This window comes from Humulus lupulus, chromosome 2, assembly GCF_963169125.1.
Source record: "Humulus lupulus chromosome 2, drHumLupu1.1, whole genome shotgun sequence".
NCBI lineage: Eukaryota > Viridiplantae > Streptophyta > Magnoliopsida > Rosales > Cannabaceae > Humulus > Humulus lupulus.
In genome coordinates this window covers 3,401,852-3,473,940 of record NC_084794.1, presented here as the reverse complement: position 1 = coordinate 3,473,940, position 72,089 = coordinate 3,401,852, and the positions used below count along the sequence as shown (strand labels likewise).

Here is a 72,089-nt window from a genome sequence, read left to right as displayed (position 1 = left end):
TAGACAGGTGGTCGAAAAAATACGACTACTGGTCTAAAATTACGACTACTGGTCTAAAATTTAGACTCCTTGTCGAAAAATTAGACAAGCTGTCAAAAAATTCTGGATTTTTCAATCTCGAAAATAACCGAAACCACCATTAATTTTTTCAGATTTTCAAGGTTTAATCTCCATAAACTCCAGAAATAAACCTAAATTCTTACTTATACTTTCAACATACTAAAACAATCATTTTGCATTTTAAATCTACAAAAACAATATAAAAAATCTCATATTTTATAAAAAAAAAAAAAAGATTTATAAACCAACCTTTTGAATGAGTGGTGACCAGATTTGTGGAGAAATGGTGGCAGCCGGTGATGAGCAGTGTTCGCCGGCGGTAGGGGCTGGTGGTCGCCGGTGGTGGTGGTGGCGGTGGCGGCGGGGGATGATAGTGGGTGGTTGTGGATGGGTGTGGGTGGATGAGTGAGAGGAGGAAGATGATAGTTTAGAGTTTTTAATTTTAATTTATTATTATTTTATTTTAAGAGTAAGATGGGTAATATAAAAAATTCATTAATAAAAGAGGTCATTTAGCTAAAATGTTTTGAAAGTAGGTTATTGTGCAAAATGCACTATAAATGGGGTCTATTTCCACCAATTTCTCTACATAAAGCTACACTCATAATCTCCTTAAGTAGGAGACGTGGCATCATCCCTCGAAATAATTTCTAAAAGGCTTTGTAGAAAAAGTTTTAATGTCTTATGGCTATATTGTGATGCACCTATATATTACGACATTAAATAGGGACGTTTGTTTTCTCTATATTGTACACGAGAGAATAAAACAAAAGAGTGTTTGTTGTGATTGATTATTAAAGAATACAAGTTGAGCTTCTTATATAGAGAGCTGAGACTCAAAGGGTATAGTCGGTTACAAGTGCTAACATAATAAACTAACGAATAAAATTCAGCTGTCCTCTGAAAATGATGTCCCAAGCCCGTCCCACGTATAATATGTTAACATGTGGCAAAAAAATTTAATTAAAAGAGCTTATTAAAAAAAATTAACGGACGTTTGTTCGGTTGTTTTAGCTCCCTCTTTCTTTCTGTGTGTTTTTTGTTCCATAAATGTTTGATATCCCAACACTACAAGAATTTCATGTATTAGCGGCGAGGGACTCCGCCGCTAATACCCCGCGTCTAATTGTTTATCGCTAATAATCATTATTAGCGGTGGACTGACACACCCGCTGCTAATACATATGTCAGATTCAGTTTTATTAGCCGTGGGGTTCGCTGCTAATATTGTTTTTATAATATATTTTAAAATTTATTTGAAATAAATTAATATTTATTAAATTTAATTATTTATAAAAATAATTCATAATATAATTTAACAAAAATAAGCATTTAATTAATTTAAACATAACTAACATTAAAATTAATGTGAATAATTTTAATATTTATCAACCTAGCTAATATAGCTATTGTCATTAAAAATAAATACAGTATAATACAGTATTAATTCAGTCAAAATACATAAACTAGTAACTAAATAAAATCATTAAGATTAATATTGAAATTGTCCTCATCTTCAACATTTTGGTGTGGCTGTGAGGACGACGGCTGTGGTGGTGGCTGTGGCAGTGAGGGTGACGGCTGTGGCTGTGGCTGTGGCGGTGAAGGAATATAAGGTGCCTGTGATGATCGTCCGAGCGTGAGGTCCAAGTATCATACTGAGCTAATATCGCTGTGCCAGTGACACTGAGTATCATACTGTCCCTACTCCCTATTGAGTCCAAGATCAGATAACTAAGATACAAACAATGGCAAAGGTAATGTGGTTAATTAGGAAGCAAGATCTTGCCTCTGTGCATAATATGCTTCGATTAAAAAAAAAAACGTTTTAATGTGTTGTGCTTTAAACTCGCAGATATAAACAAATATAATTTTTCCTCTGACAAATATGATAAACAGATATTTAAATAAAAATCTTCAAATTTGATTAGAGGGAAAAAAGAAAAAAAAAAGAGCCCAAAGAGTTCTTCTATTTTCCTTGTTATGTAATATATACTAAAGTGAAAAGGCAACAACATTGGGCCCACCATTCTCAACATAAACGAAAGCTATTCTCAAACAAGAAAAAAAAAACCCAGAAAATTTCATTCTCTATAATCCACAAAACAAAAACAAAAACCCCAGAAAAAAATAATAAATATGAATACTAAAATATCTAATCAGTAGAATACCCAGTGCTCTGCTTCTTGGGCGGAGAAGAAATGAGCCAGACAAAGCCGTACGGGTCCGTGACCTTGCCCACGCTGCCACTGAATGCACCTTTGTCTTTACCCACGTTTCCATTGAGAGGCCGAGTTTGCGACGAACCTGATGTGGAGGAGACGACGAAGAAGACGATGGAGACGATGATGGAGGAGGAAAAATGGGTTTGTGGGAGTTCGGAGAAGGAGACGTTGCGGTTTTAATTTGCAAAAGTATTAGCGGCAGGCCCTGCTGCTATTTAATTGAGTCTGCCGCTAATAATAGTATTAGCGGCGGGTTGTCCGTTGCTAAATTAAGTTATTACCCGCCGCTAATACTATTAGCGGCGGGTAGTCCGCCGCTAATACCCCGCCTTTAATAAAACTTAAAAAGTTCCCGGGCTTTTTATTATGTGTATTTGCAACGGACTATCCGCCGTAAATAGTGGTAAAGTCTGCCGCTAATATATATTTTATTAATTGTTAAATACTCGAACCTTATTAGCGGCGGACCCCCGTAGTCTGCCGCTAATAGTATATGCAGTACAGGCAGACTTAGCCCGCCGCTAATAGACTCGCCGCTAATGCTTGTAATTGTTGTAGTGCATTAACAACTTTTAATAAATTAAATTCCATAAGTGGCTATGAATGTTAAGAGTGAAAAATAAAATAAATTAAATTTAGTGATATTTTGTATTGATAATACCAAAACGTTGACAATAGTATATTATTATTTTAAATGTGACAATAGTTTAGGATAATAATATACTATATTGAATCATTAAATTTGATTGTATTAAACTTCTCTCAATTTTGTGAGATATGTTGTACATTAGAACTATATTAAAATTTGTTAGTTATTATTAAAATTTGTTGGATTTTCCTCTGTATCAAATACATATATGTTATTAAGTGTTGTTTAAAAATTAGTAGAAAGTAACAAAATGACAAAAATCTCATATGAACTTAAAAAAGAAATATATATTAACTTTATTTAATTTAAAAAATATATAATATAATATAATATTATATTATAAAAAAGAGATATAAAAAAGTAAGGAAAAAGATAGAATAATATATATATATATTTATATTCAAATATGTATGCATAGAGATGGAGTATATATTTAAATATTATATATGATTAATGGATTATAGAGTTTTTTTTAAAAAAAAGAATGAGACTATTTAAACCAAGACATATAAATAATTAAAGTTTGTTAGTGGGGTATCAAGCATTTATGGAGCAAAGTAGAGAGAGAGAAAGATGGAGATAAAATATCCTAATAAATGTTTGTTAGCAAATTTTTAATAAGCTCTTTAATAACCTAACAAATGTCCGTTAATTTTTTTTAATAAGCTCTTTTAATTAATTTTTTTTGCCACATGTTAACATATTATACGTAGGATAGGCTTGGGACATCATTTTCGGGACAGCTGAATTTTATTCGTAAACTAACCATCTTAACCAAACTACCAAACTTATATTCCTAACATGGGTTTTTTATTTTCAACTTTAATTGAATTCTATATCCCCGTTTATTTTGTTTCCATATTTTAGTTGAGATATATATATGGGGACACTTTTAATGGTTACTACCTGTGGATGATTACTTTAATATTAACTATTAGATTACGATCAATAATCCATATTTATAGTTGTTAATTAATATTTTTAAAAATAAACTTTGATTTTTAAATTTTTTTAGAAATGCTACCTGATTACATAACGATCACATATTTATTAAATTAAATAATTTTAAAAAATATTATTTAAGCATCATATATGAAAATTCGAACTAATTGTAGAAAAAACATATTTACTTGTTGGTGACTTGCTATACCAAGTCACTATGTTGCCGTATCATCATAATTGTTAGTACCTGTAACACCCTCACTTATTTTAGTTAAAAACCATATTTGAGGTGTTACGTTTTAAAACTATATCATAATTTATTTCTGCGGAAGTCTGGACATTTTTTTTTTTTAAACTTGAAAACTTATTTCACCTTATTTACATTAAACATAAAGTGTGTCTCAAACATATTATACATAAGTATTAAATAACCCAATTTATTTTCAAAACATAACTTCACACTTTATTACAAACATCTCACTGATAACTGAAATAACCCACAAAAAGGTCGATGTGTTCATATGTACAAATCAGGGTCAGGACCATGCTTCAGTTCTCCTCATATCATTCACATATTTCTTTCTCTACCTGCAACACAAGACAACTGTGAGCCTAAAGCTCAGTAAGCAAAGTAATGCATGCAATGCTAATGATTACCCAATATCAATGGACATATACAACTTCTTTTTTTTAAATTTTGGGCCCCTTAATATTGTGCACACTGTTTGAATTGGTCAATGCCTGCAGGGCTTGTTACACATATAATACAAAATCCCATGGGTTCTCCTCCGGCTAGCCTTCACCACAGTAGGGCACATTAAAAACCTTATTCCATCGTTGCCCCGTCAGGCTCAAGAGTTAAGGCGGCCACACACTGTGGTGTCAATACATATAACAATAACTCATATGGAGGAGAATAAAAACGGAAATATGGCAAACAATATAATTGGTTCACTAAACCTAGCCCAAATTATTGGGCAGCCACTATAAGCCTACTATAGGCATCCGTTTACACTTATTAACACTTTCATTTGCCTTTTCAAAACAGTGGCACTGAACTTAAACTTCTTATTACAACTTTCTTTTATGTTGCACAAAACTTGCAAAGGCATTATATAATTAATCATCATAATATCATGCATGGTCTTATATCATATAATAATTTACCATATCACTATTATGCCATGCATACAAATTTATGATGAAGTGTCACTGTATGTTAATACCACTTACTCACAAAATATTCATATAATGCATACTTTCACATAACACATAATTCTTGTGTTGCAGTTGAGTACTTTACTTACCTTTTGTCCACAATATATTTCACCGTGTAACAAGTGATGTCTTAGGTATTGATGTGCTTATCCTGACAATAGCATGGATTTCTCATCATAATGATGGCAGTAATACATTGAACTCTCATTTAAAAAATACCCATAAGACTTCATATCAAATTTCATACCCAAAACATGCCTAAAATGCCTTAAACCACCTAGATCGAGCATTAGATTTATCTTAGACATTTGGGGAAATTTTGACAGAGTTTCCCCTTAATTTTAGCTATCCTCAAATATCAAAATACACCAATAATCAACATCAATTAACCTGCCATAACCATATATCCCAAATACCAACATGATTCATCATAAAGTTATCATATACCGATTTTGATAAAATTCTTATCTCCTAGATCATCACCCAAATTAAATGAGTCTCCACATATATTCAAACATTTATAAACATATATACTCTCTTATAAACTCAATCAAATAACCAAAAATCATCTTGTACTCCAAGAACCCCAAAAACCTCATAAAACACAAAATTTCACTTACCGAGCAACTTTTCGGCGAAAACAATCTCTTCAAGCTTTTCTAAACCTCAAACCACTTGGAAACCCCAAGAAATATCTTAAAAATGATAAAACACCATATATAAGTTCTCAGAAAAATTAAAAAACATAGTTTAACTTCCAAGTACAAGAACTTACCATAAAAAGGCTAGAACTAAGCTTAATCTACTTCTTTGGCTTTGCTTTCACTTGGATCTCCTTAGAATTTCTTCAAACCAGCCAAGAAATGGTTTTTGGTTTTCTTTTCTCTCTGTTTTTCAGAATAATGGTCGTGCAAAGTGATAAGGTTTGATGAAAATTCCTTATTTTCAATGATTTAGCCTTATTGTCAAAAGTTGACACCTTTCATCTCATCATTTCACCTTTTGACTTATGAAAACCTTATCACTTCAATAATTTCGACTTAATCATCTGCTAGGCCTATTATCCTTATGTGTAAAACACTCACACCAAACCTTAGGTCCATATGACTTCATACCCAATAGTTATGCTTACCCGATCGAGCGTAGCGCACTTATGCTAAGCTCGTTTTGACTTTGCATCCATACCACTGATTATGTATACCTCCCATCAAGAATTGATCTAATGGTTCTAAAACCATTTTTACATCATCAATGAGACCTTAATCCTACCTCGATTACATTTGGTAAATCCATAAATACTCAATTTTACACCGAAATACTAGTAATCGACATTGTACTATTTTCCACTACTTAACCTATTTTGCCTTCTATATCTCACTTTCAACACTTAATTCCATGCCTTGTCCATATTTTTCATACTTTCTTATATCTTGAGCACATCAAACACCCATAAAATACAACTCAAATGCCACAAGGTTAATAATATTGAGCATACATATAGACATCACATACACAACTTTTATACTTATACATGAAAACACTTATAAGAATATGCATATGCTCAAATTATACATATTGTATGATATGTAATGCAATGCAATCATGTGATTATTGGCTATATATATCAAAATAATGTGGGTGCTACAATCCTCTACACCTTATAAAAATTTCGTCCTCGAAATTTCTCTTACCCAAATATCTCTGGGTATTTAGATCTCATTTCATCTTCCCGTTCCCATGTCATTTCCTCAATGTTTGAACTTCTCCACAAGACCTTAACCAGTGAAATCTTCTTATTTCTCAACTCTTTCTCTTTTCTGTCAAGAATTTTCACTGGTTTTTCTTCATATGTTAGGTCTTGTTCAACTTCTATTGGCTCGTAGTTTAGCACATGTGAAGGATCTGGCACGTATTTTCTCAATAATGAGACATGAAAAACATCGTGGACATTTGACAGTGATGGCGGTAATGCCAGTCTATAGGCTACCTTTCCCACCTTTTCCAATACTTCAAAAGGTCCAATAAATCTTGGGCTTAATTTCCCTTTCTTTCCAAACCTCATTGCTCCTTTCATAGGGGCAATTTTCAGAAATACCTTGTCCCCAATGTTGAACTCCACATCTCTTCGCTTTCGATCAGCGTAACTCTTTTGCCTACTCTGAGCAGTTAACATTCTTTTTCTTATCTTCTCCACTGCTTCAGTTGTCCTTCTGACCAGATCTGGACCAAGATACTTTCTTTCTCCCATTTCATCCCAATGAATTGGTGATCTGCATTTTCTGCCATATAACATTTCATACGGTGCTACACCAATCGTTGCATGAAAGCTATTGTTATAAGAAAACTCTATCAGACACAAATACTTCTCCCATGATCCTTGAAAATCTAGGACACAAGCTCGAAGCATATCTTCAAGAGTTTGAATGGTCCTTTCAGATTGTCCATCAGATTGGGGGTGATATGCCGTAGTAAACTTCAATTTTGTGCCCAATGCTCTCTGCAAACTTTCCCAAAACAATGAAGTAAATCGAGCATCCCGGTCTGAAATTATAGATACTGGCACTCCATGAAGTCTAACAACCTCTTGAACATATAATTCAGCCCACTGATCCATAGTATAAGTCATGCGTACCGGAAGAAAGTGTGCTGATTTGGTATATCGGTCTACTATAACCCAGATAGCATCATGTTGTTTAGAAGTCTTTGGCAATCCAACTACAAAATCCATAGTAATCTCTTCCCATTTCCACTCTGGTATCCGTATTGGTTGTAGTAAACCAGCAGGTTTCTGATGTTCAGCTTTCACTTGTTGACAGGTTAAACACTTGGCTACAAACTCGACCACATCCTTTCTCATGTTGGGCCACCAGTAGTGTCTTTTCAAGTCATTAAACATCTTGGTCGTCCCCGGATGTACTGAATACAAGGTATTGTGAGCTTCGGTAAGGATTTCTCTCTTCAACTCCTCATTATTAGGGACACAAACTCTTTCCTTGAACTTTAGCATCCCATTACATGACACACTAAACTCATTGACCTTCCCACTTTCCAATTCACCTTTTTGTTCCACCAAGTAAGGATCCTCACATTGACCTTGTTTGATTCTCTCTAACAAGGTAGACTGAATAGTCATCACTGATAATCTTCCTGTGATCACCTCAATCTCCGCTCTGCACATGTCCTCCTGAAGTGGTCTTGTCAGTTTCCTCAAAAATGACACATTACCATGAGACTTTCTACTCAGTGCGTCTGCAACTACATTTGCTTTTCCAGGATGATAAAGTATTTGACAGTCATAATCCTTCACTAGCTCCAACCATCTCCTTTGTCTCATATTTAATTCCTTCTGAGTGAAGAAATACTTGAGACTTTTATGATCGGTATATATTTCGCACTTCTCACCATACAGATAATGTCTCCAAATCTTTAGTGCAAAAACAACTGCTGCCAACTCCAGATCATGTGTTGGATACTTCTGTTCATAGTCCTTCAATTGTCTAGAAGCATAAGCTATGACTTTGCCATTCTGCATCAACACACACCCTAAACCTTGCTTTGAAGCGTCACTATAAATCACAAGTCCTCCTGATCCAGATGGAATAGTAAGTACTGGAGCAGAAACCAATCTTTGCTTCAAATCTTGAAAACTTTTCTCACAAGCTTCAGTCCATTCAAACTTATGATTCTTCCTCGTGAGTTGTGTCAATGGCATTGCTATCTTGGAAAATCCTTCAACAAATCTTCGGTAATAGCCTGCTAATCCCAGAAAACTCCTTACTTCTGAAACATTTGTTGGTCTATTCCACTTACTAACAGCTTCAATCTTTGATGGATCCACCGCAATACCATCTTTTGAGACTATATGGCCCAAAAATGCCACCTTCTCTAGCCAAAATTCACATTTCTTAAATTTGGCATAGAGTTGTTTTTCTTTTAATTTCTCCAACGTCAACCTCAAATGTTCCTCATGTTCTTCTTGGGATCGAGAATACACCAAGATATCATCAATAAACACTATTACAAACTTATCAAGGTAGTCCTTAAACACCCTGTTCATCAAGTCCATGAATGCAGCTGGAGCATTAGTTAATCCAAATGGCATCACAAGGAACTCATAATGGCCATACCGAGTTCGAAATGCGGTCTTTGGTACATCCTCTTCTCTAATCTTTAATTGATGATACCCAGATCTCAAATCAATCTTTGAAAACACTCCTCTTCCTCCGAAGGCTTAAATATCACTGTTTTCCTTCTACAATCAATAGTGGCATTATACTTTGAAAGCCAATCCATACCCAAAATCACCTCATAATCGGCCATCTCTAACATTATTAGATCAGCATATAATTCCCTACCATCAATGCAAATAGGAACCCCCCTCAACCAATGAGTAGAATACAGAATCTCTCCAGATGGTAACATTGTACTAAAAACTTCTGACAATTTTTCACACGATCCACCCAACCTTTTTACATATGTCAATGATGCAAATGAATGCGTGGCACCTGAATCTATTAATGCATGAGTGAGAATACCAGATGCAAAAATATCACCTGACACAACAGAGTTGTTGGTATCAGCATCAGCCTGAGTAATCGTGAACACCCTAGCATTTGTCCTCTGAGGTTCATCCTTCATTTGTTGGTTCTTCATCAATGGACAATCTTTGATAAAATGATCCCCCTTGCCACATTTGAAGCAGCTCTTAGTTAGAAGCCTGCACTCCCCGAAATGATTCTTTCCACAAGTTTGACATCGTGGCATTTGTTGGAATCCAGGTTGCCTGTTTTGCTGACCTCCTTTAAATTTCTTATTCTGTCCTTGTCTAAATTGGAAATTCTGGGCCCCTCTTTTGTTGTCATTGTGAAAGCGGCTTTGTTCTTTGTTGAATGGAGTGTCTCTACGAGGCGTGCTAGTAGCAGCTTTAGCTTTTGTTATTTTTTCTTCTCTATGTTCAGCTCTCAAAGCTTTCTCCACAGCCTGAGCATAAGAAAGAGGCCCTGTACGTCCCATATCTACATCTCTAGCCAATTCTGGTTGTAGACCCTCCAGGAAGCGATTCACTCTACTAGTTTCAGTGTTAACCAAGTCTGGTGCAAACTTGGCTAACCGGTCAAATGTCCTGGCGTACTCAGCCACTGATAGATTCCCCTGTTGCAATCTAGTGAACTCACTTACTTTGGCAGTCAACACAGCTTCATTATAAAACTTCTCATTGAAGACCAGTTCAAATTCTGCCCAAGTCATCTGATTCACTTCTCTAGTCTGCTTAACCACTTCCCACCAGATCTTAGCATCCTTTTTAAGTGTATGTGCAGCACAAGAAACTTTTTCCCTGTCACTTAGTTGCATGAACTCAAAGATGTCTTCTAAAGAACTCTTCCAGTCTTGTGCGTCAAGTGGGTCAGTGCTACCTTCAAATACTGGTGGGCGTTGTTTTCGGAACCGTTCATATAATGGTTCCATGGGGTGCACTGCAGGTGGAGCTTGTGGAGGTGTTGGAGTTTCAGTAGGTGGTGTTGGTGCTTTCCTTTGTCGTTGTTCTGCTAACAACTTCTCAATTTGTTCAGCCTGTCTATTCACCACCGCTCGAAGTTGAGCCATTTCTTGTTCATATTTATTGCTGCAAGAGCCTTCAGTAGCCCCCATACCATGTTCATGATCCATCTGTGTTATTATATATCTTTTAAGACAAAATGTCCATAACTTATGTCATTTAGCCAATAAAGCACATGATGCATGCAACCAGCACATAATAAATGCACACATAAAACTTACAGATGAACTGAGCATTATCCTTTCCTCAATGTGTACATATGAACGGTCTACAAGAACATTTTAACCATGGCGCTCTGATACCAACTTGTAACACCCTCACTTATTTTAGTTAAAAACCATATTTGAGGTGTTACGTTTTAAAACTATATCATAATTTATTTCTGCGGAAGTCTGGACATTTTTTTTTTTTAAACTTGAAAACTTATTTCACCTTATTTACATTAAACATAAAGTGTGTCTCAAACATATTATACATAAGTATTAAATAACCCAATTTATTTTCAAAACATAACTTCACACTTTATTACAAACATCTCACTGATAACTGAAATAACCCACAAAAAGGTCGATGTGTTCATATGTACAAATCAGGGTCAGGACCATGCTTCAGTTCTCCTCATATCATTCACATATTTCTTTCTCTACCTGCAACACAAGACAACTGTGAGCCTAAAGCTCAGTAAGCAAAGTAATGCATGCAATGCTAATGATTACCCAATATCAATGGACATATACAACTTCTTTTTTTTAAATTTTGGGCCCCTTAATATTGTGCACACTGTTTGAATTGGTCAATGCCTGCAGGGCTTGTTACACATATAATACAAAATCCCATGGGTTCTCCTCCGGCTAGCCTTCACCACAGTAGGGCACATTAAAAACCTTATTCCATCGTTGCCCCGTCAGGCTCAAGAGTTAAGGCGGCCACACACTGTGGTGTCAATACATATAACAATAACTCATATGGAGGAGAATAAAAACGGAAATATGGCAAACAATATAATTGGTTCACTAAACCTAGCCCAAATTATTGGGCAGCCACTATAAGCCTACTATAGGCATCCGTTTACACTTATTAACACTTTCATTTGCCTTTTCAAAACAGTGGCACTGAACTTAAACTTCTTATTACAACTTTCTTTTATGTTGCACAAAACTTGCAAAGGCATTATATAATTAATCATCATAATATCATGCATGGTCTTGTATCATATAATAATTTACCATATCACTATTATGCCATGCATACAAATTTATGATGAAGTGTCACTGTATGTTAATACCACTTACTCACAAAATATTCATATAATGCATACTTTCACATAACACATAATTCTTGTGTTGCAGTTGAGTACTTTACTTACCTTTTGTCCACAATATATTTCACCGTGTAACAAGTGATGTCTTAGGTATTGATGTGCTTATCCTGACAATAGCATGGATTTCTCATCATAATGATGGCAGTAATACATTGAACTCTCATTTAAAAAATACCCATAAGACTTCATATCAAATTTCATACCCAAAACATGCCTAAAATGCCTTAAACCACCTAGATCGAGCATTAGATTTATCTTAGACATTTGGGGAAATTTTGACAGAGTTTCCCCTTAATTTTAGCTATCCTCAAATATCAAAATACACCAATAATCAACATCAATTAACCTGCCATAACCATATATCCCAAATACCAACATGATTCATCATAAAGTTATCATATACCGATTTTGATAAAATTCTTATCTCCTAGATCATCACCCAAATTAAATGAGTCTCCACATATATTCAAACATTTATAAACATATATACTCTCTTATAAACTCAATCAAATAACCAAAAATCATCTTGTACTCCAAGAACCCCAAAAACCTCATAAAACACAAAATTTCACTTACCGAGCAACTTTTCGGCGAAAACAATCTCTTCAAGCTTTTCTAAACCTCAAACCACTTGGAAACCCCAAGAAATATCTTAAAAATGATAAAACACCATATATAAGTTCTCAGAAAAATTAAAAAACATAGTTTAACTTCCAAGTACAAGAACTTACCATAAAAAGGCTAGAACTAAGCTTAATCTACTTCTTTGGCTTTGCTTTCACTTGGATCTCCTTAGAATTTCTTCAAACCAGCCAAGAAATGGTTTTTGGTTTTCTTTTCTCTCTGTTTTTCAGAATAATGGTCGTGCAAAGTGATAAGGTTTGATGAAAATTCCTTATTTTCAATGATTTAGCCTTATTGTCAAAAGTTGACACCTTTCATCTCATCATTTCACCTTTTGACTTATGAAAACCTTATCACTTCAATAATTTCGACTTAATCATCTGCTAGGCCTATTATCCTTATGTGTAAAACACTCACACCAAACCTTAGGTCCATATGACTTCATACCCAATAGTTATGCTTACCCGATCGAGCGTAGCGCACTTATGCTAAGCTCGTTTTGACTTTGCATCCATACCACTGATTATGTATACCTCCCATCAAGAATTGATCTAATGGTTCTAAAACCATTTTTACATCATCAATGAGACCTTAATCCTACCTCGATTACATTTGGTAAATCCATAAATACTCAATTTTACACCGAAATACTAGTAATCGACATTGTACTATTTTCCACTACTTAACCTATTTTGCCTTCTATATCTCACTTTCAACACTTAATTCCATGCCTTGTCCATATTTTTCATACTTTCTTATATCTTGAGCACATCAAACACCCATAAAAGACAACTCAAATGCCACAAGGTTAATAATATTGAGCATACATATAGACATCACATACACAACTTTTATACTTATACATGAAAACACTTATAAGAATATGCATATGCTCAAATTATACATATTGTATGATATGTAATGCAATGCAATCATGTGATTATTGGCTATATATATCAAAATAATGTGGGTGCTACAGTACCCATCTATAGATAGTAACCATTAAAAAGTCTTCCATATATATATATATATAAATAAGATTTAGTTCCCAATAAGCAATAGTGACAATTATAGAGACACTACAAAAAACTTGGCAAAAGTCAGGTTTTGCGTTGCAAAAGTCATATGGTTTTTACCGATGTGCTTTTGCGTCGGCAAAAAGTGACGACGTACATCCGTCGATAATGGCACTTTTGCTGATGCAAAATGTACTGCACCAGCAATTGTATCTTTTGGCGACGAAAAAATGCGCTGGGAAAAATAAGGATGCGCTGGGGAAAAAATTTGTCGCGGGATTGTGGAAAACACTTTTAGCGACACAAAATTGCGCTGGCAAAGATGTTTCTTTTTAGTGGCGCTATATTGTGCCGGCAAAAGATGAATATCTGTAGTGGCGCATTTTTGCGTCGGCAAAGGTTGAAGCTTTTACAAACATAATTTTGTGTCAGTAAAAGTATTTTTTAAATAAATTTTTTTGATAACACACTACAAGAAAGAAGGCTTTTGCCGGCGCAATTCAGAATTGCGTTGGCAAAAAAAACCTTTACCGGCACATTTAGTGATACGCGCCGGCAAAAACAAGGCCTTTTGTCGACATTAATTTTCGCCGGCAAAGATCTATGGAATTTAATAAATAAAATATCATACACTTTTGCCACGTGCATTTCACCTAATGCGCCGTCAAAAGACAAAACTTGTATATTAACTTAGTGCACGTTTACAACAAGGTAGGCAGCTAGACTTTTGCCGGCGCGTTTCGTTGCGCCAGCAAAAGTCTAATTTGTGTCGGCAAAAGGTAGACTTATTAAAATAGTGCCGTTTTGAACTAGGTTTTAATATTGACTTTTGCCGGCGCAACGAAACACGTCGGCAAAAGTCATAGCGATTTACACTAGCCATGAGCCCTTCTTCCCCATTTTTAGACTTTTTCTCTCTTTCTTCTTTCTTCTCTTTGGTTTGATGTCCGACCACCCCAGCCCATAGTTCCACTGTGGTTGAGCAGCTCAGTTAGTAAATCTCTTCTCTCTCAAGGTTAGTAAATCCCAATGCCTCTCTCTTTCTTTCTCTCTATCTCGGTTTCTAATTGTATTTTTTTTATTGTTCTCTCTCTATAAACAGGTCCACCAAAGTGTGTGCAACTCCAATCTCTCGGTAGAACAACTCCAAGGGTTAGTTTTTTTTTAGGTAATTAAATTAATTTTTATTGTTTAAGAAATTTTATTCTTAAATATGTGAATGTGTGTGTACATATGTTTATTTAATGTTAATTTTTTTTAGAAAATTGATTAATTAATTGTGAACTATTAATATATATGTTCGTGTGTGATATTTTGTATTATAGTTATATTTTTGTGTTAAAAAAAAACAAATGAATCTGTGTAGTTTTAGAAAAATGAGATTAATAATGAAAAAGAAAAAAGAAATATGTTTTCAGTATTTATTAAAAAATTAAAAAAAACTGATTTGAGTATGTATTTTTTTTTTAAATTTTAATGCTTTATATGTATATTAAAAAAATATATTAGATTATTATATTATATTATATATTTGCATTATACTTTATTTTTTTAGATTAAAGATTGATTTGATGTTACTGGTATAAAAATATTTGATATATGTTATTAATCTTGGTTTATGTTGTGCATGCTTTGGGAATATTCTGTATATTGCTCTAGTAATATTATGTATATTTTTGTGTGTAGTTTGAAGGTTTTATAAAATTTTGGGATAGTTTAAAATATAGTTGTTATACTGCCCAAATTTTGTAGTCTTAGGAAAATTAACATTAATTACAAAAAATATAGCTGTTAACATTAATTTTTATTGTAATGCTTTATATGTATTTGTTTATATCTTAATAATAACTAATTTTAAGTTTTTTTTTATAATATATGTTTTTTGTATTTATTAATTATTTTTTATAAAATTAAAAAACAGATTTGAATATGTATTTTATTTTATTTTAATGCTTTATATGTATTTGCTTATTTTTTCTTGTTAATATTTATTGTTAGAGCAACAATTTGTCTTTCTATATCTGGAGGCTTCTCCCAACAATAGACGATGCTCGGTCACTATTCCGGTGATGAAATTTGCCTTTGACTCGTCGAGATCACCTGCAAGAAAGACACTCTGATGCTTAAGTCAGTTCAAAATTCGATCCCATTTCCCTTCTATGAATCTTATATTTATAGGACAAAATATGTAAAGCAGTTAGTTGGTTCAAGCGAACCCTGGAATTGGGGGGGGGGGGGGGGAAGAAATAACTGAATTTCCCTCCAAAAATACCGACTTTGAATGTCTCGCTCAGGGGTCAGAGGCGAGGATCGCCTCTGATCCACATCTTCTGCCTTCGGAACTTCTACATGCCAAAACGTTCCGTTTTGAATATTTGATAAATGAGGAAAGGGTTTTTGGGCTGAATATTTTGGGCCCAACAGATGCCCCCTGGCCCAAGCTTCGGACAGGCGAGGCGTGCTAATCTGTTAGAATCTTTGGCCGACTCTTCAACACCAAAAAGTTCACCTAGAGCCGTCATTCTCCGTAAACCGAGGTAATCCGTAGGTGCATGATCATTTGATTACCTGAAAAGTTACACTTAATGTAAACACAGTTATCGAGTGAAGCGTTTGGTTTTGAATTTTACCATTCATTTAAATAGTTTTTATTTTATAATAATTCTCATTCAAATCTCCAAACTTTATTCCAATTTCCAGAGAGAAGCTCCGAAGAAACCCTAGAGATTTCCTTCAGTTCAACCCTTCGACAATCGTCTCATTCTGCGTAATAATGTCTTCTCGTTCATCTCCCAAGCCTCTGGATCGCGATGGATACAAGAATGCGTTCGAACGCATGCGCAAATCGTTCGACATTCCTGACAATGTCACGGTGAGGATGCTGAGCTTCAAGAATGGCGATTTAAGGACGTAGTGAAGCCTTCCGAGATCGTCATGAGTCTGAGACATGTCGAATGGCTCCGCTTCCCTCTCCCGGCTCTGCTTGTTCAGATAATTTCAAACTCCGGGGCTCACATTTCGCAATTTCTCCCAAATGCTATTCAGTCTATAGTTGGGGCTCAGATGATAGGGAGCCTCAAGAATGTCAACATCCAATCGGACGACATTTACGCGTGCTTCACCAAGTCTACGAACAAGGTGATAGAGGGAAAGCCTTGGAAAACCTTCTACCTCTCTCCCAAAAAGGATCGGACAATCTTCACCGATTTTGATAGCTCCCATCGAAATTGGGATAAATACTTCTTTGCTGTTGGAGGAGCGTGGTATCCTGAATTCCTGCCTCAGGAAATTTTTCCTTTGGCCAGGGTGTTTATAAAAGGTGAGTCACATTTTTCATTTTGTTCCTTATTGATTTTAATGTGAACTAATCATATCTGGATGATTATCTGCTAGTTTAACTCTGTGTATTACTGTTTTGGTTCTTTGCATCAGATTTTTCTTGGCCTCAGGTTAGTATGAGTCCTGAACGGCAGAGAATGCTGACAGAGAAGGGGCTTCTGCATGAATATAAGGAGAACGCCATTAGTATCAGGGGTGTGCTGAACCCCTACTGCATGCAAATTATGACTCGGCTTTGCTTCGTGGATCGAGTTGATCCTGGCGCTGTGCGAGTTAGATCGCAAAAGGGGGATATGACCCTTAGCAAAATCACAACAGCATGTGCGAAGCAGTGGGGGCTTTTATGAAGAAATCTCCTCCCACTCCCTCAACTCTGTCTCTGTCGAAGACCGAGTGTGAAAGGGCGTGTTCTGAGACTTACGCCGCATGCACCAAACGTCAAGGGGTCCCAGAAGGCAAAAACAAAGAGGGTTCTGGTCTAGCTCCTGCTGCAGAGTCATCCCCTGATAAGTCCAGCTTATCGTGTAGATCTTCTTGCATTCAAGGGCGATCGTCCACGCCTTCTGATGCTCTCCCAATTCAGCCTCTCCAACAAGTGCCTTTGCCTGTAGAGGCTTTAGGAAAAAGAAAGGAGCGTGAGGAATCCTCTGGCGAAGATTCAGACGACGCGAAGTGCATTTCGTCCAAGCTTCGGATCCCGAAAGGTTCTGTCTCCATTGCTCAAGGATCTCCCTTTCCAATCCCCAAACTTACCCCAGGTAAATTACCAACGGGCCAGGCTCTCTCGTTGTGCAAGAAGCCACGAGGATCTGCCCGCGTTGGGCATTTACCTAGGGCGTCTCCTACTTCACACGCAATTGGGTCTTCCTTGGCGGTAGGCTCAGAAGGGGTGGCTCATGCAGAGGGCGTTTCCTCTTCTCCGTCCGAATTATCAGGAGTGGTGACTGGAGATGGAGTGCAGGGTGGCTTACTAGTTGCGGTGAAGTCTCCTGTTGTCTGTATGAATCCGTCAGAGGCATTACCCACTGCTTCTGCTTTGGCTGAACGGTCTGACATTGGTCATAAGCGTGGCTGAGAGGGGAGACACCCTTCTTTTGCCTCTCGTAAGAACAAGCTTCTAGAGGATTCCTTCGGAGAGGGTTTTGAGTCTGCGGATACCCATCCTCTGCCAGTTGAGCCAAGTAAGACCGTTGTATTAGAAACTACCCCTGGGTGTCAGGAATCAGGGGCTGTCGAAGTAACAGGTGTTGACACTCTCAGTGTTGATGTTTCCTTATTACCGCCTGCCGCTTCTGAGTCTCATTCAGGAGATGTCATTGTTGTATCCCCGAAGGGTACTAGCACTTTTGAATCTCCTAGCGCTTTCTTGGAGCAGCTAACGTCTTCTGCCGTGCAGACGCCGGTGTACCTCCCAAGTGATTTGGGTGAAGATGATAACTTATTTATATGCCCTTCGAAGACGTATTCTTCTAGCGTGGGGACAATTGTGCTGGCGTCTGATAGCATTATGGTATCGACGTTAGCAGAAGGTGGGAAGCCAGCTGCCCCCGTTGCTTCTGCGGCTGCATCTGCAGGGGGAGAAGCAAGTGACAGAGCAGGAGTAGTGTCGGAATATGGCCCTTCTGCGTCTATTGAAGTTATGGAGGAAATGCTACGCATAAGCAGACCCCATCTACCTACAGAAGCAGTTGGATCCTTGAGCGGGCAAGGTGATTTGCTGCAGTAGGTATCAGACCACATCTGGATGGTAAGTTGGTAAAAAAAATCAGGCCTTGTTATATCTCGTGATATATGTATGATGTTATATTTAATAAGTGTTTTGTCACAGAGCTATGTATGCGCGTTTGCTGCAAGGCGGGAATATGCGGCAGCTATACAGAATGGCTCTAAACTAGCGGAGCAGATGGCGAAATTAGAAGAAGAGCGGGCAGGGAGAATGATGGCCGAGGCAAATCGGGACGTGCTTGTGGAAGCCATCAAGAAGTTGGAGGCAGAGATGGCAGAGGCAAAAAGGAGGGTGACTGCCACAGAGGAGAAGCTGGTGGGCACTGTTAGACTCGAAGTAGAGCGAGACAAACTGAAAGCTGACTTGGTGGATATGACCAATAAGTGGATGGAGAAAAATCAAGTCTGCGTTCAGCATGAAGCCCGCATGGAGAAGCTTAGCAGTATGATGAACGACCTTGAAGATGATATAGTGTCGTTGCAGACTGATAAGGAGATCTTATAAAAAGAGAAAAAAAGAGCTGGAGCGAAAGTCAAATGAGCTTGAGGCCAGCGCAGCGGACGCCAGGAAGCAGAAATTGGAGGCTGAACTTCATCTAGGGAAGAAGTTGAAGAAAGCAGAAGAGGCGGTGACCGAAGCCAAGAAGCAGTTGGAGGAGATGGCAGAGGTATGCGACTCTTCTTTTGTTATTGATGTATTAGAAAATTAATGGGCCCATAAAACACGTGTGTTGATTTCATAATGTTTTTGGTTTTACAGAGGGCAGCAGAGGCGGCGATTGAAGCCACAAAGGGCTGAGCCACCTGTGCCTCTGCGGCTATCCTTGCCAATTCCTCATTCTGTTTGTTGGCCTCTGCCAATTGTTGCTTCAATTGCCGGTTCTCAAGTTCCACAATAGGAACATACCGCTCAGGATTGTAATACATATCCTCATCCCTTGGTGGAGGAGGTGGTCCCCGGGAATCAGAAGACCCACTTCTCTCTTCAACATCCGGGTTCTCCATTGGCTGTTTTCCAGGACGTCTTGGGTAATTTTCTTCAGGTGTGTTCTGATTGTTAGTGGCAATGACTTTTCAGGGATGAATGCTTAAGGCTCTCAATGAAAGCACCAAACTGTTGACGCCGTTTTTCGTCAACAGTGAAAGAAGAGCACGTAAACAACAAACAGTAATGACCAAGTAAATTATAACAACACAAAACACGATTTTTACGTGGTTTAGCAGTTAAATCTGCCTAGTCCACGAGTCTCTGTTATTAAACTCAAGATTATCTCTAAAAATTCTTAAGAATGAATTCTTCAGAGTTTTTTCTCAAGGTTCAGAATTTCGGTCCATTACAATGGTGCATGACCTCTCTATTTATAGAGAAGGATGCAGAATACTCTCCCACATATTTTGGGTAGTTACTCTTTTTGATGTAAATAAAATAAAATGGCTTTAAATGCCTGCTATCCGATATAAAAAGGAAACGTCCTCTGAAGACCAGGGGCTAATAACTAATCGAATAATATCCCATGATTTTATGGGTTTTACAATAATAAACGCAGAACACGCCCCTTATAATCAACACTTATAGATATTCTAAGTCGTTATCATATATCTCCAAGGCCTTAATCTCCCAGATTTCTCATAAGCTTTCGAGCCAATGACATCTCCCGAGGTCACATGGCTTCGAGATCGTACGTATGTCAGGCTCGGAGCCCCTGATCCGAGGTCATTCCTGAGGAGAGATGCATCTCGGGAGCTACCCTTCGAGATCGTGAATATTTCGAGGCCATATCGAGTCTTGCAGGCTCGGTACTTAGTCCTGGAGCATACTTCAAACTTTACGAGTCCATTCGTTGCGAATCCAACTTTCGAGGTCATATTTAACATAGCTCGAAATCTGGGTATAACAATGAACTATGTGGTAGATTTTCCTTGCTGGACATTAGGCTCATTCCTTTTTGTTTATATGTGCAGGAAAATAGCTATAGTGGCGGGTAAGATTCATGGATGCTTGGGGAATGTGTATCGGTAATGAATGGATTCAAGGAGTCGAGAGTTCGATTTCGAGGATGTAGTCTTTTATTTATGGTTTATGTGTATTTTTCCGCACCTATTTATGTAATCTCTTTTCATTTCAATTAAGATATGTTTTCTTTTTAAAACAATGGGATCCCATATCCTGCTTTGAGTTTATGTAAGTTTATACATTGCTTTTTACAAGTTTTTAATAAAGTATGATCTTTTTCACTTGTAAGTTCTATTAAAGATTAGGGTCTATGTATAGTTTTCGTTATAGGGACTGTGACACTATAAAAGAGGTAATCATGAAGTACTATTTTCAAAGTATGGGGAAGTATAATAGCCATGAGACAAGTTTTTGGGAAACCGAAAAGACTTGATTGGACATGATTGGTTACTTTTTTCGAAGAGGCATGACGACTCTGACAAGTTTTATGGGGCATGCGAAGGGTTAGACACCTAAGTTTACTTTATGCTGGTCGCAGTAAAGTAAACTTGGGGGGCAAATGTTTACCCAAAAACGACTGCTGATGACGTGGCAATTATTTCTTGCATGTGATTGACGCGTGGCAGAGTCAAATAAGGAACTGCTGTTCGATGATTGACCAACTACGTATTGCTTCTCCCTATCTCACGTTTAGGTATGACCAGTCTGGTCATATAGTTCGAATTATTCCCTTATGGGATTGTATCTTGTAATAATTATATTATTTATTTCCTCTTTATTACCTTGATACACAGATATTAAGGAGGATTAAAGCCCAATGGCCCATGTAACCTCCCTTGAGCCTATACATATGCGTGAGATAGCTCAAGGAAGGGACTTTTGGTTTTTTGATTTATGATCTTGGCATCTTTTTCCCGAATATTGAGAGAGAACTGTAGTGTGATTATTGATCATCTTATTGTATTTCTCCCAAGGTTTATGAAACTCAAGAACCCGAGTTCTTTGATCACGGCATTAAGACTCAATATTAATAATAGCACTAAGTGGAAGTAGGTCATTACCGTTCTTTGGGGCCGAACCACTATAAATCGTTGTTGTCTTCTTCTTCTTCTCCATTAAATTAAACTCTTAATCATCATCTCATTTCTTATCGTATCTTTGACTCCGTGTCGTTGGCCAAATCGAGGGTCAACAAAATTATTTAATTAGATAATATTATATCAAACTTTTATTATTTAATTAATTAAATTAATAAAAAATAAATGATTATTTATTTAATTATTTATTCATAATTTTTTAATTTGTAATAATAATAATAATAATTTTACAAATGAATTATTATTTGACTTTTAGACTAATTTTTTTTTAAATAATTAGATAAATTTTATTAATCTTTATCATTCATTATTTTATTAATAATATTTTAAACTTATCATTTCTGTGTCGATATCCCTATAATTGATGGTTGTAGTCAACAACCATCAATCATAAGCATACCGGGAAAAAGAAAATAAATTAACTTCTAATTAATTTTTTTGTTCTATTTTTACAAATTATAATTATAATAATTTAAAAAATTAATTATTGTTCTATTTTTGTGAAGCATGTTCAATGCAAGAGGTTTTTTTTTTTTTTTTTTTTTTTTTCAGGTAGTAGAGGACAAAATCTAAAATCTTTGTGTCAATCCTCTCAAATATTAGTCTTTTTGCTAAAGTTTTTATTTCAAAAGCAAAAAAGTTTTTTAAAAAAAAAATAATGATGGACTTTAAACATTAATCACAAGAAATGTGACATAATTTTTTTTCGATTTTAAAATGTTGTAAATAAAATACCAAATTTTAAAAAGAAAATGTTTTAGAAATATGTGACATTGTTTTTGTAAAGAAGCCTTCTAAATTTTCAATAAATCCAAACAAACAGAGATCATTATCAGCATTAAAAAAACTATTCCAAATAAATAGAGACTAAGAACACAAAGCCAAAACAGAGAATTGTCCACATGATGCAAAAAAGACAAATTCATCATTAAAAAATACTAACAAGTAACAATAATTCAGCAACAAAGTACCAAATATAAAATCTAAAATCAAAATACATCAACAATCAGTGACAGTAGTCCGAAATATCGATATCAACATAAATCATAAAAAATACCTCTGAGCCACCAAGCCAATAGTCCGAAATTTCTAATGCCACCAAGTGTAATCCGAAAATGATAGCCACCAGGACCAATCACAAAAGAGTCACTGCCAAAACCAAAGTTATATATGTCACTGATTTCTTATTTCAAGATACATTGGGAATAAGAAAATCAGTAACTCAAAGCGCAGAACATGATTAGTGTAGGCCATCAAAATGGAGGAAAAATAATTGTTGCTGATGAGCAAAGAAAAATCAGTTTGAAGGAAATAAATCAAGACATAAGAAGACCAGAAAACACACAATTAAAGGTCCAAAGTAATTCCAATATCGTTTATCAACTTTAATGCTTCTCTTTCTCCAATGTAATTACCAAAAGTTCCAAGCAAACTTAGCCAAGTGATAAGCCATATAGATATAGTATTAGCAATCAGCATATAGATGAGAAGCTATAGTACATTTCTCTGTTATTTTTACTTGTCTATAGTTCCTACATTAGGAACAAGAATCTATTAGAAAAGTGAGTTGTTAAGATAGATAATGGTGGTGCTTAATTTAAATGGTATGCAAATCTAAACAGTTCAATTAGGTAGACTTTATTAAAACCGAACTCCTGAATTCACAAGTTCCAATGTATTTATTAGAAATTATGGACTATATTTACAAACAAATGAGGAAAAATTTTGGTGGTCTTTGCATATATTTATCAACATATATATTCTTCAGTTTGACTCAGTACATCTCTAAATCCATTTGCTTGCCAGGGATTCTCCTAACCTCAAAATAAATCTCTGAATAGCTTAAAACCAATTATGCTACATGACTCAAAGAATCAGAAAAATATCATCATACATATCAAATGATATGAATTGGTAATTTGGGGTTATAGCCTATAATCTTCTGTAACCTCCAAGCACAGAAATGAAAAAATCACTACTGGTTTGGGTTCTTTTCTTATTAGTCTAAGCACAATATATTTCTAATGCATGAAGAATTATAATTGCTTACTAGTTTTCAGTTTTCACTACTTTAAGAAATAGAATTAAATATAATAATAATAATAATAATAATAATAATATATACTCGGCAGGCAATAGAATTTGATATCTTTGAAGAAAATAAGAAATCAGTGACTCTTTTGTGACATTAATTTATTAAACATACGATACATTCAGAATTTTCTTCCCCAATCCCGACTGATAATAAAACCGCTCTAAGATATATATATATATATACATATATATAACCAAAAACAAACATGTGGAATGGAGAAGAGACAGAGGTTTGCTGTGCAGTCGAAGGTTTACTGTGTAGAAGAGAAGACAGAGAAGAAAAGAACAGAATAGACGCGAAGAAGAAAGGTGCGGTGCCAAGTTTTAACCTCTGCATAAGCATTAGCGGCGGGACCCGCCGATAATAATATTATTAGTGTTAGAATTTTATATGGACTAATATAATTACAAACATAATTCCATTATCACAATCATTTTCTAGAGTGCCTACGAATAGTTAAAGACCATAATGGGATGGTTAATATTAATCTAATTGCAATTGAGGCACATGGTAGCACCCTAAAGACTATAGGTTGGCCCATTAAATCATAGTCCACCATATCTGATAATATAAGCCCAATAGGCCCAATATACCCCTTAGGGTAAGAAGGCATATGAGACATATATATTGAATATATATGTTGTTGGGAAAAAATACTGTGGCATATGGTTTGGTAAGGGTTGCTCTCCATAAGATCTCTCTTGTATTGTTTTCTAATATTGTCTTGTGTAGATCGTGAGAGATTCAAGGATGAACATTGGAGACTCAATGTCAGGTATGTTTCATCTCTATATATTCAATTCAATGCTCTAAATAAAAAGTGTTCCTGGATTATTGTATGAGCATGCTATGTTGATTTAAATCAGATTTATGAATTTATGCTCATAATATTATTTATAAATAACAATTGGTATCAAGAGCCAGGTCTTTTGATTTTAGAGCTTATTGTCAAATACCCCAATTTTTTGTCAATTTTTTTTTACAATGAAATTTTGAATTGGGCTGTGAAGAAAATTAGTATATTAATCATCAATGGGTTCAGACTATTTTTTTACAAAATTTTGGGGAAATTTTTTGAGTGTTTTCGGCCATGGATAACAATTTTTTCCAAAAAAAAAAAAAAAATTTCATAGATAAAAGTATATATAATTGTTGATTTTGAGAGTTTTTTAACCCAAATGGAGGCCGGAAATTGAAAGAGGATGAGATGTGGAGCAAAACCCCTAAAAAAGAGTCGGATTTGGTGGCCGGAGATGGTCTATACGACCGGGTCACGAACCGGGTCGCGTAGACCCGAGATGCAGACCCACGGGTCAAAACTGGGTGACAGGGACGATAAAAACGACATGTCGTTTTGCCTCTGTCAGGCAAAAACGACATGTCGTTCGTACGGACGACACGTCGTTTTGACGTGCGAAGGTCGATTTTTATAGTGACAAACGACAAGTCGTTTTTGGTAAACTACAAGTCGTTTTTGGTAAACTACATGTCGTTTTTGTTAAACTACATGTCGTTTTTTGTTAAACTACATGTCGTTTTTTGGTAAACTACATGTCGTTTTTCGAAATTAAAAAAAAAAAAAAATTGGGGCGCGTGGGGGCGCGTGAGGTGTCCTTTTTGGCCAAATTTTTACCATTTCACTCCTATTCTTACACCCTATTTTATATATGTTTATGCACAAGATTAACCCATGAATTCTATTCATAATTGTATTTGTATTTAATCTTTTGTGGCATAAATCTTATTATATATTGTCAACAATTATTATTTATTTTCTTGCCTGTCGTAAGAATAAGCATGTGAATTGTTTGGTAATGAGGAACATTTAAATATTAATTTATTTAAATTTTGTATCATCCTCCAAATTTGCATTAAGATCCATACAAGTAATTACTTATCCTATCGATAATAATTGCTTGCTAAGGATGCTTAATATGGTGAATAAAATTTATTAAATATTATGAATCACCATTTATCTATCCTTTCGATAGTAAATTAATGTATTTGATTATAATGTTTAATAGATTGTTCTTACCTGTGTATGAGTTCTATTTTGTGTGTTTGTCTAAGAACTCTAGCATACATAATGATCATTTGTTATTTTGCGATCATATATTGATGAGAAAAGAGCACAAATGACATGGTTTATCATAACATGTATTTAATAGTTATTGCTCTTGTTTCTCATTCAGCTGTAAGCATTCCTAGATCTCCTGCCGTCTTGACGCTGAATGCAACCAACCACAAGCAGTGGATTGAAAATATCACGATGAACTTGACCTTCATGAAAGTGGACTTGGTCTTGAGAATTGATGCACCATCTAAGCCTGCTGATGATGCTACTGAGAAGGATAAGAAATCTTACGAGGACTGGGAACACTCCAATCGTTGTTGCTTGATGCTTATGAGATATCACATGGAAGAATCCATTCGTGATAGTATTCCCAAGTCTGAGAATGCAAAGGATTTTCTTGCTGCCATTAAGGAAAAGTATAAGAAATTCTCAAAGAATGAGAAGAGTGAACACTTGAACATGCTGCATCACACTGTTTACGATGGTTCAGGTGACATCAGGGCTCACATTGACAAGCTCATGGGCCACTATCATAAACTTAAGGCCATGGATATGGACCTTGGTGAGGATTACATGGTGTGGTTAGTGATGGAGAGTATTCCATCTCAGTTTGATTCAATCAGATCAAGCTACAATGCTCAGAAGGAGCAATGGACTGTTGGGGAGATGTCTGCTATTCTTGCCAAGGAAGAGGAGGACATGAGAAAAGGTAGGGCAAGAAGTATCTCCATGGTGACGAACCCAAACAATCCTCACAAGAGAAAGTTCACTTCCAACAACTCTAGTGACCAAAAGCATCCTAAGAAGAAAGCCAACCATCCTAAGGGAAATGGGCAAGCTAGCTCATCTTCAACTGGTCATAAGAATGGGTTTTTCAAAGGGAAGTGCAACTTTTGTCAATGCTTTGGGCATAAGAAAGCTGATTGTCGAAAGCTCAAAGGTCACTTAGAGAAGAAAGGTAATTGTCTTGTGATGGTTTGTTTAGAGTCCAATATTATTGATGTGCCCTCAAACACTTGGTGGTTAGATACTGGAGCTACAATTCATGTTACTAATTCCTTGCAAGCAGTGACAAACCAAAGAAGACTGAGTAGGTTGGAGGAGCATGTATACATGGGAGACGATACTAAAGTCAGAGTTGAATTTTTTGGGACTGTCAGACTGCAGCTAAATACTGGGCATTTTTTGGAGTTGCATGATGTTGCTTATTTACCCTCTATTAGGAGGAATTTGATTTCTGTATCTATTTTGGATAGACTAGGTTATAGTCTTCATTTTGGATCTGGAAAACTGACTTTGTATTGTGACTCTATGTTGGTTGGAAATGGAACTTTATGTGGAAACTTATATAAGCTTGATTTACATGATGTTGTTCCCGTTACTTCTACTTCTTCTTGTTCTTCTTCTCTTAATGCTATTGTTGGGTCAAAACGTGCAAGATCAGATTTGAAATCTTCTATGCTTTGGCATAAACGTTTAGGCCATATTTCTAGAGATAGAATGGAGAGATTGGTGAAGGATGGTGTACTTCAGGATCTTGATTTCTCTGATTTCACTGCCTGTGTTGATTGTATAAAAGGAAAGTTGACTGCCAAGGTTAGAAAGAGCAAGTCAGACAGGTGCACAGATGTATTGGACACTATTCATACTGATATTTGTGGGCCTTTTGTTCCACCTGCTATGGGTGGTTATAGATACTTTATCACCTTCATTGATGATTTTTCCCGGTATGGTCATGTTGAGCTCATTCGTGAAAAATCTGAATCTTTGGATGCTTTTAAGATTTTCAAGACGAATGTTGAGCTTCAAAAGGGAAAGAAGATTAAAATTGTCAACTCTGATAGAGGTGGAGAGTATTATGGACGTTATGATGAAACTGGAAGGAACCCCGGGCCTTTTGCCAAATACTTGCAGGAATGTGGTATTGATGCAAGATATACAATGCCAGGGACATCCCAACAGAATGGAATTGCTGAAAGGAGAAATCGCACTCTTCTTGACATGGTGCGATGTATGTTGATTCATTCTAGCTTGCCAGATTTTTTATGGGGTGAGGCATTAAAAACTGCAGCTTATATCTTGAATCAAGTGCTTAGCAAGTCTGTCCCAAAGACGCCTTATGAGCTATGGTCAAGTAAGAAACCAAGCTTGCGTCATTTTCATGTTTGGGGTTGCAAAGTAGAAGTGAGGCCCTATAATCCACAATCTAAGAAACTTGATCCGAAGACCATTAGTGGATATTTTGTGGGCTACACCATTGGATCAAGGGGTTCCAGATTTTATTGCCCATCTCACACCACCAGGGTTATAGAATCAGATAGGGCTGTCTATTTTGAGGATGAATTTGGTTCAAGTCAGGGGTCAAGAGAAATTGTTTTCAGGGAAGAACGTATTTTTGTCCCTGTACCTGTCGCTTCCGCTTCTATTGATGACCCTGTGATTGAACAGATTCCGGCAGAAACTCATGATGAACCTCAAAATCAAGAACAAGGTGAAAATCTTGATATTGGGGATGATGAAGCTATGATGAGAAGATCACAGAGAACCCGCAGGTCTGCTATTCCTAATGACTACCTTGTCTATTTACAGGAACACGAGTTTGATGTCGGAGACACTTTTGAGCCAGTCACCTATCAAGAAGCTATGAATAGTCCTCAATCTGTGTTGTGGATGGATGCAATGAAAGATGAGTTGAATTCTATGTCACAAAATGAAGTTTGGGAGTTGGTTGAATTACCCAAAGGTTGCAGACCCATTGGATGCAAATGGGTGTATAAGATTAAACGTGACTCCAATGGGCAAGTGGAAAGGTATAAGGCTAGGCTTGTGGCTAAGGGCTATAGCCAGAGAGAAGGTATTGATTTCAAAGAAACATTTTCACCTGTTTCCACCAAAGATTCGTTGCGAATCATTATGGCTATAGTTGCTTATTTTGATCTAGAACTCAATCAAATGGATGTGAGGACTGCCTTCTTGAATTGAGATTTATTTGAAGATGTTTACATGACTCAACCTATTGGTTTTGAGAAGTCTGGCAAAAAACACATGGTTTGCAAGCTCAAAAAGTCTATCTATGGGCTTAAACAAGCATCAAGGCAGTGGTATCTCAAGTTCGATATGATTGTCTCTGCAAATGGCTTCAAGGAGAATGTAGTAGATCAATGTATATACATGAAGGTCAGTGGGAGCAGCTATATTTTTCTAGTATTGTATGTTGATGACATCCTGCTTGCATCTAATAATTCTTATCTGTTGTCTGAGACAAAACAACTTTTGTCTAGCCATTTTGATATGAAGGATCTTGGCGAGGCTTCCTATGTGCTTGGGATTCAGATTCTTCGAGATAGGGCTAATGGTATTCTTCGTTTGTCTCAGAAGACTTACATTGATCGGATCTTGAAAAGATTCAATATGCATACATGTTCTCCTGGGAAGGCACCGATAGTGAAGGGTGATAAGTTCTCAAAGGCCCAATGTCCACAAAATGATAAAGAGAGAGATGAAATGAAAGTCATTCCTTATGCGTCATTGGTTGGTAGCTTGATGTATGCTCAAGTATGCACACGCCCTGATATTGCTTTTGTTGTCAGCGTGTTGGGTAGATACTTGAGTGATCCTGGTCTTAGCCATTGGAAAGCGGCTAAGAAAGTCATGAGGTATCTTCAGGGTACAAAGGATCATATGTTGACTTATCGGCGAGCTGACACTCTTGATATAGTTGGGTTCAGTGACGCCGATTATGCTGGATGCGTGGATGATAAAAAGTCCACTTCAGGCTACATTTATATGATGGCTGGAGGAGCTGTTTCAGGGAAAAGTGTCAAGCAGACACTCACAGCTTCTTCTACGATGGAGGCTGAATATATGGCGTATTATGAGGCTACTTGTCAAGCAATATGGCTGCGGAATTTCATTTCAGCTTTGAATGTTGTAGACTCTATTTCGAGGCCACTGAAATTGTATTGTGACAACTCCGCAGCAGTAGCTTTCTCTAAGAACACTAGGAGTACTTCTCGCTCAAAGCATATTGATATAAAGTACTATTTTGTTAAAGAGAAAGTCGCTGAGTCTCTTATTTCTATTGAGTACACGCCTACCACTAGCATGTTGGCAGACCCACTAACGAAAGGCTTACCCATATGTGTTTTTTTGGAGCATGTTGCTCGGATGGGATTGTTAGGAGCCTAGCTTGTTGAGCTCGGTGGGAGTTTTGTTATTATGTATCAAACATGCTAGTATTTTGTATGGATTGCTTATAGCTTGTGTTTTGTTATGAACATGCATAATGATAATTGAAGTCACTTCTTATTGTTGCTGTTACGTATATATGTTTATATAAATATATACTATTGTTCACCGAAGTGACAGGTACAAAAGGAGATGAATGCGCATAGTCTCAAAATTAATGTACCACATGCATGTTTGGTTTAATGATTGTTATTGTTCTTTGAATGTCTTCAAGACCGAATCATAAATAATATATGTATCCTATCGATATGATATTATATATGATTTATTAGACTGTCTTTTGTAATGGACAACATTATGGTGGTTTGATTATATTGTCCAAGTGGGAGAATGTTAGAATTTTATATGGACTAATATAATTACAAACATAATTCCATTATCACAATCATTTTCTAGAGTGCCTACGAATAGTTAAAGACCATAATGGGATGGTTAAATATTAATCTAATTGCAATTGAGGCACATGGTAGCACCCTAAAGACTATAGGTTGGCCCATTAAATCATAGTCCACCATATCTGATAATATAAGCCCAATAGGCCCAATATACCCCTTAGGGTAAGAAGGCATATGAGACATATATATTGAATATATATGTTGTTGGGAAAAAATACTGTGGCATATGGTTTGGTAAGGGTTGCTCTCCATAAGATCTCTCTTGTATTGTTTTCTAATATTGTCTTGTGTAGATCGTGAGAGATTCAAGGATGAACATTGGAGACTCAATGTCAGGTATGTTTCATCTCTATATATTCAATTCAATGCTCTAAATAAAAAGTGTTCCTGGATTATTGTATGAGCATGCTATGTTGATTTAAATCAGATTTATGAATTTATGCTCATAATATTATTTATAAATAACAATTAGCAGCTGGTAGCCCACCTTTAATAAAGGCAATTACCCGCCGCTAACACTATTAGCGGCGGATAGTCTGCCTCTAATACAGGTGATTATCCGTTGCTAATAAATCTTAAAAACTTTTCCCGGGCATTTAATTTGGTATATTTGCGGCGGAGTACGCCACTAATAGTGGTAAAGTCCGTTGCTAATATATTTTTTTTATATTTTTTTAAATACTCACTCATTATTAGTGGCGGACTCCCAAGTCCGCCTCTAATAGACTGTACAATACAGGCGGACTTGGTCCGGCGCTAATACTTATGCCGCTAATAGTCTTCATTCTTGTAGTCCTTTGACCAAAATTTTTAACCCTAAATTATTAATCACACTTATGCCTCAATAAACTCATGTCTAACACTGTATAGTCCTTAACCATTCCAGCTAGGACATCCCTTTTACTTTTTCCAACTGTGGGTCACTCAACTGTTTTTTTCGTTGATTCTCTCTAAAAGAGTAAACTGTTTGGGATGAAGAAGGATACGAAGATACTTATATATATCACAAAGGGCAAATAATATTATAGTAAATTACACAAAGTACGTTGCTCAAGTAAGGACTTTTTCTTTTTGAAAATCATACTAAGGACTCTTGATTATCTTCTCATCACTATGCATAACATATTTTAAGTTTTATTGTTTCCTTCTGCATTTTTATTGGCTGACAAATGAGAAATTGATTATTAAAGAATTATATCTTATTAGTTTTCCTTGTCCTTACTCTTTCGTTTGAGTATGTTATAATCAAATGAAAGCTGTAAAACGTTTTGTTTTGTATTCATTTGATCCCCATATCTAGAGATTAATTACTCATCTTTTGAACAAACCTAACCACCGGATTATATTTTAAAGGAATATAATTTAGACATCTAACATCATTATAAACTAACACAACTATTTATTATTATTTGACAAAACTTATATATATATATATATATATGGAAGACTTCTCAATGGTTGGTATAACAAGTCACCAATAGATACATATTTTTTTCTACATTAATTTCGAATTTAGTTATTTTTTTTGCCATAATTAATGTTGTTTTGCAACCAATGAGAGATAATATCTCAAGGACTACTTCGATGGATAGACAGGTCCAGGAGAAGCAGATTTCAGAAGAAAGTTCTGGCTGCCTCAGTTGCCTCGTTGGTTTATCACTTATGGCAGGCTAGAAATTCCAAACTCTGGCATTCAAGCATTATTTCCCCCACGTTGTTAGTTCAGGAAGCCAAATGGCAACTTAAAACTAGGATAACATGTATAATGCCTAAGCAAATAGATCAAGTTGATAGGGAATGGTTTGAATTTTTATAGCTTTGAGTTTTTATAGATTTGTTTCTACATTGTATAGAGAACGGGCCTTATTTCAATAGGTGCCTTTAGGTTGTAAATTTGTAATGGAGTAATGAATAGCTGCTGATTCATAAAAAAAAAAAAGAGATATAATATCTATATTTAGAAATTGACATGCATTTGAAAAATAAAAAGTTTACAATATTATATTTTCATAATAAATGCACGTTTTCTATCAGGTAACCCTTTAAAAAACTTGAAAAAAGTCAAAATTTATTTTTAGAAATATTAATTAACAACTATAAATATGGACCATATTGATCTTAATCTAATGATTAATATTAAAGTAACCATTCATGGGTAGTAACCATTAAGAGTGCACCCATATATGTATATATATATTTGGAAAAAGGCAAGTTTAGTCTTGTATTTTTTTTTTGAATATGTATCCCCTGTATTGTATTATTATTAAATGACAATTCAAACATAGTGTTTTACAAAATGGATAAAAATAATACCCTAAACCAAATTTTAGTAAAAATATCTTCAATTACAAAGATCAATTCTTAGGTTCAGAGAAGCGGGGAAGGTGGTCGAGGAGTTGAGAAATAAATACTATATTTGAAAATATTTTGACCAAAATTGGGTCCATGATACTATTTTGATTAATTTTACTTGTCATTTAACAAAACACAAAAGACGATTGCATATTCGAAAAAAAACACAGGAGCCAAGCTTGTATTTTTTATACAATAAGGATTTAACCACTCACTCTCTCAGACACTTACACCCAGCCACTTGAGTTTGCCTCAAGTTCATATATATAAATATATTATTATTGTTATTAGTTACACATATATATGGTTAATTTCATCTAATTGCCAAAGAAATCATTGATGAATGATCAATAATTTAACTATAAATTTGGCTAAAATTATACTTAGTTGATATATATTGACACAAATAAGATGGACTATAAATTATTAGTATAACCCAAAATTAAAAATAATAGTGCAAAGTTATTGTGTGCATATATATATATATACATATTTGTGATTTGTATATGTCTCTTATTACGAGTATTTCTATGAGTTGCCATATGGTGTCCAATACTATTTTAATAAATTAATTGGTGCAGTTTAATATTTCATCCCATATATATTTAAGTGATATTTGACATTATTGGTGCCCTATTTAATAATATTCTAATATTATATATCAAACATTCAACATTGGCCTAGCTTTGAATTTTTGCGCATTTTTGTACCTTAATACCAATTACATGATTTAGATTGATAATTATATTCTTAAACTTGATAGTAATGTCACCTTAATTGACCTATACAATTACTTCTTCATTATTCATACCTTAGATAAGATGCAAACCTCTTACGAATCAAATTATTTACAACTATAATATTGTGTATTACATTGTTTATCTTCTAAAATTAGAGTTAAGTTAGGCATCTCTTTCATCATGTCATTTCAGTTTATTATGTCGCCTTATACAAGTTTCGATTATTAATTAATTAATTAACATAATAAAGAGACTGTATACACAGGCCCCACTTGAAGAAGAAGTCACAAAGTTAATTATGATCTTAATTAGGGTTTTCACCTAACTAGCTATATAAAACACACGTGGTAGTCTTCATGGTTTCACCAAGTAATATTGTCAATTATATATAGTTGGTGTTAAATAAAGAAGGCAAAACATGGTCTGGTCCTCAATATTATGCAACGGGCCGAGGCTCACTTCTCTCATGGAATAGCTGATAATCTTGATGATCCTAAGTACACACACTACAAGTACTGGTCAAATCCACTTGAAACCAAGTAAGTTCACATTACCTATCATAACCATTTTGAAATCAATTGAAGCACAAAACCTTATAAATGTCTGTTACAGGTTACCTCATGCTCCTGATATGGAGATTTACTCTCTCTATGGAGTTGGAATCCCTACAGAAAGATCATACGTGTATAAAATGTCTCCTTCAAGCAAGTGCAAGAGCATTCCATTTCGAATAGATAGCTCGGCCGATGGCCAAGCAGACAGCTGCCTAAAGAATGGAGTATACTTTGTGGATGGCGATGAGAGTGTTCCGGTTTTGAGTGCAGGCTTCATGTGTGCCAAAGGGTGGCGAGGAAAGACTAGATTCAACCCGTCCGGCATAGCTACTTACATAAGAGAGTACCGACACAAAGCGCCATCGAGCCTGCTGCAGGGCAGGGGTTTGGAGAGTGGTGCACATGTTGACATCATGGGAAATGTTGCTTTGATTGAAGATGTTTTGAGGGTGGCTGCTGGAGCCAGTGGCAAAGATATTGGAGGCGACCGCATACATTCGGATATCATGAAAATGTCTCAGAGAATAAATCTTCAGCTGTGATTATTATGAATGATAATCATCACTAGAAGATGATGATGAAGTTTGAGGAGGGAGTGAAAGAAGTTCCAATGGACTTTGAGGCTGCTAATAATGAGGCTGCTGCTATGCTGCTCAGAAGAGAAAAAACAAGTGTTCAAAGTGATCAGAGTATGAGAATAGAAAGGCATAAGTATTTCACTCTAGCTAGCAATTCAGTTGGTTTTTTTTATTTGTAATTTTCTATATATGAACAAATTACCAATGTGCTGTTAGATTGGCTCAAGCTAACAAAGGATTTTATAACTGCTTGTGCATTTTAAGATTCTGCTTTTATTTTATTATTTCCCCCTAAAAATTTGTATATAAAAGAAAAAAAAAGATAAAAAGTAGTATCAATTAATTATTGATACTATATTGTACAAGTGATTTGAGAATTAATGCTTATGATATAGTTCAGCATAAATGGTGAGACTGATATATATATACTAGATAGTCTGCTCATGCTCAATTTTGACATGTGGGCTTTGAATTGGGCTGTCTTATTGGCTGATCATGAATTAGCAGGCCCATTTGGGCCACACTATAATGATATTAAAAACTATTGACAAAAATAAATTGCTCATTGAATATGGAGGAGATACTATCTTTCTAATGGGGATCGATGAACGAACTTTTAATTTTTTTGGGAAATTAACATAAAGAATATTTAATGTGATAATTGTGGATTAATTTAGTAATAGAATAAATCTTAAAAAAATAATGATAATAAGGGAGAATCCTCTAAATTATAATTAGTTACTTTATTTTGGGTTTCAAACAATTTCCAAAAGGGTTTATATTTGTTTGGACTCTGTATTTTTTTTCCATTACCTGTTTTAGACCCTGTGTTTTGATAAATTATTTTTTAGACCCTATATTTTGTAAAATGGTTAAAATAGAACCCTAAACTCGATTTTGGTCAATGTTTTTTCAACTAAAATCACAAATAATTTACCAAACTAACAATTCAGAACAAAAATAAAACCATTATGCTTAAAAACTGTATTGTTATATTCAATTTTTTTCTTTATCAAAATTGAGTTTAGGGTTCTATTTTAACAATTTTACGAAATATAGGATCTAAAAAATAATTTGTCAAAACACAGAGTTCAAACAGATAATAGAAAAAAACACAAAGTCTAAAAAGGTATAAACCCAAAATAATTGTTTGGCAACTTACTTTCTTATGAATTGACAAATAACTTGTGATTAAATGAAAAATGGAAATAATATCTAACATTTTATAATCCAACATGCCATATGGATCACCTACTGCAATGAAAAAAATTGAGACTTTTTTTTTTTTTGGCTGAAGATGTAAAACTTGAGACTCGTTACATTACACCTTTTAAATCACATGATAACACTCAACTACTCTTTAATATTAAATTCAAACAAATAGCATGTTAAGAAAAGTTTATAATAGTTAATCCTAATTTTGTATTTTATCAAGTGAATCAACAATTTGCAATGATTAATAAAAAGTCACCATCATTAATAATGAAAACTTAACCCACTTAAAAACACAGTACATCGATCAATTATTATTTTTACAACAAATTGTGAGTGGATGAAAAACCATTGATAATAATAATAATACTAATTTTTTTTATTATAAATAAGTTTTAGTAGTATTAGTAAGTTAAATATTTAGCAGCTTTTATTGGTATTTTTTTTAAACATTACTTATATATATAATTAGATACATTTCAATTCACTACTAATTATATTATGTTGACACTCCAAGTCAAGCACCGCCCACCTGTAGAGAGACTTTAAGAGACTACTTATTTGATATTTGCACTTCTATGCTAATTGCACATAGTTGACTCGATTTTTCGTCAACTATTATCAAAATAATTAAGGAGTTTTATGTCCGTAAAACAAATGGGATATTACCATAACTATTGCGAATGACTGGTAAATAAGTAAATAAAGACAATAATTATAGTGGTTTGACTTTAATGAGACCTACGTTCACTACAATTGATTTTATGTTGAAGAACACACAAGAACAGTTACACAGAGAGCTCGATGCTTTTTCCGATCTTGAGATTACAGAGATTACTCAAAAAATGCTTATGCTCTCTCTCAAATGGCTAAAATTCGAACCCTTGTCCAGAGTTGGATCGTCCCCTTTTATAGCTAGGGGATAGCTACTCCCTCAAGCTGTTGTGAGATTTTCAATGTGCAAGTATACACAATTGTAGACAAGTAATAATATAGTTAATAAATATAGTATCGTCCCACATAGATTGTTTATTAATTACCAATAATTAACTTCCTAATTTTATTTAGCCACTAAAACTTGGATTCAAGAATATCAAGAACAAAAGAAAGAATTAACAAAAAACTAGCAATTAAAAAATAACAAAAACCAATAAAAGCGAATTAATTCAATGGATGTAAAGTTAGGATATTTAATTTCATCATCTTTCCAATACAATTTCCATTGTTCTTTCTTGTATTGTGATAGCGGAACACAAAAACAATTTATATTCGTATTAGGATATATAAATCTCTAAACCTATATACGAACTTTCTACATCGATCTTTGGGATAAATTCCAAACATAAAACAAACATTAAGAATATAAATCCTAAAAACTACACAAACTATACAGGGACTCTCGTCCTATATCGAAATTTATGTGTATTAAATTATATCATATTTAACTCTCACCTCTCAGATTTTAAATTAATTAATAAATAATGCAAATAACGACGTCAAATTATTCACATCTATTAAACACAAATTAAATAGATCACAATGAAGAAAAAAAAAAGAAATCATCGAAATTGCATTAACTAATAATAAAGTTTCAAGATACTACATTAAAAACCCTAGAAACTAACTTGGTTCATAATCATAATGTTAACATCCATTAAACTAAAATCAAACATAATTAAAAAATGAACGAAGAAAGAAAAAAAACTCTAAAAAGCGATCCAATCCTCACCAATGAGATTCCAGCCGTCCTCTCCAAGTCTAGGGCTCTGATAATCTTGGTTATTTTAATGAAAATCACAATCAAATATAAAACCCTACGTTTCCCAAGGTGAAATGACAAAAATGCCCTTATTGAACATTTTGCAGAAATCCTTTTTTAGCATAGTAATGCGATCACGCTACCTCATTGCAAAGCCAGTTTTCGCCTGAATTTTATCATTTTGTTGATTTTTCATCTTTTTTGTTCCAAAGCGTCATGAGTCCTTCAAAACAAGCATAAAATAGAACACAATAACTCTAATTAACTAAAATACTACCTAAAAATACACACTAAAACGAGTCTAAAACTCGTTTATCACATGCCGACTCGAAAACTCTTCAGGAAATCCAAAGTAGAGATGGGTGGTCAGCGTGGGATATTCTACTTTGGGAAGAGAAGCAATTTAGTAATGCAATATGGTCTCTGGGTGCATTTGGAAAGTCACCCTGTAATTGGAATTGGGTGTAACTCGAAATAATTACTTAATTTGGCGTATTTGTTTGACCATGTAATTACACAGTAATCATGTAATTTGAGGTAATTGAAGAATCTCAATTACATTAATTCTCCAATTCTCATAGCCCCACATGAGAATTGGGTGAAATTACACTGTATAATTACTTATTACTGTCGTTTTAAAATAATATTTATTACATAATATGCTTTTTTTGTGTAATTACTAACTATTTTGCTAAATATAACAATAGTAATTCATAAATAATTACCATTTGACATCCAAACACATATTGTATTTTAATATATGAAGTAATTACTCAAATATATAATTACTACTCTAGTAATTACACAATTATTTCTAAACACGCTCTCAATGTTAATACCATCTAGCAGCTATGATTCTTTTCATGAAGACGAACACAACAGTTACCATATAAATATTGGGTACGTAATTACTTTCAATAATCATTCAAATATTATTATTATATTATTCTTCTTCTTGTGTGTACTAGAAACGGCAACTCTGGTTAGTGGGGATTTACCATTGTTAATTAATTAATATATAATTTATTATTATTACCTAAAGTTAGTTAAATAATTTGTCTACAACATCTTGTAAATTATTTATTATACTTTATAGTGTCTTCCCAGTCAAGCTTAATTAGATTTACTACCTTCTTAATCACACTTCAAAACATGTAAAGCATAAAGTGAAAATTTTATAATATTGTCCTTCATTCGAAGTATATATATTAAACGTTAAGGTCATGGCAACAGGTAACATCGACGATTTTGTGGAGGATCTGGTAAGATGATGAGTGGGCTCTGAAATAATTTGTTTGAAATTGTCGCTGCAAAATAGTACTTTAAATGTTGAAAAAATAGCTTAACTTTTTTTTTAGGCGAGAATTCCGTGATTTATTATAAAAATAAACAAAATAGATTATAATTTAATTAATAAGGGCGTGTTTGAAAACAACCGTGGTAGTAATTACATATGAGTAATTACACTGTATTTTAAAATGCAAATTGTGTTTGGATGTCAAGTGATAATTATTTATGAATTTCTATTGTCATGTTTGATAAAACAGTTAATAATTACATATAAAAATAATATTATATAATAAATACTATTTAAAATGAGTAATGAGATATGCACTCAAAATATACACCCAAAAGTTACACACAGTGACGTGCCAGTTTAACCTAACCAATCACATTTATTAAGACTGGGACCCACTATTTTAAAAAGCAGTGACACGTCACTGTGTGTAATGTTTGGGTGCACATATCATTAATCATTTAAAAATTGATAGTAATTAGTAATTACGCAGTGTAATTACACTCTCATGGGAAGTTATAGAATTAGAGAGTGTAATTGAGACCACAAACATGTCATATTGAGCGATTACCCCGAATTACACTCAATTCCAATTACAGAGTGACTTTATTTCCAAACGCATCCTAAATAATATTTATCACAAATAAATAATAATATCCTTAAAGCACATACTTATTTACTAATATTGTCAAATGAAAATACTAGAAATAAGTGATTATTTTAGATATATATATATCTAAAATATTATGAAAGACAATATATCTTACTACGACACTCTAGCTATCTTAGGTTGGTAGTACTGTCATCGATCGCCGTTGTCCTGATCATGTATAAAGTCTCTAAATGACAATGGCTGAGGTTGTGGTAGCCTAGTGCTAAGCATAATCTGTATCAGTTCTTGGATAGTTGCATGCCTTTGAGAATTATTAGGAGGCGCATTCCTAAAGTCTGCTTCATAAGACTTGATAAGCGTGACCATTTTTTCTACCATTACATTGAACTCGCTCATTGAAACTGATGATGATGATGATGATGATGATGATTGTTGAGACTGTGATTGATGATGATTCTTATTATAACAGCTGGGGGGGAATGATTTTGAGCCCTGATGAGCACCAACTTCCAGATTATATCTATTATCTCGTGGAATAGAAACTTCTACAGTAACGGTAGTCTTTGCCTCTTCTATAGTTGGTCTACTTTCACGAGTCTTTCTCTCCAGGGAAAGCATTTCAGCAAAACTGCTTAATTACAAACAAATTATATATATTAATATTATATAGTTATACACAATATATTAACCATATTATTAGAGTATATATATATATAATTTTTAAAACTGTCTATCAATAATAATTAATAAGGATTAAATGAAAAAAAAAATTATAAGGTTGGGGGAAGAATAGAAACTGTTGAAGAAAAGATCAAAATGTATAGAATTATAATATTTACACCAAAATAATACTAATAATCAAAATATATATACTAATTATTAAGACCATAATAAATATATGAAATTTAAAAATGAATTATGCCAAAATAATAGTATCTATACATATTCACACAATTTATTAAAACATGTCAAAACTTAATAAATTAATATACTTATAAAAAAAAAACTTAATAAATATAACATCATATTTAGTGTAATTTTCTATTTTATTATATATGGATGGATATTTATTATATACCGTGTAAGAGCTTCTCCATTTGTCGTAGTTCCATGTTTAGGAGAATAGATACCAGTTTCTAAGTTAACCATTGAAACAGGTTTCTTCAACAGCTTTTCTCCAATTCCCACAAGGTTGTTTAGGTTTTCTTTAGTAGCAATATCCACCGAAGATTCTTTATCACTTAATGTGTCATCCTACATAATCAAAATAATTAATATATATACATACATATTAACTTTATAATTTGGCATTAAAAATATGGGACAATTCTTCTATAGGGGCTTCACTTTAAGCCCTATCAGTGGGGCTCTCAGTGTTTCTCGACTCGTGAACAGTTTTCGGAGCGATTTTTTTTATGACCGTGTATATTGTAGCTATTTAGAGCATCCTGCAAATTTTCAGAAAATTCCGAATAGTTTACAGTACTGAAAACTAGGTTCAAACATGTTGATTTTCATGTGGATAAAAAAAATTAGTCACGCGTGCAACAACATGTTTGAATTTAGTTTTCGGTACTGTAAACTATTCAGAATTTTCTGAAAATTTGCAAGATGCTCTAAATAGCTACAATATACACAGTCATAAAAAAAATCGCGCCGAAAACTATTCACGAGTCAAGAACACTGAGAGCCCCACTGGTAGAGTTTAAAGTGAAGCCCCTACAAGAGAATTCCCCTAAAATTATATATATGTAAACAAAGTAACCTGGATTCGAAGGTAGTTTTTGTCGGAGTTGAGAGCTTGAAAAACAGTAGAGAGAAATAAATCAGTCATGTCACTACTAGCTTGAGTAAAAATATCAAGCAAGGGAACAGAGTTGTGACTTTTCAACCATCCCAACAGACCCCATTTTGCAGCCTCATCAGCTCTATATTTGTCCTCTATTTTTACCGAACCAGTTCCTATCGATAGAACCAAGAAACGGCCGAACTCCATCGGCTTTATTTGAAAGAAGTCAGGATTGTTTTGGTGAATTTCTTTCGACACTTCATTTATAGCAACCAAAGCCTAAAATAATTGAAGATGAAATTAATATGGTTATAAAGTCATAACGCCTTTACACATTTACTAATACATGGTAAATATTATTTGAAAATTGCAAAAAAATAATACTATATGTTACTGCAATGAAAACTACGTATAAAGAAGTATAAACCTTTGCTACACATATCTCGAAGAACATGCTAAATTTCACTCTAGAGTTATCCTTATTAATACTATCTATTAATACCTCTTAGAAGCCATCGATCTTAATTTAGATCCATAATTAAGAAATTACCTGTTTCTACTATAGCTTATCCATTATTTGGGTTCAAATTTGTGGTTTTACAAGTTCAAGCCCTTTTCAACCATTAATAATAACTCTTTCTTCAAAAAACGAGTTGGTATTGTTTTGGGTTATTAAAGCTTTATTGTTTAACTTTATTGGACATCTTTAATTCACATTATTCGCAAATGATAATAAAATAATAATTTTTTTTTTGGATGAAAGAGATTATTTCTTCATCTTAAGCTCATTCAATCACTTTTCCAAAAAAAAAATATATATATATCAAAATTATTATTTGAGACAATGATTTGTTCTCTTACGTATGTTATCGAATCTTTGAACTCAGGTATACGTAATAATTCACTAACTAGCACTCAAAATATGCACAAAAAGGGAGTTACAAATTTGTAATTGATTAAAAAAAAAAAGAACAATACCTCCTAGCTTCTTGCAGCTCTCTCGTGGGCTGGTGCCATGGCGAAAACAAGAGCAAAGGTGAAGGGGAAGCTGAAAGTTTCTGCTAAGAAGAAGAAGAAAAGAGGTCCTAATTCCACTGCGGATGTGAAAAAAGCTAAATCCATGGAAGAAGTTTTAGGAATTGAGCCTCTTGAGTTCACAGACGATGATGAAGGTGCGGAGGAACATTGTGAAGATCCTGGCTTACAGGATGTGTTTCAGGCACCTTTGTCCCCGAGGTCCTCTCTGAAAGTAATTCAACAGCAAGAAGATATTCGCTCTGATTTTGCTTTCTTCCTGGAAGATAATCAGAAATGTTCGAATGCTTTATCAAAAGGTCTTCCTGCTACACCTCATGTCCTCAGATCTGGGAGTGTGGTTAGGAACTTGGAAATATCTTTTGCGAAGTCGGAACAGGCTAACAAGATTAAAATCAATATGGAGGATATTGAAGAGGAGATTGCTTACTGGAATTCTTCGATAGTATGTTATGTACTGGGAGCCAATCCGTCTCTCTCTGTTTTGGAAGGTTTTGCAAGGCGTTTATGGAAAGACAAGGTGGATAAGGTTGGTATGCTTTCATATGTAATTTTCTTGATTAGATTTGATTGTATTGAGGATAGAGATGCTATACTCACGGGAGGATACATTTTCTTCAATAAGAGGCCTGTCATTATGAAGGCTTGGGATCCAAATACTAATTTCAAGAAAGAAGACATTCGAACAGTTCCAATTTGGGTTCAGTTGGATGATCTGGAATTGAAATACTGGGGTCAAAAGTCTCTTTTCAAGATTATAGGCCAAGTGGGGAAGCCACTGATGGTTGATGCGGTTACAAAAGAGAGAGATAAACTCAGCTGTCCTCGTGTTCTTATTGAAGTCTCTCTTCAACAGGAATTTCCATGTTTCATTGAATTTGAGGATGAATTTGGTTTTAATGTCTCTGTAGGAGTTACGTATGAATGGAAACCGATCATTTGTGGTCATTGCAAAGGTATGGGGCATGCTACTAATGATTGTAGAAGGAAAGAGGGCAGGAAGCAGCAATGGATTGTTAAAGAAGAGAGTAAGAAACCAGAGAGGGTAGAAAAGGCAGAGGCAGTTAAACCTGCTGTTGATGAGTTTCAGCCTGTTACAAAAGGGTGGAGGGTCAAAGCCAAAGAACCTATGGCCTGCCCTTCCACTACGAATTCTTTCCAGGCTTTATCAGATCCTAATGCCTCAACAAGTGCTGTGTCAGGGGAGAACCAGAATGAATCCACAATTCAAGGAGATCAGAAGCTAACTGTGGAAGAATTGGCGAATACAGGAGGGGGGGGGGGGGGGGAGCCTCCTCTTTCCAATGGATAAGATCATATGTTGGAACGTCTGAGGGATCAATAGCCAGCAAAAGCAGAATGCAGTAAGGCAATTTATTGTCAACCAGAAAGCTAATTTAGTTGGTCTTCTTGAGACGAGGGTTAAGGCTCCGAAGCTTGGAGCCTTGTATGTACATATGTTCTCAGGTTGGTGCTTCACATCTAATAGTGCGTGGCACAAAGGAGGAATAATTATAGTTGCTTGGAATCCTTTGAGATTCAATGTAAGTATTCTCAGTTGCTCAAATAAGCTTATTCACTTGTTTGTTGCTACTGTGGATAATAAGCATAGATTTTTCATTACATTTGTCTATGGCTTTAATGATGAAGAAGGAAGGAAAAGTTTGTGGAAAAGTTTACAGGAATTGGCAAGAGCAGATCCCTGGGTAGTGCTTGGGGACTTTAATGACATCCTGAACAGAGATGAAAGAGTTGGTGATAGAGTAAGACATAGCTCTACTAATGCTTTTATGAACTGTGTCACATATTGCCAACTGGAAGATGTTAAATTCAGTGGGAATTTCTTTACTTGGAGTAATAAACAGCAGGGATCGGATAGAATTTACTCCAAGATTGATAGAGTTCTGGCAAATCAAGCTTGGATGGATAGCTTTACAACTGCTGAAGCTATTTTTCTTAATGAAGGTCTTTTTGATCACACTCCAGCAATTTTAACTGTGTATCCTGATATTCCAAGTGGTAAGAAGCCTTTCAAGTACTTTAGGATGTGGTCTTCCCATCCTCAGTACCACCAGGAAGTGAGTAGGGTGTGGCATCAGACTGTTAAAGGGACTAAAATGTTCCAAGTTGTGACTAAGCTTAAAGACCTGAACAAGCAGGGTTTTTCAGCGATTCACATTGCAGATTTGCAAGCTAGAGAGAATCTTAATGAATGCCAGAACAAGCTGCATAGAGAACCTTTGAATGTGGAACTACAACATCAGGAGTTGGAAGCTAGAAGACATTATGCTGGGGTGCATAAAGATTAGTGTTCATTCATGTCCCAAAAGTCTAAGATAACCTGGGTAAAAGAAGGTGATGAAAATTCTGCTCTTTTTCACTCCAGCATCAAGGAAAGAAGATGTCAAAACAGGATATTTTCTATTACTAATGCAGAAGGGAACATAGTGGAGGATCCTGCTGGTGTTACTGAAGCCTTTCTATCCTATTATCAGTCTCTATTGGGCACTCAAATGGAGAATAGACAGCCAGTTAAAGCTTCAATAATGGCTCAAGGCCCTGTGATCTCTAGTCAGCAGGCAGATCTGTTGTTAGCAGAATTTTCTAAAGATGAAGTTAAAAATGCTGTGTTTAGCATTCCTGGAATCAAAGCTCTAGGTCCTGATGGATACTGCAGCTATTTCTTTCAGGACAATTGGGAGTTGGTTGGAAATGAAATCTTTGAAGCTGTAGCATCTTCCCTGCATACAGGGCACTTGCTAAAATAACTTAATTCTACAGTTCTTACCCTTATTCCTAAGTGCAAATGTCCAAACACTGTAAGTGATTATCGCCCCATAGCTTGTTGCAATGTCCTATACAAAGTAGCTACAAAACTTATTTGCAGTAGACTTAAAGTCATCCTTCCAGAGCTTGTGGCTCAAAATCAGGGGGGTTCATTAAAGGCAGGTTCATAGCTCATAATATTATGATCTGTCAGGATCTAATAAGACATTATGGAAGAAAATCAACTAGACCCAATTGCATGATAAAGCTAGATTTACAAAAGGCCTATGATACTATGGAATTGGGATTCTTAGAGGAGATGTTACATGCTTTTCAATTTCCTGCTAAATTCATTAAACTCATAATGAATTGTGTAACCACACCTAGGTACTCTCTAATGTTTAATAGATCTATGCATGGATTCTTTGCAGCAAAGAGAGGCTTGAGACAAGGGGAGCCAATGTCTTCCTTACTCTTTGTTCTTGGGATGGAATACTTGAGTAGAATTATGCAGAAAGTTGGGGAGAAGAAATATTTTCAGTTTCATGAAAGGTGCAGTGATTTAAAACTTAATCATCTAAGCTTTGCTGATGATGTGTTGCTGTTCTGCAAAGGTGACTTTAAGAGCATATATTTAATGCTGCAGGGGTTAAAGTTGTTCTCAAACACCTCTGGTTTGAAACCAAACATAAAAAAAACAGCTATTTACTGCAGTGGAATGAGTGAAGAGGAGATTAGAAGAGTTCTTGATGTATCAGGTTTCAGTAGAAATGACATCCCTTTTAAGTGTCTTGGCATTCCCATCTGTGCCAAGAGAATCTCAGCTGCTGAATGCAAAATCTTGGTTGAGAAGATGACAGCTCGAATCAAGACCTGGAGTTCCAAGAACTTATCCTTTGCAGGTAGAACAATATTGATTAATTCTGTGCTTCTGACTATTCATGCCTACTGGAGTCAAATCATGATTCTACCCAAGAAGCTTGTATCTGAAATTGAAAGCATTTGTAGAAGCTTTCTCTGGCAGGGGCAGAGCAATATGGTTGGGTCAGGAAGTGTGGCCTGTGAGAAGCTATGTAAGCCTAAGAAGGCTGGAGGAATTGGCCTTATGAACATTTCAGATTGGAACTGAGTTGCTTTGATTAAAAATGTCTGGTCAATTGCAACAAAGAAAGATAACCTATGGGTTAAGTGGGTGCATAATGTGTATATAAAACATGAGGAGTTGTGGGGTTACAATGCCCCATCTCAAAGCAGCTGGTACTGGAGGAAAATGGTGAACATTAAAGATGAAGTTAAACATCTAATAAATCCTGTGCAATTTACATTAGATACCTATCAAATTTCCTCTGGCTACAAGTTGCTTAATCAGGTACAGGAGAGATTCCACTGGAGTAAAGAGGTCTGGTGCAGGCTTAATATCCCAAAGCACAGCTTTGTGCTCTGGATTGCAATTCAAAATAGGCTAAAAACAAGAGAGAGGCTTCATAGATTCAACATAACTGAAGATTCAACTTGTATCCTCTGCAATGGAGCAGATGAAACAGTTGAACATCTGTTTTTTGATTGCTCTTTCTCTCAGGACTGCTTACAACAGTTGAAAAAATGGCTTGGATGGAGAGCTCACACAGAATCATTACAAGGCCTGCTTAGATGGATAGAAAGGTCCAAGAAGAGCAAGTTTCAGAAGAATGTTTTAGCTGCCTCTGTTGCAGCTCTGGTTTATCATTTATGGCAGGCTAGGAATAACAAACTTTGGCAATCAAGCATTGTGTCTCCTAAGCTGTTAGTCCAGGAAGCAAAATGGCAAATCAAAACTAGAATAACTTGTGTTATGCCTAGGCATGTAGCTCAAGGAGATATGGCATGGTTTGACTTATTGTAATTAGTTACTAATACTTTCTTGTATAGATTGCATACCGGCCTTATTTGAAAAAGGTGCTTTTAGGCTGTAAATTTGTTTGTGGAGTAATGAATTTCTGCTGGTTCATCCAAAAAAATAAAAATAAATAAATAATTCACTAACTAACATGAACACTTTTTTTTTTTTTGTGAAGATATCCTTTTTATAAACTGTTTTTAGTATTTATCTTCTTAACATGCATTATGACTATAAAAAGATTCACTATATATATATATATATATATGCTAAATAATTATGAATAATGTTCTTAATTAATTACCGGATTATTGGCCACAACACCACCATCAATGAGATGGAATTCTTTAACTTGACCATTGGAGGCTTTGGTTTCAAAAGAATGAGGTGGGAGATAGGTTGGAGCAGCTGAGGTTCCAATACATACATCTGACAACAAAGCATTTAGGCTGGAGTTCCTTTTTCCCTAAACCAAATCATATATAATAGAGAAATTAACAAGCTAAATCACTTGGAAAAAGTAAAATTGTAAATAAATTTAGGAGTAATGCTAGATACTTTCTCAATTCACACACTAAAAATACACATTATGATCATATTTAGTTATATAATTAAGATTAATTATATATCATTTCAGCGTGTAGAATAGACGTGTATCTAACAATGTTACTCAAAATTTTAAATAAATAATGTTGTTATGTATTTACAATTAATTAATTAGTATACCTCATAGGTAGAGAAGACAGTAGGTTGGAGACGGTTGATGTCAAATGTTGGAATTATGACATTAGCAAGCGTTTGGTTCAACCTCACATCACCAAATTTTTCTCTCAGCAGATTATGCAAATACTTCCCGTCGTATTTTGGTCCAGTCAGAGACTTAACCTTACTAATAAGATGACCTGTATGCTTATGCCTATACATATAGGTATATATATATATATATTAATTTTACTGTTATTCAATAAAGTTAGGCAGTTGGCATTTATGACTTATGAGTAATATGTATGAGAATTGCCTGGGCTGGAAAGTGACAAGTGGTTATTACTACGTATCATCGTTGTTTGTACCATTCAATATCAACTCAAACATATTTGAATTAAATAAAATGCCACTATGTACCTCCAAATAGCAATATTCAATATATATATATATATATATATAGAGAGAGAGATATAATTGTTAAGGGATAACGTTGGTGTCCAATACTATAAGGAGGTGACATATTGCTATTGATGCAATTCAATATCGGGTTCCATATACTTGAAATTAGTAAATATTATGGGGTATCGCTAACCAATCGTGAAGTGCCACTTCATATAGTGTTGGAGACCTTAACGTGTCAAATATCAATACTTATATATATATATATATATGGAAGACTTCTCAATGGTTACTACACATAGAAGTGTACTAACAATTATGATGATGTGGCAACATAGTGACTTAGTATAGCAAGTCACCAACAGGTAAATGCTTTTTTTCTACATTAACTTCAAATTTAGATATGTTTTTTTGCCGTAATTAATGTTGTTTCCAACCAATGAGAAACACTAGCTATATTTAAAAATTGACATGTATTTGAAAAATGAAAAGTTTACAATATTATGTTTTCATAATATATACATGTTTTTCATTATATAACCTTTCCAACAATTTGAAAAAAATCAAAATTTAAGTTTAGAAATATTAATTAAAAACTATAAATATAGACAATTGATCTTAATCCAGTAATTAATATTAAAATAACCATCCATGATGAGTAGTAACCATTAAAAAAAAAAATGCACCTATATATATATAAATATATATATGGTCCACATCTCACTACAAGAATTTTGTGTAAATATTACGGTAAGATATTACATATTTTTTAAAGTGCTATTATTGACTTAGCTCTAAAACATACGGAGGCTCTAAAACATACGGAGGGAAGTTTTTGGCGCCATGTGAATTAGTAATGGCGCTTTACTTTTCATTTTTTTTCACTCAACACTCTAATCTGAGAAGCCCTAAGCCGCCACCCTCTCCTCCTCTCACTCCTATCCTTTATTCTTCTTTTTCTTCATTTCCTGATTCCCCTCAACCTCTTTTCTTTGGTTCTCTCTCTCTCTTTGCTACCTCAGGGCCTCTCATTTCTACTCACGCCCTCCTGCTTCGAAACCATCCCCACTTCACTCTCTCTTGGAAGAATAGGTGACGGCGCCTAGCGGAGGCGGAGGCAGAGGCGAGGTCACGGGTTCGACGCTGCGTGGGTCTTCTTCTCCTCAGCACACGACGAAGGCGAGATCTGGTATGTTTCCTCTCAACTTATTTTTGTTGCTGTTGGTTGGTTCATGGTAGTCGAAGGCTTAGTATGGGATATTTTAATTTCTTTATTCTCATTCTTTCTCTCTCTCTCGAATTTCTTCTCTCAGCGATGTACCTTTTCTCTTCTCAACCCTATCTCCCTCACATCTATCTAACCTCTCAACTCCATCATTTTTCACATTTCTCTCTTGTAGGTGGCTGGCGCGGGAGACTAGACGGAGGTGGTGACGAGGACTCGGAGGTGCAGGAGCTTGAAGATTTCTGTCTCTGATTTCATCATTACAAGTCCGGCAGTGTGCAGGGTCGAGCGTGGGACTGGGCTTGTTGGTGGAGAGCGAGACAGAGGAGGTAGACAATTGGAGTTCAGGTTTCGTCCCTGAAACACCATCAAACACATTTGATAGATTACTAAATGCATAATAATAGGGTACTCTTCCTTGTTGTTACATGTTTCTTAATTACAGTTAGTGAGGAAAACCATTGACATAATTATGATGAACTATATGTTTAGGCGTTCTCAGTTTTTGTTATTGCCTTTAAGTAACTACTAGTACTAGTCATGGTGTCTTTCCTTTGAACTACACTGATGGTTGAGAAAGAACTTTTTCTTCACATAATAATTATAAAACCATTGTATTGCTAAAAATGAAAGCTTTGGGACTTTATTTATATTTGGGGGAGATTGAAAATTTGAAACTGTTTGCTCGGATAGTTATTTCAGAGTGTTTACTACATAATTTGATGTTGGGTATTGGGTTATTAGGATTGGTAACTCTGTTTCTTTCATTGTTAGTTTGGTTGTGATTTAGTTGAGAAGATTATATTTCAAACAATTTGGTCCCGAGTTCTGATGGTGGGAGTTTTGTCTTTTCTTGACTGAATTTGCTTCTGGCATATCTGATATTACTTTAGCCATATCTGTTTCAAGCATTCCTTTTCAAGGTTCTGTTAGGTCTCTCTCTCAGTCCCTTTTCAACGGTATTTCTTTTAGGAGAATAAAAGATTGATTGAATTTCTTAACTTGACATTGCTTTTGGTAGAATGTCATTATCTTCCTTGTGGCTGCTGTATTTGATAATACAGATTGTTGGCTGATGTGAATTTTACTGTATTTAGTAATGTATTCTAATTTATGAAAAAAGAGGGTTGGTTTCATTCACCTGGGTTTTCATGTCTGGTCTGGTTATATCATAAAGGCTATAAATTTGTATGTAATTGTGATATTAACTGTATATCTGGGTCACAGAAAAACGTAATTCATCAATTTTCTGAAAAAATTGATTCTTGTATTGATAATCGCCCTGTTTGTTCTTGTTATGGCTATAGGATGAAGATCTTATCTTTTTCACCCTCGGAACCTCATGAACAGCTGCAAGACAATAATCATGTTGTATATCCAGAGGAGAAGATGAGTTTCTAAATCTTTTGAGATCAAGCATATCTAGAGGAAGCAGCTTTTAGGTATCTTGTTGTATATCATGTACATGCATAGAAAGTTTGGTTTGACTTTAACATAAAAAAGGTTCCATATTGGAAAAGAAAAGGGTTTATTCTGTATAGCAATTAACTTAGAAAAACACACATCCCACGAGCTTGTTAGTGTTTGATTCATTGTTGTGTGCCATTACATATTTGATTGAATGAATTTATCATCATCAAATTGATTTCAATAACTTTGAAGCTAAAATATTTCACTGCTTTATCTTTAGCTTGTCTTTTTCTTAGTGTCTTATCCTTTTAAGAAATCATGTAACTACTTCCTTGTATTTTTTCTTTATATAAATAGTACAAGTGAATACAAGTAGTGTTGTTTCTTTTTAAATCCCTGTTGTTCGTAAATTTTAAGTGCAACTCTCTAATTTTTGGTTCTAGTTTCATGTGATTAGAAAGGCCCTCTTATTAGTTTATCTTGTTTTTTAATTTTTGGTTCTAATTCAGTGGTTGAATCGTTTCACACACTTTTATGTTTTCTTTTTCTTGTATAACAGAAATCATATTTGTCTTTTTTTCTTAGGCCCTTTTTCTTGTAGGACCTTTATCGAATTACTTAAGTTTCTCCCTTCACACATCTTACTTAGCCAAAATGTTATAAAATTGGATGAGTTCCTCTGTTTACTGTTCATATATATTCTTTAATAAAGGGGTTGAAAAATGGTTGATGCTGAAATGTAACTAATGGACAACCTTGCTGCAATGTAAAAGGGGTTGTATAAACTTGTTTTATTGTAAGCTTTGTTGCTCTCTCTGATTATAGGGCATTGGCATTTGTGCTTGTGCTGCATCAACTGGTTTTCCAGTTGGTTAAAAACTTTGATTAGAGTCATTAGATTTTTGACATAACCACTGCTGGGACATAAGTTCAATGATGTTATTTTCTATAACCAGGTCAAATAGAACAGGTCCTCTGTTATCCTTGATTGAAAACATGAACTTTTTTCAAAAGGTTTTGCTTTTGATATATGTTTGTCTTTGGTTTTGAAAAAAAAGTTCTGTTCATGGGAATAATTTGTTAACAGTTTCCAATATGCTAATTGTGAGATTTTTCTTATGCTAAGGTTAAGGTGGAAACTTTACAGAATCTGTTTCTCACTTGGTAGCTTAACACCTTTCATGTCAGGTGCCCCTTTTGAGATGGAAGAGATTTGCTTTAGTTGCAGCAATGTGCATTCTCGCAGTTCGAGCAGTGATTGTTCAACTAGCTTTTTTTCTTCACATGCAGGTTATGTTATATCTATTCCTCTTGTTGCAAGCCAAGTTGAACTTTGCATGTCTCTTTCTACTCATACTATGCATGATCCAAACATTCTTATTTCTTGTGCCCAAAGCTGATTGTCTTTTAATAAAAATAAGTTTTCATTATGCCATTTATTGTATGGATATAAACTAAAAATAACTAAATCATGCATGACATAGATATTAAGAATGTAAATGAAAAGGAACATGTATCATATAAATAGAAGGGGAAGGAATAATGTTTATTTGGGTATCTGTTTTACCAAATAGTTGCATATTTTAGCCATTTGTTACTATGATCATGTAAATTATAATAGTAATGCGTTTCAGATTTCAATAATTTTTTTTTTTAAATTGAAAAGATTTCAATGATTCCAAGTACTGAAATATGCATTGATTTTCAGACCCATGTCTTTAAAAGGCCAGCTGCCTTCTCAAGGCCTCTCATATTTGCAACTGCATTTATGAGCTTCTTCTCAGTTGTTATAGCATTATTTAAGGTATCAACTTTTGTTTTTTTTCCATGGAACTATGTTGTGTGCTTTCCCTTTCTGCTTGATTAGTACTGTGAATGTTGATTTTTTTATATGTATTTCCTTGATTAGGTATTGGGACACACAATTTTGGCTTCAATACTCTGGACTAATGCCAAGTCGGTTGATTTGAGCAGCAAAGCTGCAATAACATCGTTTTACATGTTCATATGGAAGGTAAATAACTATGGTGCCAAATTTAATTTGTTTGGCGCTCAGTTTAGTTTAACAAAATTGCAAAAATAATATTTTAGATCAGGAACCTATTTTTAGATCAGAAAGTACTTAAAAGGGAAAGAATACCCCATTTTTGTTACTTGAAAACAAAGCAGTTTGATGAATGCATAAAAGAAGGTTCTGAGGTATTGAGTTGTCTTCCTTTTGATTTCTATTATACTATATATCAGTCAACTGTGATTAATAATCAAGACATTTATAATAATAGCACCAAAGCTAGAGGACTGTTTGTTATCTAAAATTGCTTTTGTATTTTCTCATTTTCAATCTATCAGTTCTGATCTTATAATAAAAAAATTGTTTTAGAAAATAATGCTTATAATAAATGTCTTCTGAAGGATGTTTATGCAATTGCCCTGCTAACCATTGGGGGACATTCTTGTTGTTAGGATGCTGTCTCTGATCTTATCAAGGCTCATGAAGTTTCTCCTGATGATGAAACAATTGCAGAGGTCTTGAGGTGTGATTTCTTGTGAATGATCTTCTTGGACTTTGTTATAGCAGATTAACATCAATTGTTCCTTCTTTTTCTTTTTTTAACTAGCATATATTGTTTTAACAGGGATGCTGAGGAAAGATTACTGAAGGAGGGAGGTGCACCAAGAGGTTTGTTAATTTTGTACTTATTTTATTTTCAGTTGATGTTAGTTCATTACTTTGCATGAAGTTCGTATGAAGCTTTATGTTAAACTTTGTAAGTTTTATTTTACTATCCATATCTGTGTAACCTCTGTTTAGACTGTGTTTGTGACTATCTATAGAATTTATAACATTTAAATTCTTTTCTTTCTTTGTTTAAGATATATTTATTGTTAAATCTTATTTGTGTATATCCTAAAACTAAAAAGTAAACAAAGGAACAAAATAGATCTAAACTTGTCTAGAAATATTTGGTTTATCACTTCATAATGATGCTGATTTCGGCTAAATTCTTCATGCTATTACAGGATGATGACTTGGAAAGCCTCAAATTTTTGATAAATTCTGCTAGATGTTAGGCACCCAATAAAAGGTAAAAAAAAAATGAATAAATGAAGTTGTGGGTAGTGTAAAAGATTTTCTTGAAGGTGAGTTATATTTTGTGGTTAAAGAGTCTCAGTGGTCTCTTGAATACACCATTAATTTGTTTGTGGGTCTTTGTATTGCTGATGCACACTAGTATGTTGAATAACTAGAATGAATCTTTATTGATACCAAAACCATATTACAAGGGGTTCCAAGACTTATTTTCCTTGGATTATATTTCTTATGAGAATAGTTTCATTTTTGTTAGCATGCAGTTTTATATTTGTTGCTTATCTTTATCTATTTATTTTTCAGAGTGTTTGAACAAGTTCCCTCGAAGGACTAGTACACCATCTAGGGTTCACAGTCAAGCACAACAAGCTGAAGAATAGCTACAACATCAGCAACAGCAGCAGCAACAATAGCATCATCCAAACTATAGTTTGAAGTAAAAAATGTTCAAGATTATAAAACTTTATTATGTTAAGTTTTCAAATTTAAGTTAGAACTAAGATCTCATGAAGTAGACACATTCATGGTTCGAATTAGTTATTGTTTAATGTAATACTTATGGTTTATCAATTTATTGAGAATTACATTTTATGATTAATTTTGATTTTGTTTATCAAAATACAATAATGAAAATCTTTTAATTAAAAAAAACCATACAAGTATACTTATCAAAAAATAATTTAAAATATATTATCCACACTAAAGTAACAATTTTATTACTATATGTTATGATTTAAAAATATATTATAAGCGTAAAAAATCGTTATGGTTTATATAATATAACAAACTAAAAATGTTATCAAAATAATCAAATGTAACAGTTGAAAAATGTTATGAAAAAATACAAGATTAAACTTCAAATTTATAACCAAAAACTCTATCTAAATGTTATTATTTGAATATTATAGCACCTAAATATGTGTTATTGAATAGTTTAAGATAACACCGAACATAACATTCAAAAACTGTTATAGAAAAGACTGGATTTTTAATAACAGGGGCTATGTTAGCATTTTCAGAAGTGCTATCAATAGTCCCGGATAGCAGTTTTTAAGTGTTATGAATACTGTTTTTTCTTGTAGTGTCTTGTTCTACTTAAGATAAGTCTCATTCCATCTACAACTGTCGGAACAATTATTAGTTTTACCGAATGATTTTTAATCATATAAAATTAAGATCATGAAACATTAAATTTAAATTAAAGTAGATAAAACTAAATTCAAATACATAATAAAAGTACCGTTGAGGAAAGATAAGAGGACAGTGTTGGAGGTAGAAGTCGACGATGTCTTTGGCAGCAAATAATGGCCTTTTGTTTCGGTCTGGGGCTGTAATCATGGCAGTAATGAGTCCACCTGTGCTTGTTCCCGCAATTACATCAAAATAGTCTGCAATTCTAGCATTCTTGTCATCCTCCACTTTCTGTACCAAATATCCATCTTTTAGATAATTTGTACGTACGTAGCCATGCATAATGGTCTAATTAAATATATTTATTTATACCACCTGAAGCTCAGATTCTAAGAAGGCAAGGATAGTCGCCGGAATAATTCCTCTTACTCCACCACCGTCGATGCTAAGAACAGTGATCACATTTCCATACAGCGGGGACGGTAGAAACGATTTGGTTCTCTTCATATCATATATATATATATGTGTTAGAAGAGAAAAAAATGGAATTGATTGGGGAATTCAAGAAATTAAAAGTGAAATATTTTTAGACAAATATAGTGAAAGAGCGAGAGAATATATAATGCTAGGAAAATTCCCAACTATTTTTATTTAACATCAGTACTATAAATTCAAAAGGAAATTTCTGAGTGTGAGAGTCTCTCGGAGTTGGATAATTTGGATTGGTCGCTCATTTATTTGGGTTGTTGGCTGGAATTGGTCAATTCAAAATTAAAGTCTTGTGGAAACATTAAATGAGTTATGTACGTAGTTTTACACTGATAGATACATAAACACGTACAGTCATAGTCTCCGAACTGTCTCACCAGTAAACAATTGACATGTGTATCCATTTTTATTTATCCTACGTTAGTACACTAGTTCCGTTTATATGAATCTGTTAATTCATTTATTGAGAAAAGTAAATTATCAGTATATTGCAATAGAAATATTTTATATTTATTTAAAAAAAATCATGCCTTATACATATTTAAATGAATTATTTTAATATTTTATTAAAATGTATTTTTGATTAATTTTTATTAATTTACATAACTTATAATAGATTTTTGTTTTAATTTTATAATTATATATATCTTTTGGATAACCTGCTTTCTTTCCTTTTTATTTGTAAAAATAATAATTTGTTTTCTTAGTAAAACGTATTGAAGAAAACATTATGTTATATAATTTGTTGTCAAGATTTTCATTTTAATTTTTTATACCAATAATAAAAAGAAAGCGTGAGTCTAAATTATTTTCAATTTTAATAAAAAAATATAATTAAAATCTTATTATAGAACATACTAATTATTGGAAGAAAAATAAAACTTAAAAATGATTACAAATTTTAAACAAAATTAACATTATTTTCTAGTCTTTGTAAATAAATAAACAAACAAAAGTTTGAGTAATATAATTTTAATAAAAAATATATTTAAATAGTTTTGTTATAGGGAATAGTATGTTTAAATCGTTGCTGACATATTAGAAATATAAAATAATAATTCCCAAAAAAGAGGAATTATTTTGTTGAAAAAATTACAATAAAAAATAAATTAAAATTTTTTAAATCGTTCAATAAAATAATTTATTTAAATATGACATGACCATTTTAAAAAAAAAATTAAACATTGAATATTTCTACAACTATATAATGAGAATTTACTTTTTGCAAGTCAGTACCAAGCTAACAGATTCATACAAACAGAAATAACTACTAACGTGAAATAAATAAAATGGACAAGTGTCGATTGTTGCTAATTTTAGGAGAAATGCCAAATATAATATTTTATTTAATTAACATAATCTTAACTAAAAATAAGAAAGAAAAAAAAAAGTAAAGTTGCTAACGGTGGACAACATTGTCAAAAAAATAAAATTGAATATATAAGATTTGGTTGACTTTGGGACCCACATAAATATAAACAAGGCTAGGAGACGTGACATCATCCCTCCAAATAATTTCTAATAGGCTTTGTAGAAAAGGTTTTAATGTCTTATGGCTATATTGTACGACATTAAATAGGGACGTTTGTTTTCTCTATATTGTAAACGAGAGAATAAAACAAGAGAGTGTTTGTTGTGATTGATTATCAAGTTGAGCTTCTTATATAGAGAGCTGAGACTCAAAGGGTATAGTCGGTTACAATTGCTAACATAATTAGGGCTGGCCCGTTAGCATTGTGGGCCCAAGAATTTTTTTAATATTTTTGCAATATTTATATATAAAATGATATTTTTTATAAAATTATGAGGTCTTTTTGTATAGAAAAAAATAACATTTTAAAAAAAATTGGACCTTTTTATTTGGGAGTCCTAAACACAGGCCTGGCCTGCCAATATCTAGGGCCCGACCCTAAACATAATATAAACATGGTAAACTAACCATCTTAACCAAACTACCAAACTTATATTCCTAACATGGGGGTTTTGTTTTCAACTTTAATTGAATTCTATATCCACCATTTATTTTGTTTCCATATTTTAGTTGACATATATATATATATATATAAATAAATAGGATTTAGTTCCCAAGAAACTAAGTCTAGTCTACGAAGATATGGCCTCCTCTCCTCATGGTCAGTTGTATGTTACTATAGATGTTGCGTAAGTTAGAGGAGTGAACAATAGAGTGATTATCATAGATTTCTAGAGGTGTTGTTCCCAAATTTGGTGAGTTATATGTGATATATAGGATGGAATTAAGTTAACCTAAGATTTAAAGTGCCAAATTTTTTACATCATATCAAACTATTTGGTGTCTACAAAACTACATAATGCCAAAAAAAATTAGAGCTGGAAGATTTATTTACTCTCCAAAATTAATATATATATACAGGGGACGACTACAGTGGAGGTAAGCATTTACATTCACCGGTAAGGGTGTCTCTATTTTTTGCAAGTGAAAAAATTATAATCCAAATTTTTTTATATAATGGTATACATTATAGTTATTTGAGACATTCCAACCGTTATTAGAAAATTCAGAATAATTTACGGTACTAAAAACAAACTTTAAAATAACTTGTTTCACACGTATAAAACAAGCTTCAAAACAATATGTTTTTTTATTTTTAGCACTGTAAATTATTTAGAATTTCCTAACAATTTGTGGGGATTATGAATAATTAAATTATACACCGTCATATAAAAAAATTAGATTGTAATCGATCCATGTATCGAAAACACAAAAAATAGATTGTTTTTAAGCTTGTTTTATATACCCGCTCGAAACAAATTATTTTGAAAAAAAAATCAGCGCTGTAAATTATTCGAAATTTTCTGAAAAATGGTAGGATGCCTACTATAATTACAATATACACCGTCATATAAAAAAATTAAATTATAAATTATTCCCGTGCTAAAAATAAAATCACATTTATTAGTGGGAATACATCTACGAATATATATATATATATATATAGAGAGAGAGTATTCACACTAAATTTATCCTACTTTTTCTAAATTAATTTATTCACGATAAATTTATTTTTGCTAAATTAATTTCTTTCTTACTTTTGTTTCTCAAACATAATTTATTTTTGCTAAATTAATTTCCACGTTTTACATGCATGTATATATAATAATTATTCTTGGGTGATTCTAGAGATTTTGCTTAATGATTCGAATTCCCAAACTAATGCTGGTGAGAATATAGACAAAGTTAATTAAAGCAAGTAATTCCAATTCTTTATTGAAAAATAAAATTTAAAAGTTACTTCTACACGCTTTACGTTTACTTATTAAAACTGAATATTAAAAAAAAAAATTCTTTTTCTTTTTCTTTTCCTTTGTGCAATATATACCAACAATCTACGTTTATATCATCCACAAATTTTAAATATTCCCCAAAAAGTAAAAAAAAGCAATGTGAGTGAGTGTTATTATTGGAAAAACCTTAGCCATGTGTAATGAAACTCATCATCTTTCCAGTACAGTTATAATTTGAAAGAAAAAAAACAAGTGATGAGATCGATTTGACTTGATATACAAGGAAACGTTAAATTGATTGGACGTTAGATTATTAGTCACTAATCTCATAAATTATGTATACTCAAAAGGCCACAAATTGAATTAAACAGAGTAAAATAATTTATATGTTTTACGTAGCTATTTTCTATAGCGTTTCAGCAAAAAATGCATGCATATGCGTGCCCTAGGTGGGGTAATACATTGAAGAAGGCTAGTTTTTTTTTTGGCAGCTACTAATTAATTTAGAGTAATTATTAAATGAAGAAAATAACAAGAATAATTGAAGAAAGAAGTGAAATAAGAAATGTGATATAAAGTGAATTAATCCAATATATATATATATATATATGGGGAGGCTTCGGTGCAGCTAGGGCTCGGTTTGAGTATTTAAATAATTTTTTTTTTTTTATGATAATGTACGTTGTTGTTAATTAAGATATCTTGTAAATTTTCAAAAAATTCCGAATAATTTACGGTGTCGAAAACAAGATTGTTGCACTCGTGTCTGTTTTTTGTATGCGTGTGTAAAATTCAATTGTTTGAACCTTGTTTTCGGCACCGTAAACTATTCGAAATTTTTTGAAAATTTACAGGATGTATTAAATGACAACAATGTACAATATTATAAAAAAAATTGAAAAAAAAAAATTATTTAAATGTCTGAACCGTATATTGACTTCACCGATGTAACCAAAAAGTTGACTGCACTGAAATACTACTATATAGTTGGAGACCTCCAATCCATAATGGGAAAAATGTTTGGATGGCATAGATGAAGCAGAGAAAGCTGGTCCTAATTATAAAAGTCTCTGTCGTTTAGGGCAGCAAAGCAAAGATGACGACGCTACAAAAACAAACAACATTTCATTGTCATACCCCATCTCCTTAAACATTGTGCCATATCATATAAATATTAAAAAAGAAAACCATATGTCTTTATTTTTATATCAAAATTCTTAGCTATTTTATAATACAAAATTTGCCTAACGTTCGTCTTTATTAAATAGTTAATGGTTTTATGACAATATGTACGCGAAAATTTATAGAAGTTGACTACAAAGTGTTGTATTTTGTATATGATTACGATAACTAGTTTTAGTTTCCCGGGTATTAAAGGTGGTGTCAAACGCCACAGAAAAGTGACCTATTGTTAGTGTTTAATCTAATATGAGTCATATATTTTAACTTACTAAATATTATTGAATATAACTAACCAATTATAAAGTGTTACCTCATGTAGTATTAGATATCTTAAGTTACTAAATAACAACACTCTATTTCTCTTCTATATAAAAAGTGTGTAAATAACAGAAATTCTTAGTTGTAACGGTTTATTTTGTTAACTTTAACGAAATATTCTAAATATTTAACAGAACACAACTTTAAAATTAACTAAAAATAGGAGCAATACATAAGCGAGTACCCTTGAGTAATATTGGAGCCCAACCTCAAGCGAAAACCTGCTCAATAACCTACTCAAATCACTCACTCTCTCTCTCTCTCTCTCTCTCTCTCTCTCTCTCCCGAAGCTCCTTCTCTCTCTCTCTAGCTAGTCTCTCCCGTGGCCAAATAGCCGCCTTGCCATCGCTGCCAAACGCCACGCGCCGCCGTAGGAGATGCGCTGCCCCCAAAACCTCTAACCCTCGGAGCTCAGCCCCTCACGAGCCGCCTAAGACCCTCAAAGTGCTCGTCGAAGTTTATGCGATTTTGGGTTTTCCCAAACTTTTCGACCACTTTCCGCCCACCTCGAGCCACCACGAGATGAACCACCAACACCACCATATTCCTTGCATCCTGGGCTTCAAAACCCACTAAAAAATTAGACCCAATGGCCACTGTGGAGTGGTGGCGCCGCCACTTACTTCGGCCATTCTTTTAGGGCTCGCAATGCGAGTCCTAAAAACATTCTTTTAGGACTCGCAATGCGAGCCCTTAAAACATTCTTTTAGGACTCGCAATGCGAGCCCTTAAAACATCTGCAAGTCATAAAAAAATCTCAGTTTTTAAGGCTCTCAAATAGAGGACTCGCGCCCTGCGAGTCCTAAAAGCTTTAAAAAGCTTTTTTTGTAGTAGTGTTCGAATATGAAAAATCAAGGTAGATAGCAAGCCTTGTAGTCGTTAAAGGTTTTTGCATTCCAGATGGTCCAATCAAGCTCCCATTCTAGCTGAGATCTGTGAGCAAACCTAGCCACAATATGAGCAACAAAGTTTACCTCCTTTGTAATTTTCATGACTTCCCACTCTCTAAAACAAACAGTCCAGTTGAGGAACCCCTTTTATGCAGTTTTGTAACGCCATTGTCTGTGTTGACTGCCCAACAACTATCGCTCTGGAATAAATTGTGACTAGATTGAGTTTGTAGTTGTTTTAGCAGCTAGTAAAACCGTTACCTTTGCTTTCACCAAATTTTGGTCCGTTTGAGGAATTTGGGCAGCTAATAACTCTTCCCTCATGATCTCTACTGTAATGCCCCAAAATCCTTAATAAGGTTTAGAACCTTGATCAGGAGGGCGGGAGGGCCATAATTGATTTATTATGCCATTAAATGATTATATGCATGTTTATGTGAATTATATTATAATATGATGATAAATGCATGCATATGGGTCCATTTTTAATTATAAGGACATTTTGGTAATTTGGCCCGTTGAGGGCGTGATTGTGTATTTTCATGCATGTGGGTGAATTATGATTAATACCACATTATATGTTGATTTGTTCGAGCCATTATGTAACGACCCAAAATCACTAATATGGCTTAATGGCCTTGATTAGTGTGCCGGGAGGGCATAAGTGGCTTATGTGTGTGTTTATTAATTTAATGCATGATTATATGATAAGCATGCTTGTATGGTTATATGAATGCAAATGTGATTATATGCTATAATTGTGAGAACCACATTATCATGTGGGTAAATCTGCAGCATGCGGCTTGAGGCGATCCTAGGGAGCTAGTTAGCAAGAAGTCACAACGGGGCCTAATATTTTACTTGGGGCAAGTCAAGGGGGTATTTCAGGTACTAGATGATTATTTGGGTTATCAGGTCATGGAAATAAATAATTGGAGATATATCTGAGGTTAGGAAGTTTAGGCGAGAATACTGGGGAATTTTACCATTTTTCCCTCGGGGACGTTTCCGGTACCCCGAGCCTTGGGATTGGTTTAATTGCTTGAGGATAGATAGATAAAACTTAGAAAACAGTGGAAACATTAGAAACCGGCCCTACTCTCTCTCTCTCTCTCTTTCTCTGATTAGTGCTCAAAAGATGTCATTTTATCAAGTTTAAGTTCAAATTAAATTAAGTTTTGAATAATATTTTCTTGAATTTATTATGATATATTCTTTAAATGGAAAATATTAGTTTTAATTTAATTTAAAAATATTTTATATGAATTATAATGCATTTGAGCCTAATTAAAAGAAAAAGAAAAGAAAAGAAAAGAATTAAACTTGAAAAATGAGAGCTGAAAAATAATATTATTGTAGTTAACTTCTCTTTTTCATTCCAGGCCCAACACAGGCCCATGATTCCTACAGCCACATGCATCCTCCTTGCACCACGTGTCCCTGCCAACCTTAAATTCCATTCAGCTTCCTTTCCACCTGCATTGACCCATATGCACATATATGCATATCCTTCAGCATGTTAACGTGACCATTCCACAAAGGCCCAAATGCATATGAAAGCCCAACACACCATGCACCCAAGCAGCAGCTCCAACGACAAGCTTCACTCCAACGTGAACGTGACCAGCCCAATTCTCTTCTCAACAACATCACATGCCCCTCATCATTCCATGTCCAAAGGCCCAAGGCACCCAACGACCCAATCAAGGCCCAAGGCATTTTCTTCAGCCAAGGCTGCCTACGTGGCACTCTCTCATTGGTTGAAAATGGGTCAAAACCCTCTTGTGTCACCAGCCATGTTTTGTGGGTATTGGGCTTTGTAAATTGCTATTTTGAGCTTTATAGATTATGTTTTTGTGGTATTTTAGAAAAAGAGCATTTTGACTATACACAAAAATAACTAGGGTAATATTAATAATAAGATTTGATTTTTCAAAATCATATTTTATTATTAATATTTCAGATTTATTTTGTAAACCTCATTTTGTTGTTTAATTTCTTTTTAGTCATTTTCCCCATCTATAAATAGGGACACTTTCTTCACATTTGGTATGTAATTTTTAGAGTAGATAAACTATAGCAAAATTTCCACTCACTTTCTTCTCATATTTTCTTCTTAGAATTTTGTGAGAATCATGAGCATAATGGCCTAATCTTCCTAGGAAGGTTAGGAATGATTCCATATGCAAGTGATGTTATTTTGCTACTTTGATTTACTATGTTCTTAATGTAATATATTTGAGTTATTTATGTTCTTTCATCTCTATCTTTATTTTGCTATCTTTATTTACTTATGCTAATAGTATATATGATTAGTCATGCTCTTTCTATGTGCTTCTAATTAGAAAAAGTAATATTGATACATAATTTTATGTCTAATCTTCTATTGCATTATTGCCCTTGGGTATTTTGTCATTTTTAGATTTTTCATAAGATTAACTTTGTGCTTTTAAAGTAAAGAACTTTATAACTCAAATGGACTTTTGTTAGAAAAGAATATGGACTTTAATGTTAGATTTTCCAAGTAAATGTTGGGATGTGAACTATTTACTTGTGTATTTTTGTAAATCAAGTAACCAAGTAACTAAGCAAGCATATGGATGATTCTTGAAACCTTTCATTTTCTCAAACTCTTGATTACATCTTACATTTATTTCACTTATCTCATTTCATCACTTTATAAAAAATACAATACCAAAATCTCAAACTTCTTTCCATTTACAATTTTATTTACTTCTTGTTACTAACTTTTTGTGTTATTTTCTACTAACCTTTTGATTTTAGGTTACCTCCTTGTGGATCGACCGCCCGATCTTACTACAACTACCGCTTAGTGTAGCACATTTTGGGCGTTAAACACTCTCCTTCTCTCTCAAGGAAATCACTAAAAACTAATGGGATTTGGCTGGGAATTCAGTGGAAGCTAGGGAATCAAACTAGAAGCTAAGGTAAGCACTGAATTTCATTTTTTATCAGTTGAATATGAGGTTTTTGGGCTGGAATCTAAGAGTTCTTAGGTTCTTAATTTCAAGGTTGAATTAAGGTAGGAAGCTTGGGAGTTAGCTCAGAATTTGCTTAGAGAAGTGGTTCTGCAGTGGAGGTAAGCTCGAATTTATGATCTAATGGTTGAATTATGGTGTTTCATGGCTGGTTTTTATGTTTTTAAGCTTCTGGGTTTCAAAAATTAAAATGGGATTTTAATGAGTTTCTAAGCTAGGTTTTTGCTGGATTATGTTGCTAGAATCATGTTAGAAGTTTTGTGATCAATGGGCTTTGGAATTAGGATGGTTTGGAGTGGTTTTGAGCAAGGTTGGGATGTTAAAAATTGTGGATTTTCTGGGCACGAGGGGCTGGGCCGCGGCTCTGTTCTAGAGTGTCGCGGCTCTGCGAAGCAAAGAAGAGCCAAGGAGGCTCTGCAGTAGGGAAGCACCGCGGCACCACAGGGCAGGGCCGTGGTGCGTGTCTGTGGTCAGAGAGGCCTAGCCTCTGTTTTAAGGGGCGGGCCACGGCGCAACCCTTAATGGAATTTTTGGTTATTTGAAGGTTTTAAGCGCGGAAATCTAACCTAGGGTTCTCGGGATCGATTCCACCACCGTGCTTGGTGGAATTCGATGTCCCGGAAGCTAGAACTTCACCCAGAAACCTTTATTCGAATATTAATTGAATCCCTTATCTTGGTTGTGACTAGGTAAAGGCTTGGGCTCGGGAGACAGATCGTGCTCAAAGGGAATTTCTCGTAATCGAAGCGTTTGGAAATTAAAGGTAAGAAAGCTGCACCTGATTGTGGATTCATAATGGGACTAAGGGTTCCTCTGTTTGTATGCTCTATAGATGATGGTATTATACCATATAAATAGTAGACAAACGACCTAAGAGTGTCGGAGTTTACATTAGCTCTCAGGGCGCGACTCGCCCACTGGTAGCTGAGGACAGGTTATTATGCACTGAGCTCGGTTTAAGCGGGCCGGAGTCAGTGGGGTAAACAGAGGGTGCGACCTAAGGGTGTCGACCCTATTTATTGTGTAATCTGGTTGTTGTGGTTGATTATTGAATATGATATGCTGAATGGCTAAGTGTTAGCTTGTGAGTTCATGTGTTATGTCAATGAGTTACATGTTTATTAGAGATTGCTAAATGTTTAGACATGCTTAAAGAGTTTACGATTATTATCAGTACCTGTGTTATGATATTACGCTTTCTTGCTGGGCCTTGGCTCACGGGTGCTTCGTGGTGTAGGTAAAGGCAAGGGCAAGCTTGACCAGCCTTGATTCGGAGAGCTCTGGGAGCATAATGTACATGAATAGCTGCTCAGCCGCCACAGTTGAGGGGAGACAGGGACAAGAGAACCATAAACATCTGTTTTTCCTTTAGAATGGCTAGTGGTTGTTATACACTGGAAATTTTGTAAACAGATTTTTTGATGTTGTCTCTTTTGGGATCCCATGTATAAAATGTTTAATTATATAAAAAAGTATCTTTTGAAACCAAAACCTTTTAACCCTAGCGCACTAATGACTTTAGCAAACACGTTTTTAACTAGTTAACTTGATTAGCAAGCCCTGCACCTTTATAAATACACAGTGTAACGGTCTTGGCTATCCAGGGCGTTACACATTCGGCATGAGACGATCATGAAATGCAAGTTTTCAATTTGGTCATAACAGAGTTAGTTTCGGGGCTCGAGGTGAGTCTCAGAGTAATTTGGTGATTACAACATTGCTGGGAATTAAAGGGTAATGGAATATGAGTTATTAACATTTAAGAATATTGAGAATAACAGGAATTGGATGATGTTAATTATGATTAACGAAATAGGCGGGAAATGATGGTTTTGCCCTTGGTGGCCTTAAGAGGATTTGAAATGACCTAAGAGTATTTTAGTCTTTTCACCCTAAAGGATATATATTAGCCATTAGATGGCTGTGGAAGTAACCAAAATAGAGCAAATGTTCCTCTTTTCCCGTGCACCATTTCTCCACCTTTTCTCCTTGAATTTTTGAGCTTAATTTGGGGAATCAAGCTAGAGAACCAAGCCTTGAGGGTTTTGGGTTATGCTCTACCATTGAAGAGGGTGGTAAGCTGAGATTGAGGTGAGTTTCTGGCTATTAAAATCTTAGTTCTTGCTCTGTTTTCATTTGAGTTTCAGTTGGGTTTTGGAGTTGGAATGTTGAGAATTTGATTGGAGTTTTGTCTATGGTTACTTGGGTTATGATGCCTAGGACATATGTAGATGGTTTTTGGGTTCAATTGGGACTTAAAATGAGGTTTGGAAGCTTTAATTTATTTATAATGTTTTACAAAATAATTTTCGTGACATACTCGACAAAGTGCTGAAAATTCTAATTTCTAAACACCATCTGAAAGGCTATTTGGCCAAAATTAAATATTTTTTTTGTTTTACAGAATAACAATAAAAATAAAAGAAAATATATTATTTAATAAAGTAACATTATAAAAAATTTAATTTCACTAGTTACTCCTTTTGATTCCATGTGTTCATATACCCAAAATGCCACATTTGGATTCTCTTTCCATCTCTGTTCCCACCTTTTACTAATACTATTTCTTAAAAGGGTCTATGTACTTTTAGACTTTGTATTTTGACTTATTATTTGTTTTGATATTGTATTTTGACAAATTACTTTTTGGATTCTGTGTTTTCTAAAATAATTCAAATAGACCTCTAAACTCGATTTTGATCAAAGTTTTTTGAACTAAAATCACAAATAATTCATCAAACTAACAACTCAGAACAAAAATATAATCATTCTGCCTAAGAACTGTGTTGTTATATTCAAATTTTTATTCATCAAAATCAGATTTATAAGTCTATTTGAATAATTTTACAAAACATAGAATACACAAAATAATTTGTCAAAACACAAAATCAAGACAAATAATGGCCAAAACACAAAGTCTTAAAATGGAATAAACCCTTCTTAAAATCGTTTTCGGCAAATAATTTTTTAAATATTATTTTGTAAAATAATTTATCTAAAATATTATTCGGGAAAATATTAAATCTCAAATGTTTCTAATTTGAATATGAGATCTCAATAATAAATTACACAAATCGTGATCATATGTAATGTCGAACAAGTTAAGGTAAATACTCTATTTATATATATATAGACAAATTGTTACCCTGTTTTACCGGGACTAAAACAGAGGTTTAATCAATGTAAAGGTTTTTACGATTGATCCACGTGAAGATCAAAGAACCACTCCACTCCAAATCAAAGCCATAACATTTTGGAAAAACCAGAGCCACACTGTCTCACTCTCTGCACCAAAACGAAACGGTGACACACACACCCAGCTTATAAAAAAGGAAACTTTGCATGTAAATGCCTAGACAAGTGTCGTTGCACAAAACCAAGGCATAGCTTAGGTGTGAGAGAGAGTCAGTGCTGTTGAATTTACTAGTCTTATTTGCTCCCACCACAACACCCACTTTCAGCAGAAGAAGCTAGGCTAGCCCAGCCTCAATCGGCTGCTCCTTCTCTCGATTCTTCTCTGCCTTTTTCCTGGGTTGTGATGATTCCTTACACCATTACATATCTTTTTACTGTTCCTATATTCTTCTTCTTCTTCTTTACCACGTGGTCTTGCTCTTCGTAACGCCTAGCTTAGCCTCTTAGTCTCGTATTTTGTCTTGATGGGTTGCTCTTGTTCTTCTCTATATGTGTAAAGTTCAAAGCTTTTGGGCCATGGGTTCCGTTCTTCGGTTTAGGAAGCTTTGCTTTGTGGAGCCAGTAGTAGGGTTTCATTGTACTACGACGACCCAAAAGAATGAAGAGAAAGATGAGAACGGTGTCGTTTTAAAAGATGAAGATAAGGAGAATAAGAAGAAGAGGAGCAAGAAGCAACCAAAGGAATGGAGGTGTGTAGATAGTTGTTGCTGGTTTATTGGGTATTTGTGTACCACTTGGTGGCTTCTGTTGTTTCTCTACCACAGTTTACCACCCACAATAACTGGTTTTCATGTACCGGAATCGCCCGGGGAGAGGCTCAGGCGAGAGGGCTTGACACCACTTCACCCTGTTGTTATGGTCCCTGGCATAGTCACTGGTGGGCTTGAGCTTTGGGAAGGCAGGCCTTGTTCTGAGGGACTTTTTCGTAAGAGGCTTTGGGGTGGTAGTTTCACTGAAATCTTCAAAAGGTTTGACATTTTTCTTTATACAAATTCTACTTGATATTGACTTTGATAGTGGTGGTTATTTTACTAGACTAGTACTGTCAACTAAGACTTGAATGAGTTACAATTTGATTGAAAATTACACTTTGTAAATGACTTTTTTTGTTAGTTTCAAATCGGACTGAATTTTTGAACCCTTTTGTGGAATTTTTTTAGGCCATTGTGTTGGTTGGAACACCTATCACTACACAACGAAACAGGGCTCGACCCGCCTGGGATTCGAGTCCGAGCGGTTTCAGGACTTGTTGCAGCTGACTATTTTGCTCCTGGCTACTTTGTTTGGGCAGTTCTTATCGAGAATTTAGCCAAAATTGGTTATGAAGGGAAGGACATGTATATGGCAGCCTATGATTGGAGACTATCTTTTCAGAATACAGAGGTATGTAACTCTGCTTCTCATATTCATTGTCAATACAAAGAATACTGATATGTGTTTTTTCAAACGGGAACAATGCAGATTAGGGACCAAGCTCTAAGTAGATTGAAGAGTAAAATTGAGCTCATGTATGTGACCAATGGCTATAAGAAAGTGGTGGTGGTGCCTCATTCTATGGGGGTCATTTATTTCCTTCACTTCATGAAATGGGTTGAATCACCTCCACCTATGGGAGGTGGTGGTGGTCCAGATTGGTGTGCCAAGCACATCAAAGCAATCATGAATATTGGTCCAGCTTTTCTTGGTGTTCCAAAGGCTGTAAGTAACCTATTTTCGGCCGAGGGTAAAGATGTGGCATTTCTCAGGTTTGTTTTTGCAATCCTTTTCTCATATTTTGAACTTTGGCTATATTGTTTTCAATACATCAGAAAAGTATAAGTAGCAGCAAAAGGACTTTGTGGGAGCAACTCATATTATTATCTTTAGTTTATAATGGAATTTGAACTCTTGGCCCTTGCAGGGCTATGGCTCCGGGAGTTTTAGACTATGACATTCTTGGCCTTCAAACACTTGAACATCTTATGCGAGTTTCTCGAACTTGGGATTCCACCATTTCATTATTGCCAAAAGGTGGAGATACTATTTGGGGCAATTTAGATTGGTCTCCTGAGGAAGGACTTAGTTGTGATTTGGATAAGAGAGGAAATACACAACAACTCTCTTCAAGTGACACTAATTTCAATCACAGTGATGGAGGTAGAGGTTTTCGAATAAAAGAGCCTGTTAAGTATGGAAGAATAATCTCTTTTGGAAAGGCAGCATCACAGATTCCTTCTTCTCATCTTCCTCCTCCTGATTTGAAGGTACATAGAATTGTTGAATTTGGTCACTTGCTCGAAAAATTAATTTACATTGTAACAGAAATGTGGCACTAGTATTAAGTATGATTCTAAAAATTTATTGGCAGGAACTTCTCCAAATGCGATCCTCAACTGGACTTAATTTATCATGTAGTGGTGAGGTTTGGACTGAATATGATGAAGTAAGCAGAGAAAACATCAGAAAATTAGCTGAAAACAAGGCCTACACAGCTGAAAATGCCTTTGATTTACTGCGTTTTGTGGCTCCGAAACTGATGCAACGGGCCGAGGCTCACTTCTCTCATGGAATAGCTGATAATCTTGATGATCCTAAGTACACACACTACAAGTACTGGTCAAATCCACTTGAAACCAAGTAAGTTTACATTGGCTATCATAACCATTTTGAAATCAATTGAAGCACAAAACCTTATAAATGTCTGTTACAGGCTACCTCATGCTCCTGATATGGAGATTTACTCTCTTTATGGAGTTGGAATCCCTACAGAAAGATCATATGTATATAAAATGTCTCCTTCAAGCAAGTGCAAGAGCATTCCCTTTCGAATAGATAGCTCGGCCGATGGCCAAGCAGACAGCTGCCTAAAGAATGGAGTATACTTTGTGGATGGCGATGAGAGTGTTCCGGTTTTGAGTGCAGGCTTCATGTGTGCCAAAGGGTGGCGAGGAAAGACTAGATTCAACCCGTCCGGCATAGCTACTTACATAAGAGAGTACCGACACAAAGCGCCATCGAGCCTGCTGCAGGGCAGGGGTTTGGAGAGTGGTGCACATGTTGACATCATGGGAAATGTTGCTTTGATTGAAGATGTTTTGAGGGTGGCTGCTGGAGCCAGTGGCAAAGATATTGGAGGCGACCGCATACATTCGGATATCATGAAAATGTCTCAGAGAATAAATCTTCAGCTGTGATTATTATGAATGATAATCATCACTAGAAGATGATGATGAAGTTTGAGGAGGGAGTGAAAGAAGTTCCAATGGACTTTGAGGCTGCTAATAATGAGGCTGCTGCTATGCTGCTCAGAAGAGAAAAAACAAGTGTTCAAAGTGATCAGAGTATGAGAATAGAAAGGCATAAGTATTTCACTCTAGCTAGCAATTCAGTTGGTTTTTTTTATTTGTAATTTTCTATATATGAACAAATTACCAATGTGCTGTTAGATTGGCTCAAGCTAACAAAGGATTTTATAACTGCTTGTGCATTTTAAGATTCTGCTTTTATTTTATTATTTTCCCCTAAAAATTTGTATATAAAAGAAAAAAAAGGTTAAAATTAGTATTAATTAATTATTGACACTATATTGTACAAGTGGTTTGAGTATTAATGATTATGATAGAGTTCATAAATGGAGAGACTGATATATTTTTATATATATATATATATATATTTATATACTCATTGCTCAATTTTGATATGTGGGCTTTGGATTGGGCTGTCTTATTGGCTGATCATGAATTAGCAGGCCAATTTGGGTCACATTGACAAAAATAAATTGCTCATTCCTCTTTGGGAAATTAACATAAATAGTATATTATGTGATAATCGTGGATTAATTTAGTAATAGAATAAATCTTAAAAAAATAATGAGTGCAATAAAGTTTACTACATGATAGGAAATTAAAAATGATAATAAGGGAGAATCCTCATAAATTATAATTAGTGAGAAATGAAATAAGTTGCTTTATTTTTGGTTTCAAACAATTTCCAAAATAATAGTTTGGCAACTTACTTTCTTATGAATTGACAAATAACTTGTGATTAAATGACAAATGGAAATAATATCTAACATTTTATAATCCAACAATGCCATATGGATCACCTACTGCAATGAAAAAAATTGAGACTTTTTTTTTTGGCTGAAGATAACTTGAGACTCGTTACATTACACCTTTTATATCACATGATAACACTCAACTACTCTTTAATATTAAATTCAAACAAATAGCATGTTAAGAAAAGTTTATAATAATTAATAAAAAGTCACCATCATTAATAATGAAAACTTAACCACTTAAAAACATAGTACATCGATCGATTATTATTTGGGATTTTTTCATTTATATATTTATGAAAAAAATTTCTTTCATTTATATATATATATAAATATATGTAGGGTTTATACTTTTTTAAACCCTGTGTTTTATCTCATTATCTATTTGGATCCTGTATTTTGACAAATTATTTTTTGGACCTTATGTTTTGTAAAATGGTTCAAATAGACCCATAAACCTGAATTTGATGAAAAAAAAATTGAGTATAACAACACAGTTCTTAGACAGAATGACTATATTTTTGTTTCGAGTTGTTAGTTTGATGAATTATTTGTGATTTTGGTCCAAAAAACTTTGATCAAAAATGGGTTTAGGGGTCTATTTGAACTATTTTATAAAATATAGAGTCCAAAAAATAATTTGTC

General features: G+C 34.4%; 4 protein-coding genes across 10 annotated transcripts; 2 read left to right on the top strand and 2 right to left on the bottom strand.

Annotated features, from left to right (window-relative positions):
• Window positions 1-9,270: 9,270 nt before the first annotated feature.
• Window positions 9,271-12,844, bottom strand: LOC133816907 (uncharacterized). 7 transcript variants are annotated; one of them, XM_062249232.1, is made up of 4 exons: window positions 12,704-12,842; window positions 12,549-12,623; window positions 12,018-12,079; window positions 9,271-10,777 (listed from the first exon to the last, which is right to left on the bottom strand). In XM_062249232.1, the coding sequence occupies exon 4, from the start codon at window positions 10,759-10,761 to the stop codon at window positions 9,286-9,288; it is 1,476 nt and encodes a 491-aa protein (XP_062105216.1). In that variant the 5' UTR covers window positions 10,762-10,777; window positions 12,018-12,079; window positions 12,549-12,623; window positions 12,704-12,842; the 3' UTR covers window positions 9,271-9,285. The 7 variants fall into 7 exon arrangements, with proteins under 7 accessions (XP_062105216.1, XP_062105218.1, XP_062105220.1 ...); XM_062249234.1 differs by having other exon boundaries at window positions 9,271-10,761; XM_062249236.1 differs by lacking the exon at window positions 12,018-12,079.
• A 21,225-nt stretch (window positions 12,845-34,069) lies between these two features.
• Window positions 34,070-35,069, top strand: LOC133820004 (putative phospholipid:diacylglycerol acyltransferase 2). The gene is made up of 2 exons (XM_062253400.1): window positions 34,070-34,170; window positions 34,244-35,069. Exons 1-2 carry the CDS (start codon window positions 34,070-34,072, stop codon window positions 34,725-34,727), a joined length of 585 nt encoding a protein of 194 aa, XP_062109384.1. The 3' UTR covers window positions 34,728-35,069.
• A 4,499-nt stretch (window positions 35,070-39,568) lies between these two features.
• On the bottom strand, window positions 39,569-55,703 carry LOC133816909 (patatin-like protein 2). Its single transcript, XM_062249240.1, has 7 exons — window positions 55,447-55,703; window positions 55,181-55,362; window positions 47,837-48,026; window positions 47,415-47,576; window positions 41,410-41,712; window positions 40,723-40,898; window positions 39,569-40,272 (listed from the first exon to the last, which is right to left on the bottom strand). The coding sequence occupies exons 1-7, from the start codon at window positions 55,576-55,578 to the stop codon at window positions 39,834-39,836; spliced, it is 1,584 nt and encodes a 527-aa protein (XP_062105224.1). The 5' UTR covers window positions 55,579-55,703; the 3' UTR covers window positions 39,569-39,833.
• An 11,773-nt stretch (window positions 55,704-67,476) lies between these two features.
• On the top strand, window positions 67,477-70,923 carry LOC133816906 (putative phospholipid:diacylglycerol acyltransferase 2). Its single transcript, XM_062249231.1, has 6 exons — window positions 67,477-68,376; window positions 68,569-68,791; window positions 68,870-69,153; window positions 69,309-69,651; window positions 69,756-70,024; window positions 70,098-70,923. The coding sequence occupies exons 1-6, from the start codon at window positions 67,898-67,900 to the stop codon at window positions 70,579-70,581; spliced, it is 2,082 nt and encodes a 693-aa protein (XP_062105215.1). The 5' UTR covers window positions 67,477-67,897; the 3' UTR covers window positions 70,582-70,923.
• The last annotated feature ends 1,166 nt before the right edge of the window (window positions 70,924-72,089 follow it).

Bases quoted from the DNA above. Each gene is read 5' to 3' on its own strand.
- LOC133816909 (XM_062249240.1), bottom strand. From the start codon at position 55,578: ATGAAGAGAACCAAATCGTTTCTACCGTCCCCGCTGTATGGAAATGTG. The intron at 55,363-55,446 runs GTGGTATAAATA...TATTTGGTACAG, and splicing joins TCTTAGAATCTGAGCTTCAG to AAAGTGGAGGATGACAAGAA. The intron at 47,577-47,836 runs GTATACTAATTA...GATTTGGTTTAG, and splicing joins CTGTCTTCTCTACCTATGAG to GGAAAAAGGAACTCCAGCCT.
- LOC133820004 (XM_062253400.1), top strand. From the start codon at position 34,070: ATGCAACGGGCCGAGGCTCACTTCTCTCATGGAATAGCTGATAATCTT. The intron at 34,171-34,243 runs GTAAGTTCACAT...TGTCTGTTACAG, and splicing joins TCAAATCCACTTGAAACCAA to GTTACCTCATGCTCCTGATA.
- LOC133816907 (XM_062249237.1), bottom strand. From the start codon at position 10,761: ATGGATCATGAACATGGTATGGGGGCTACTGAAGGCTCTTGCAGCAAT.
- LOC133816906 (XM_062249231.1), top strand. From the start codon at position 67,898: ATGTGTAAAGTTCAAAGCTTTTGGGCCATGGGTTCCGTTCTTCGGTTT. The intron at 68,792-68,869 runs GTATGTAACTCT...GGAACAATGCAG, and splicing joins TATCTTTTCAGAATACAGAG to ATTAGGGACCAAGCTCTAAG. The intron at 70,025-70,097 runs GTAAGTTTACAT...TGTCTGTTACAG, and splicing joins TCAAATCCACTTGAAACCAA to GCTACCTCATGCTCCTGATA.